We start from the raw sequence: 72,089 nt of genomic DNA on the forward strand, positions 1-72,089 counted from the left end.
GTAGCAATTAGGGTATTCCTGAGCCTCCACACAGATCCCATCTTTCCTTCCTGAAGATGTTCCCATTATATTCACATACTCTCCTCTCCAGCCAGGCCTTACCTGCTCTACACATCTCTGCATTCATTACTTGATTTACCCTGATCTGTTTTCTAACTTCCTCCTGCTTTTTTTCTGAAAAAGTAATTTCCCGATGGAAGTCCAAACTTAAACAGCAATTGTCTACTAGAAGGAAACATCCCCAAAATTTTACTGCATACGTAATATAATGAAATATTTTCTCTGGTTGTAAGATCAGGATTTTATTACTCTTTAACCATTTCACTTCCACTGTAACACAACAAAACCACTTTTGCCCTGTCTTTTGAAGATTTTACACAGATTTGTAAAATGCATGGAACTCCCTGGCGTCACTCTTGCAGCTGATCACCGCTGTGCCTTTGGCAATGGGCTGATTCACCCACCAAACTGCCATGCAGGTCAACAAATGACCGATAACATCTTTTTTAGACACTACACACATTCTGAAAAACAAAATGTCATGAAGTCTATGCATTTTAACTGAAAAAAAAGATCCACTTGCTTACAATTGTTTATTTATTCATTGGGTCTTTATTTGACTATTATGTATCAAGCATGATGGCTAAAATTACCTCTAATACACAATATAACCTAAGCTAACAAAGGAAGAGGCCCAGCATTATCCTCCTGAAATCACATATCTCCCTGAACATATACCAAGAAAAAGGAATGGTGACTTTAAAAAAGTAAATGATACTTAGATGAAGTCAACTCAAAAGGGTGCAGTCTAGTGAAAAGGGAGGAAAAATGAAAGAGTAGGGACTATTCTGTCAGTTTTTAAAGTCACCAAGGGTCTATCACTTTTATTCTTACAGCTAACATTCTTCCCAGGGACCAAGACAAAGTCTTGCTAACTAAAGCAGTTGTAAGTGATATAGAGGCAGTAGGATGCATACATAAGAATTGAGTTTGAAGACAGGTAACACACTAATTCTGTGAACAATGGAAATCTTGTAATACATGTCAATTTCATGGGCTCCTCCATTTGACAATTCAGCCACTTAAAATTTTTTATTTCATTTTAGGCATCATAAACAAGTTGCTCTTGAAACTCTCAATTGTTAATAGGTCCACTTTAAAATGAAGTTAGGCTCCATTCTTAAGACTGGCTCCCTATTGAAAATGCATTAGTCTTCATTTTTAAATGTTGAATCATATAAAATTTCCAGCTCAATAATTTGGCCTGGAAAGTTTCTAGTTGATTAAAATGTCACATGCAAAAAGATAGAATGTTTAATTAGTTAAGTACCTTAAGTTTTTTCAAATACTAAGTGGACTTGGTGACCACTTGCTGTCAGAACTCATTTCATTAACAAGAGAAACGGAGACAATCAGCCTCCCTGAACATATGGTTCTCCAGAGCCTGAGCAAGGCTCCTCCTTCCTCTGGTCTCCCACGGGTCTCCTCCTTCTGAAGGGTCACCCTTGTATTCTGCGTTGCTTTCACGGACAATATGTTTAAAAAAACAACAAATACACAAATAAGAAAACTGAGAAAAAAGGTGGGGGGATAGAGATATTTGAGTGTGTGACTCTAAATAAACATACTTTTACTCTTCTGGTCTCTGTCCCCTCAATAGCAAAAGTGAGAAATTGAATTAAATGATCTCTTAGGTGTTTTCTGTTCATTCATTCCATGAATTCATTTTGTGAGGTTGTTTTCCTTCCTTCCTTCCTTCCTTCCTTCCTTCCTTCCTTCCTTCCTTCCTTCCTTCCTTCCTTCCTCCCTTCCTTCCTTCCTTCCTTCCTATGAAAAATACTTCAGAGTAGGAAAATTACATCAACTGAATTTTTTATTTCTTTCAATAGCTTTACTGTGATATATGCATATATTATACAATTCACTCATTCATCAATTGACTTTTAGGCATAGGTATTTCTTAAGTCAACTATGAAAAAATTGTCCAGACATTTGACATAGTGCTTTCTAAGAAGCTTATAATCCAGAAGGAAAAATGGCACAAAATGAGAAGCTATCGCTTTGCCCATAACAAAAAGCAGCAAAATGTGCTTTACTTAACCTAAAAGTATCCTGAATCTATTTTTCCAACTCAGAGCTCTTTCCTCTTAGCCAAACTCATATTTCTGCCTGACTACTGAAAATTGCTACCTGACTATTCAGAAACCTTAAATTCAATCTCTTAAAAATTTAACTCCAACTTCCCATTAAAACTGACTCCTTTTCCTGCACCAACATCATCTTGGTTCATGGTACCTCTAGCCATCTAGTTCCCTGCAATGAAGGACTGGCAGGTACGCTCTCAGGGTGCCTCTCCTCCAACCCCCACCCTGAATCGGTCAATAACTGATTCAACCACTGTCTAAATACCTCTTCAGTCTCCAGCCTCTGCTCAGAATTGTATTTGTTGTCTTGCAGCAAGATATGTTTCTGTTTGTTTGTGTGTTTGTTTTACTCCTCTTAAATTGAAGTCCCACAAAATCAAGGACTGTGTCATCTTAAGTTTATGTCTTAAGCACCTTGCCTAATACTTGACACATAATAGGTGCTCAATTAATTGAGTTCTGCTCTTAATAATTAAATAGTGATAAACTAATGTTTACTAACTTCCTTGTAAATTGATACTTCCTAAAATAAATTCTTTACAGCTTCAAGGATAGAGCTTAAAATTCTAGAATAATGGGATATTCACATTCACTCCATCTTAATATGTGTTACTTTCTATATTTGAATCATCTGCCCCTCACCAACTACTCATAATTTAATTCAGTCTCTGTAACACTTTTCTTCAAGCTGTGATTCACTTCCCATCCTTCTGAAACACAGCTAGCCTAGGAACTAATGGACATCATCCCATGTGAAAGAGTGGGTGTATACCAGCCAAAATCTTACAAAGGTGTGCTCTCTACCTGCCAGGAAAAGAAGTTGTGTGTAAAGCTCCGAGTCTTCCTCTTCTGGCAGAATAGCACCTAAAGGAGGTGATAGAATGCAGGAACATGAGGCATTATGCCTGGAATGTTTCTCTGCCTAATTGGCCTGAATTTATGAGTACATAATAACTCTCACTATCCATTTTCAAATCCAGGAAGCATTATAAAATAAGCCTGAGTGATATGCAGGCTGCTTTGTTTTATGGAGATCTTTACAGCACCAGCATGTCGTGAGCGAATGCATGGGGTACGCACAGATGTTTGCATTCGTTTATTCTTCTCTGGGCAGTAGCAACAATATGAATGCAGTTTGGATGGTATCATTAAGAATTACACTTGGAGTCACTTTGTTACATTAAAAGAAATTTGTTTCTTCCCATTCCAATTCATTTTAGAAGTCAAGAATTAAGTTGGCCAGCAGGTGACTACCTTTCCCTTCCCAAGCTCTTTTTCTAAATTATAATCGTATTTGTTTTTACACCCTGGCCTCTAGGTTTCTCTGCTGTTTTGTATTCTAAATAGCTATTCAGCCTCAGGAACAGAACATTACTTCTGCTCAGGACCTGCTGTTTTCTTTCTTTCTGTCTGGTTACTTGAATTAATGCTATAATATTTTGGATGCCATTACATTATGCTAGGACAATCATTCTTCTGCTGTGAGGAACAGCAGAGAATAGTTTGTAAGTAATCTTGTACTACTTTCCTGATTCAATAACTGGGTAATTTATTCCAGGGAGCAAACTTGCACATGACTTTCCTATTAGGAAAATAAATGAAATAAGATACTCACCTGGCTCTTTGGAACTCTAATATGAGATTTGTTTTGAGTTTTAAAGGACACTAAGCAAGGCAAAAAGGTAAAAATTCTAGAAAATAATGCCAGAGCCCCTGATGACATCTCAGCTAAGATAAGGTTTGGTTACTCTGCCTTGTAACCTAGTGGGCTCCTCAGAGCAGATTCTGGGACTCTCCACTCTGTATAAGCCAGAAAGACTCAGAGCCCACCTGAAATGACCCTTCTTACCTAGATCCTTTCCAGGGGGAAGGAGTCTCCAGAGGGCCTTTTCTGCTCAGGCATCGCACAGTTACCCATTTTAAAATATATAATCCATCAGGGGACTTGGGAGTATCACAAAATAGGATTATTTTTATATGTTCTCTCATAACATCCTATTGCCATAACTCATTGATCTAGCGATGTATTCAGCTAAAACTGCACATCTGTACTATTCAATCCTATTAACTGCTTTTTAAAGTTGCTTTAAACTAGAATTTCTCCACCTCACACTCCTATCTCTTTGCTGTTGGGGGCTGTCCTGTGCATTGTCGGCTGTTCACAGGATCCTTAGCCTCTAAATTCTAGATGCCAGGAGCACCCTCCCCAAAGCCATGACACCGACTGTCGCCTGGTGAGCAAAGCTCACCCAGTGGTTAGGAACTATTGCCTTAAACAAAATCAGGTCATTTTTAATGGAGAAAAGTTCTAGACCTATACAACCCCCAAAGCCAGTGTGATAGAGTTGGGGCAAGGGGGAGGGCAGGCAAAGCCAGGGGCTCGGAACCAGCCTGCTGAGGATTCAGTTACCGCACCTGTAAAAATGCAGACAATACAATCTATTTGGCAGGTATCTGAGAGGTAATAGATGCAAAGTATTAGCACACTATCCAGAGCATGTTAGGCATCTGAAAAGGAATAGATGTTTTACTATGAGCAAACAAACTCTATTAAACACTTAAACCTCAGTTTCAGCCACAAGGTCATCTATAGGGTCTATTTAAAAGTTTATTGTCATTGAGAAATACAGATGGCACAGAATGTTGAGCTGAGTTTATACAAATCTGGTCTTCACATTTAGATAAAGTGTAGACTAAGACAACATCTGATGGGGTAGGGGAGGATGGCAGAAGCTGCAGTTGAAAAGCAAGCTCACAGTTCTACTTAGATTCATACCCTTGTGTGATTATTACACTAACCAAGTTAGACTTACAACACAACAGAAACTCCTTTTTTCTTTTTCCTTGTGAGCCTTTCAAACCCAATCCATTGGGCTCTTCTTCCTCTACCCCTGCATGAAAACCTAGGCAAGTTCCACAACTTACATGCATGCATCCTGATAATTCAATGCTGTCCTTGGCTTTGGTTCCTAGAGCAGCCACAGTTGAGTAATAAAAATTTTGGAGTAATGCCATATCAAAACTCCAAATTCGATTTCAAGTTTATCTCAAGACTGCTATTGCAGGAAGCAATGGGAAGGGAGTTTGAGCTCTTCCTAACTAACGTGTCTGAAAATTCCCCTACCAGGCTGGAGAGAAGAAGGTGAAGAGATAAAAGTATAGAAAATGCCTTTCCTAATTGGAGTCACCTGGACTTGCATCTCTCTGGCGGTGGCGTTAACACTGACTCTCTCATGGGTGTCTCTGGGCTTTTCTGCAGGGCCCTCGTTGCTCTGATCTCTTGCCTGCCCATCCCACCACAGCGATGCAACACCCGCCAGCCCTGCTTGCCATTCAAGCTCCTGGTTCCCTGCGGTCCTCCTGCTCGCAGATTTTTTTCTTTGGGGTCACATTCCCCTCCCAGAAGCTTTTTGGAAGAGTTCCTGCAAAATGACTCTAGACCCTGGCAGGCTGGTTGTCACTGGTCACGGCTGGTTCCTGGGAAACACACATTAGTAACCCATGTTTGGAGGGAAGCCAGTGTGGTCCCAAACCTCTGCTGCCTTGTGGCCACAGCCCACTATGCCCTTCAGATTTCTCAGGCAAGGGGCAGACCAGAGTCTCCCACCCGCTCCGTGCAGAGGATTCACAAAACCCTGCAAGCATTCCCGTTGAAGCCCCTCATGTATATCCCTGATGCCCCTCTGATTAGCCTTGAGATGAGGCAGAGGCACGAAGGACTAAAATTCTCCAACCTTCAGCCACTTTCTGGCTCTACAACATTAACTGATTTATAGTCCTAAGTGGATGAGGAGACAAGGGTCAAGTCCCACCAGGGGGTACTCCAGCATCTCATCTTAGAATGTACGGAGCATTCAGTCCTAGAATTCAGCCAAAACTGGGAGGAAGTGCTCCCGCATTTACACGTCGCCTAACACGAGAGGTAGATTCAAGGTTGTTGGAAGTGGCGGGTGTGCTTGAGGCTCCCAACAGACTTAGAGTTGCACATGGTGTGGCTGAGGTGTTCAGGGAAGGTAAAGGTGAAGAAGAGCTGGCCTTGTTCTGAGGCCAGCTTGCTTGCAGGAAAGGGTCTCTTGTCACCCATAGCTTAGTGTGACTGCCAGCAGAAAAGTCATTGTGGCGGTCGTAAACCTATTTTTAAACCACAGAAGCATAAGCATTGAGAACTCCAATATGTCACAGTTGCCGCTTGGCCCTGACAGGCAGGCTCTCGACCCATGTGAGGAAAGGCCACCTAAGCGTTTCTTTCAGGTTTTCCACTTACAGTTAAGAAGACTGGAATCCCCTTCAACGGGTGGGCCAAGATATGACCTCAGAGGGTCTCTAAAACTTGAGGAAAGCATTAAATCTTTTAAAGAGGTCTTTAAAAGGTTGCCTCCAACAGAGAAGTAACACAATGAGCACTCGGCAGACGTTTGTTAAGAGAAAAGAAGACTCTGTTTGGAAGTGCTGCTAACTGAAGCCCTCTCTGGAGGGAGACTCTAAATCCAAACCAGCTAATAGGAGTTGGAATAATGCCTTGAGGAACAAACAAAAAAGAAAAAGAGTATTTTTTTTCTGGCGCCATCAGACCTCAGCTGGAGCAGAAACAAACCAACCGTCCTTGTTGTAACAGTGAAAATACATTGCCCTGTAAGATAGTGTCATATCCCTGTGAGTAGGAGAAATGTTCTTTCAATAATATGGGATTACGCTGTGGAGCATTTGAGGCAATGACATGGGTACCTGTCAGGTACCCTAGAAGGATAAACAACATTTGAGGATCCAATTGTACCCTCGCTCCTCGGAATGTTTAGAGGGGACATCAGGGCTTACTTACCGAATGAAATTCCAGGGCCACAATTGACATGAAAATTCAGAGGGAGCCTAGAAACTCTGTCTATGTACAGATGGACTTTTCCATAGAGAAGTGGCATTGGAGTGACTTGAAGAGGGTGCAAGTGGAAAACATGATTGAAGAAGTTAATTCACCGGTGGAGGATGCATCTCCAAAGAGCCTCTTGGGAAAGCTTGAGTCTTGAAGCTTTGCTTTTAACAACAAAAAGCCCAGATTAAGTGACATTTCAGCCACCAGATGTGTTAAATTATAAATTGTTGGCACTGTAACAAGTTGCACATCATACATTTTTATAAATCCCCCTGAGTGTCTTCACCTTTCAGGTCCAATCCAGGGAGCTGGTTCAGAGGAGGCAGACTGACCGCCCAAGGTGAAAGGCCTGTCCTCCTGGTCCCAGCCTCCTCTGAGCCCTAGGCGGAAAGGAAGCCCTCATCTCTGTGAGCTAGAAAGTCCCGCGCCCAGTGGCTCCTAACTGAGACCCATGACCTCGGGGGGCAGGAAAGGGAAGGCATGAGTGTGAGAAAAACAAGGACAGGTATGCTCACCCTGAAGATTAGAAAAAGCAACTCCTACACCCCAAGAAACCTAAATTGCCTTTGTTCAAACCCATGAGCTTACAATCGCAATATGACATTTTCATCGATCCTTGATTTTGCCATAAATTAATATTCCTCCATTACATCAGTGCACTTATAACTTCTATGGGCCATCACTCTTCACTCTGTTGGAAGACAGCAATGCCCTCTTTCCCTCTTGGAAACTGCAGACACTTAGGCTGCATAGTACGAGAACACACACAGTCTCACCAATGGCCGAAGAGACTGCCTGGAAAGGAAAGAAGGCCGGGTGGTTCCTAGGCAATCCTCGTGGCTCCGTGCATTAAATTAGGCTCCTGGTTAAAGTTATTGGGGAATCCCAGAGAGTTCTCTTCTGTTTCCTACCTCTGGAGTCTAAAACTGTCTCCCCAGCTCCTTTTTCCAATTCCAATTTTATCCCTCTGTTTTTATTCAAATAACCACATGCTGCAGTGCAGTGGCAGCCTCTCTCAGATGACACACTATCATCCTTTGAGGGTGAAAGACTCTGAGCTTGTGGGTGATGACTGCTAGCACAGCCCAGACAGACAGGAAATGGTGTGTCTTCCACGGCACACTGCACACATATTTGACTGGAAAATATAGAGCACAGAGGACATGTTTAGGGCAAAGAAATTTGGGTGTCCTGGAAATCCAAAACTCTTCTAGCCCCTCACAAAATGACCATTAGCTAATAAATCTCTGTCCTCCAGCTTTGTTCCTCCAATAAAGGACATGAGAGAACTTGTTTTATGTCCCTCAACTCACAATAAATTTGAAATCTAGCAAAGATAAATCTCCCCCACAACCATTTTCCCTTTCTCAAGCAGAAGAAAATTCTCAAAGAGAAGCCTCGATCTCAGTTGTTAGAAGTAGTTGTTTAGGATGTTCTTCTGACATTTCCATAAATCCATATGGAGCAGAACAACTCTTCTTTAATACAAACCAGCCTGGGGCAGAGAATCCTGGTGCGGTGCTTGCTAAGCAGTGGGTGCCAAATAAATGCAATTTGTTATAGTTATTTGTTTCCTTATCAAAAGCAGCCTAGGGCATGAGAATGACATATTTTTCTTTCAAATACTCTCTGTTGAAGAGTATTTTGTTGATGTACTTATCATAATATCCTGACCTCCCTTAACTGCATGTGTGTGTGTGTGCGCGTGTGTGTGTGTGTGCATGTGCGTGTGTGTGTGTGTGTGTGTGTGTGTGTGTGTGTATTCAATAAGATCTGGTAATACCATGAGGGGCAATGTGAAGAATGGGGGAGGAGGAGTCAGCTGGGAGTTTTAGGTTCAGTCTCATTAACTGTTAACTATGAGAAAGTCATTTATTAATTTTAAATGTTTCTTTATTAAAAAATAATGACAAAGGAATCTCTAAGCTCACTTTCTTTCCTAATTCTAATTTTTATTTAGTTTTTTTATTTCTTTTATTGTTCAAATACATTTGTCTCCATTTTCCTGCCCCCACTCTCCCCGGCCCCACACACCCCTACCTCCTCCCCTCAATGCTTCCCCACTTTGGCTGTGTCCATGGGTCCTTTATACATGTTCCTTGATTTTACCCTTCCTCTTCTTTTCCCCATTACCCACCTCCCTTCTTCCCTCTTGTAACTGTCATTTTCTTTTTCTTTAATGTTGCTGTTACTGTTTTCCTTGCTTGTTTGTTTTGTTGATTAGGTTCAACGTATAGGTGAGATCATATGGCATTTATCTTTCACCCCCTGGCTTATTACACTTAGCATAATGCTCTCCAGTTCCATCCGTGCTGTCACAAAGGGTAGTAGCTTTCTTTCTGCTGCGTAGTATTCCATTGTGTAAATGTACCATAATTTTTGGATCTATTCATTTATTGATGGGCACTTAGGTTGCACTTTTATATTTCTTAAAGTATATTCAAGCTGCCATTATAGGGAGCCAAAAATATGCTGATTTAAGTAAACTAGAAGTTTTATCTCCCTTACAGAGATTGCCCATCCAAGGCTAAAGAATGGTCCTGCCATCCTCAACAGATGGCTTCCACCCCAAGTCTAAGGTATCTTCTTAAGCTACCACCATGAGGTCTGTTATCTCAGCCAGATGAAAGAAGAAAAGGTCAAGGGCAGTCTATGTCCCTTTATGATATACATGATAGGAATGTAGCTCTTTGGCTCACATCCCATTTGACGGAACTAGATCACATGGCCATGAATAAGATAGGAAACGCAGTCTCCACAAAGGTGCCCAGCCAAACCTCAGGTGCTTTCATTTAAGAAAGAAAAGAAAATGTTTAATTCAGTAGACAATATAATTTATTGTATGAACCAGAATGGTAAGAATTCTGAGAAGTCTGAGATTTTATGCCACTTGCAAGATAACCAGTTTACCTGGCACAGTTCCATGAATACTGGCAGATATGAGACTGCTGGGTCAGGAACAAAGGTTTATTACTCACAGCACTTCAAGAAGCACAGGCATCCCCATATTTGCATCAGTTTACCTTGCTCCCCCCAAAAAAGTCCCACAGACTGCCTGCACACATAGTTGGTTGCATTACAGAATAGGAACCTTAACTTTAGGGAACCCAAATATTTTATAATGGCAGTAATATGCCTATATTTTTCTCTGAAGAGAGCCACATTCTCTATTTTCCAAAGTTATTCACCATACAAACATCCTAAAAGGAAAGTCCAGAACAAGGGAGTTATTGCCTCGCTCATAGGATGTACAGAAATGCAAGAGACCCATGAAGAGATGCAACATAGGACACTATTAAGAAAGATACAGTGTGCTATTACTAATTTTGCTGGGACAAGAAGCATGAATTAGGATTTTCCCAGGGAGACCAGGGCATACGTTCATCTTAACATTAGTGGATCCTTAGGAGTCCCTGCCATGCATTCTAATTTTGCAATATCTACCATCTGAAGAAAAAATATAAGGGCCACCGGTTCTTTAAGGACCAAGATGTATGTAAAGAAAACAATGCCCCATGTAAAAATTTATTTATCACAACTGGCTCTTTAAATCTAATGCCTCTAGTTGTAGACTCTTAAACAGATGTCATGTGTTATGATGTAAATGTTGTACAATGAAGTGCAAGGGCTCTAAACTGTGACATCAGGCTACTGAGATCTGGGGTCCCCTTTTCTATTAATTTGATTTTCTGGTATTGGATATATCCCTTAACATCTTTTAACCCCAATTTATTTGTTCTACATAATATGTTGTTAATGATTTTTCTGTCTATCTCAAGTTTCACTTGAACTCAGCCACTGACCATTGTCTAGTAACCTGAGATGAATACATAAGGTCATTGGAAAACCCCATCTGAAGTGTCTATAGTCCCATTAATACACCAACCATTTCCTGCATCATTAAAAAGTATTTCCTGTGTATGCCACCCAAAATAATGAAATGTTCTTTCCCTTACACCTCTTAAGTTTTGGTCCAATTTTTAAATAAATTCAACAGAAGCTAAGTGATGTAGTTACACCATTTCAGGTGGGTTTACCTAAACTGCAGCTTCCACCTCACATACCAATTCCATGGTCCTTCTGGAAAACTGCAGAGGAAGATTCTGAGGCTGGTCCTTGTGGGCAGGTGAGGAGAAAGCGGTAGCACTTGCCTCAAATATTTTCATTCCTAATCTGAATTCTCCCTCCTTATTTGCTGCTATTTTATCCATCCCCCATCATCTAACTGCTTCAAAAGATGAGTGAGAATCCTTTAACCAAGTCTTCAATAAAGACCTAAGAGACACTTTACTTACTATATTATCTTTTTATTCATGATCATCAGTTAGTTCCATTAATTCTATGGTGCTTACTTTCCTTCTATATTTTAATTATTTTTTAATATTGATTCTGAAGTCATTTCAAAACTTTTCATAAACTTTGGCAGCAGGAATAGGTTGGGGAGGAGTCTACCAACAAGCCCAATTTCTGCCAACTTTTTTACTCCTCATTTAATTTTCAAAAACCCTTGTTTCTTACAATTGTATTTTTGCAAATTGGCCCCATAGGATATCAGTTCAAGGAACTTATCTAGCACTAAGCTTCCACTGGTGGTATTTTTAAGCAGAGACTTCAGGCTTCCTGTGCAATTTGTTGTTGTTGTTACAAATGTTCTTTTCAATATCTTCCTAATTAATGTCCTTATTTTATAAAAATTTCCTATTTATAACTTAATTTTTCATTTAATTTTCTTCATTTTGATTCAAAACAGCAGAAAACCATTGTACAAACAGAAGGGCTTACAAAGAAAACCAACAATTCTCTTCTGCTTTCCTCTCCATTCTGTCTTGTTGGTTCCCCAGAGGCAAACACTTTGAACTGCTTACTCTTCCTTTTCCAGGGGCTCTCCTCCAAGTGCTTAATTAGCACACTTATACCACTGTTTCTTGGCTACTGGCCTCCTGCTGTGACAGATGAGGACTGTGCTCACTTACAGCTCCCCGGCCCCCTTAACTCTTTCTACGTATGGCTGTATCACCATAGTTTCTCCTCTGAAGGTCTCTGCAATCACAACAACACAATTAGTGACAACTTAATTTCTTGGCCCACAAATTGTTAAAAAAAATGCATCATTTTTCCCCATTTTGTAAGGTCACAGCACACTGAGGTCGCCACCGTTCTCCCTCCTTCTATCTCTCAGCTCTACCTCTACTTGGAGTGACAGCGCGGCTGGCGCGCTTTATGGTTTGTTCCACAATCTTAGGACAGTTTTCCATGACATGTCTAGGGGCTGATTGCAAAGGTGAAAACCGATAATGATATTTTGTTTACTGTGGCCATGACAGTAACGTGCTGTGTAATAAGCTATGACTTCGTTTCCTTTTACAATGTCATGTTCCTCGCTTAATCTAGAAGGTACTTAGAATCAGTTTCATTGGATTCTCTTTTTTTTTACATTTTATCAATCTCCTTTAGCATGTTCTTAAACATTCGGGATTTGTAATCATATTACCCATCCTTTTACTTTTCCTCTCTTTCCCTTCCTGAGGGCTCTGTTTTGAAGTCTTCTTTCTCTTTTCATAAAATGGATTATGTGCTCACTAAGCCTCATATACACACTTCCCTTCATGGCAGTCTGGCCTGGATCCTTTGTTCTTTAATCCTGTATATTTTATCTAGATTCGCTCTCTTATATTTCTGGAGCATATCCTCAAGTAGTTGCATATTCTGCAACAGACTACCTGAGCATTTTGGTGGGCTTGCAAATGTTTTCATTCTATCATTACCTTTGACTTATTGCCTCTCATCTTTGAGTGTACAGTGCTGTTAGTCAGAAATGTAATCTCACTCTTTTGTAGGGAACGTTTATTTTAACCTCTCCATGACCCGCTTTCTGGGATTGTCTTTTTATCTTTGGGGTTCTAAAAGATCACAGTTATCAATATGTCTCTAGGTGTGTCTTTATACATTCATGGTGCTTGGTACTACCTAAGCCTTTTCAACCTGAATATTGTATCCTTTATTAATTCTGGAAAATTATCTTCTGATTTCTTCCATTTCACAAATTTGTTGTATCTCTGTCTCATTCTCTCCTTTAAATTCAAGGGTCAGTTCTGCCCGTACTTTTTTTTTTTCTATCTGCAATTTCTCCTTTGGCCTAAAATTCACTCACATCCTAACGACTTCTAAATTTACATCTTTAGCCTGAAGGTCCCTCCAGACCTACATATCCTGCCAGGGGTGCCCAACCTTTGGCATCTCTACACAACACTGGAAGAGTTGCCTTGGGCCACGCGTTAAATACATTGCAACACATAATCACAAAAAAAGATCTCATAACGTTTTAAGTAAATTTATAATTTTGTGTTAAGCCTTATCCACAGCCATCCTGGGCTACATGCGGCCCATGGGTTGCAGGTTGGACACCCCTGCTAGACTATAGATCCAGTTGTCAATTTGACCTATGTACTTGGATGTATAACAGACATAAAACTTAACAAAGCCTAACTTGAAGCCTTGATACCACTTTTCACCCTTAGTACCTGTTCCAAATCCACTTAACTTCACAATAAAAAAAATCTACAAGTTTTCTATAATTCCTTTTTTCTCTCACCAAATAGCAGATCCAGAAGCAAATCCTAAATTTGTCCTGAATCTGACCACTTCTCACTGATTCCACTAATCACCAAAATTATCTTTCCCAGTGAGGATAACAATTCTGGTTAAGGAAAATTACTTACTCTGTGAAATTTCCAGTTTGTCAAAAACCAGCTAGTGTGATTATCTCAGGCAGAGATACATGTAGAGTCATTAAAGAGGGCCACAAAATAGCAGAAAGAAAAAAAAGAGAAAAGAAAAAGAAAAATAGAAAAACAATCAATGAGATACCACCACACAGCTATTACAGTGGACAAAATCCAAAGCACTGACATCAAATGCTGGTGAGTCTGTGGAACAACCATAATTCTCATCATTGGTGGGAATACAAAATGGTACAGCCACTTTGGAAGGTAGTTTTGTGGTTGCTTACAAAAACTAAGTATAATTTTATCATCAATCCAGCAATCTCACTCCATGGTATTTACTCAAAAGAAATGAAAAGTTATCTTCATGCAAAAACCTGCACACGGATGTTTATAGCAGTTTTATTCACAACTGCCAAAACTTAGAAGCCAGATGTCCTTCAGTAGGCAAATGGATAAATAAACGGTAGTATATTAAGGCTATGGAATTTTATGATTCGTGTGTTAAAAAGAAATGAGCAATCAACAAAGAAATAACAATAAATGAAAGGAAAAAAGAAGAGACATCAATCCATGAAAAGACATGGAGGAACCAGAAGGGCAAATTATTAAGTAAAGGAAGCCATTAAAAAGGATACATACTGTGTGATTCCAATTATATGACATTCTGTAAAAGGCAAAGTTATGGCACCACTAAAAGGATTAGTGCATTCCAGGGTCTTAGGGGAGCACGGGATGAGTAAGTGGAGCACGGAAGCTACTGCTTAGCTTTGATACTACATTCTATAGGACAAGGAAGCTACTGTGCATCATACCATAATGGCAGATACGGGTCATTTATACACTTGTCTAAACACACCGAGTGTACAGAACCAAGAGCGCAATCTACTGCAACCTGTGGGCTGTGCGATAATAATATCAATGGGGGTTCATCAGTTGTAACAAATGCCCCACTCTGACGGGGGACATGGATAGTCGAGGAGGCTACGCATGCCGGGTGCGGAGGGCATATGGGAAAGCTCTAGCCTCAGTTTGCTGTGAGCCTCAAACTGCTCTTAAAAATATAGTCTATTAAAAATAAAAACATAAGCAAAACAGGAAAATCCTGGTGGAAGCATTTTGATACACACACACACACACACACACGCACAGAATCAGTGAGGTTTGTTTCAACTAACAGCAACAGCTATGCCAGTCCCCTGCTTAAATCCTTCAGTGGGTTTGGGGCTGGGTTCCTGAGACTCTAAGATAAAAATTCATGAGAAATAGATTCATTTGAAAGTATTCCCAGGACACGTGGACAGAGTGGGACAGTGGGGCTAAGCTGGGGAGGAGGCAGGGGTGGCGGCTGGGCGTTGGGAGGTCAAACAAGGACACAATATATCAAGTTCCACAAGTGGTACCTTTCTCTCAGCGAGAGACCAATCGTATTAGTCACTTCTCAGAGTCACCCCCATTAGGAGAGGAAGCGGGAAATTTACACTCCTGCACCTGCCAGTCATTGGTTAAGAGCTGCTCCAGGGAGACAAAGATTCCCAGGCCCTTCCTGCTCTAAGAACAAGCAGTCCTAGCGGGCTCTGACCAGTGAAACAAGCCTGGGCCACAGGCACAGGCACTGGCCATTGGGATGAAAAGAGCTCCGAATGGTGAAGGAGTCTGAGGGAAGGGGGCGGGGCACTGGCATGATCTCTGGCAATGACGTCTGAGCAGCAAGCTCGGTCGTAGGCTGTAAGGGCCTCTGCCTCCAAACACGGCTGTCCACACCTGCCTCTCCCCCGACACCCTGCCTCCCGACACACCGGTCCTGCTGCACTTCTCCATCTTCCAGACCAGCGAGCTCCACCTGGGGGCCTTAGACTTGCTGATTCCTATGCAAGAGGATAAGGACATATTTTGAAACACAACGTGCTCAAACACAGTATACAATTAATATCCTGTGGGAAAAATATTCATGGAAGAACTCTAGCCAAAATAAGAATAAACTAGGCTAATGACCCCAAATCTGAAGTCAAGGAGAGATTCAACAATCAGAGAATTAATGTAAGCAAACTAGTAAGCACTAAACTCCCAAATGAAATGAACAAAACCTGAAATTTAAGAATAAGGTTAGGCCGAGTGAATGAAAAAGGCAGAAGTGAAGTAAAATAAAGCTGAAGGTTTTATCTTATTCGGAGAGAATTGTGTAAAAACTAAAATTATCTCTAAGTCTTAAAAGCTATTTTTTAAAAAAAAGAAGTGTAGACGGATAGGAAAAGATGTAAAACTTCAAGACAACTAGAGAGATAAAGGAAAACCAGATGTCAAAGCCATATCAAGCTATAAAAGCAAATTTGTGATACTTGCTACATGTTTGAACTTCAAAAACTTCATACTAAATTTTAAAAGAGAGCTGTAAGAAAGATACACATTGTATGATTCCACTTACATGAAATGTCCCAGAAAAAGCCAATCCATAGAAACTGACACAGATCAATGGCTGCCTGGAGCTGGAAGGGAGCAAAGGTTGTCTGCAGATGGGAATGGGACTCTCTTAGGGGATGGAAAAACTCTCAAACTGGAATGTGTGATGGTTGTACAGTTAACTCTGTCAATTTACTAAAAAATCTTTAAATTCACTTTGTGAATTTCAGGGTATGCAAATTATACTCCAGCTGCCTTTAAAAACGAAAATACGGATCCATGTGGAAACAGCGTGTGCACACGCAGGAGAGTTTACTTTTCCACGAGCAACGCTCTGCCTGCGGACATGTCTATGGTGTTTGAATATTTTTCAATAACAAATATGACTCTGACATTCAGAAAAATTTATAAGGATAAATATACATATTATCTTTGAAAGCTCATTGGTGAGATATGATAGGGTCCACAAATCCCCCACACACAGCCTCCATAAAAAAGCAAAACTTGATTTCATATATTGTCTGCCAGACATGGCCGTTTGCTATGTCTTGCCAAAGTAGAGCACATAAAGAATACCAAGTCATTTGTAATGGCAACATCACAGAATGGGATATAATAAAGGTAATGGCTAACACAACACTGCTCTAAATTCTTGAAACAAATTCACCTATTTAATCCATGTAACCACCCAATGTTGCCATCCAACCAGTAGGTAGTTGGCAAAGACCACAGAGCCGGTGAATGCAGATCAGGAATTTACATCCAGGAAGTCAGAACCCAAAGCCATGCCAGACTGCCCATTCCTGGGCAGTGGTCATATTATACAAATTACACTCTGAATACACATTTGCTTCCATAAAACATTTTCTACATTTTTATTTTGTTAGTAAGCTTTTATTTATTATTATTTTTATATTTCCACATTGAATACAGAATGGAATACGTAAAATAGATACTCAAGGCTTCTTGTTTACTCAATCTAAATAGTTAATACAGGAAGGAGCTACAGAAAATTTTGTTTAGTTATATTAAATGGCATAGAAAATATTTGTTGAAATATATTGAATGTTTCCACAATGTTTCTCTCCACAAATCCAAACAGGCTGATAGTTTTGAAATCAACCTTTAAAAACAACAAAAAGTCATAACGAACATACCAAAACCCTTCCCGTTTCTTTCACGGTTTACAACCTTAGGAAGCCCGATTCAGTGGGAATCGCCCAACAAAAGAACATCACACACGGCCCAACACATTTCAAATGTTCTTACAGTTTCACTGTCATGCCATTACTCAATCAAGCTACCAGAAACTGATCATATATCAAATAGACGTGGAGTGCCCTCCCCGCCTCCCCCAGATACCAGGAATGCAGCATGTTAGCACTGAAAACAGGGTATGAAAATCCATTTAGATTCTTACATCATTAGATAAGGAAAATAAATCTGGTCACTAATGCTTAGCTATGATTTCCTTAAAATGATGCCAATCCTGCAAAATCCTGTATTTCTGCAGTTAAAGGCTACAAATATATACACCACAAAACAAGCCTTAGAAACTCAGAGATTCTATTGGTCTTAGAATTTGACAGCAAGGGCCTCTTTTCTCATTAAGTGACTCATAAAGCCCAAATAAATGCAAATCCCAGTATATACTAGTGTTAGAGGGCTCCCACCTGTGTATTGGATTATTGATACTATCCCTCCACCATTTTTTGTCAAACTGAGATAATAACAGTTCCCTGAAACAGCTGCCCTCACAACTCAATCAAAAAGGCTCATTTAAATGTAGCCTCATTCATTAATTTTGAAATTAAGTTATATTAGCTCTCGCCATCTCAATGTTATAGTCCTCAAATATACATGAAAAAGTTATTACCTTATTCTTCTGCAGTGCTTAAAAATTAATAATTGTGAAGGTTCAATTTTCATAGAATTAAAGTCAGTGAATTGCACAGATTTTTAAGAAGTTCAGGCATCATTAGTAATTTTAGCCCCCCTTGAACTTATAACCAACATTCATATTCTGTCACTATCATCATATTAAAACTCTTTGCATTATAAAGCTAATTTTACAAAAAGAAAATATCTCCTTGCTGGTTAGATACCATATTGGGTAATATTTTCATGATAAGTATTGAGGTAACTGAATTCCAGCTGAATTACCACTGAGAAATTGAATTTTGTTTAAAATATCTGTCAGTCTCTGGAACACTAGGTAAGCTTCTGTATTGTGTGTTTTGAGTTTCACTTGGTTTTTCTACTGCATTTCTGATTTTCATTTTGGTAAGAATAATTGTTTATATCGTCTTCTGTTAGACAATGGAAGAAAAACTGGCTTATATCTAAAACACACACTGAATTGTCTATACACCTATTGACTTTCAGGTAAGTGTCAAGAAAACCAGCCTTGTTGTGCAAATAGTATGAGTTCTCATGGGGATTATAGCAGTGACCTTAGAAATGAACTAATGGTTCTATTACCATGTGAACAGGAATGTAATAAAGGCAGGCTCTGGAATTTTGATTTTCTCCTCCTGATAAGTAGGGAAAATATCTGATTTTATTTTGTACCTGGCACAATTCCTAGCATATACGTGATAGGAAGGAAGGGAGGATGGATGGAAAGAAAGGGGGTTGGGGGTGGGGCAGGGATGTTGGAGATAGTTTGCAAAAGTGTTTGAAAACTTCAAATTCCATGCATATGTAAGAGCCCAATATTATTGTTGTTTTCATTAGCACCCAGGAAAGTGGCTGATCTTATTACGTGATCAGTTGTACTTAGATTATGTCTTCCTCATGCTCATGTCTCTTGCTCTCTCAGTAAGAGTGAATTTACTGTCCCCTATTAAGGTCTGACAATTCCTAAACCAAAGCAAATCCATCTTCTTAGGCAAAGATAACAATTGTTGCTTACCTAGGTTTAGTTGACAGAGGAATAAAAAGCTTTTCCATTCTAACAAATAAAAGTAGTCTCTGTTTTTGTTTTGTTTTTTTCAAATTTTTTACCTCACTCAGACTTGTAGATTCCCCCAGAGAAGAGATAAACAGGCCAATAGGCCATTGAGATGAATGTGGCAAAGAGAAGCTACTCAAAACATTTTGTCTTTTATATAAATTTATATTACTTTTTTGATCCTCTCACAATACCCTTTCCTGAATTTAGAATGTACCTTAAAATTATGTTTTTTTAAAAAAAGGGCCTTCTTTGAAAATATGTCAAGATATATTGGTTTTTCTCAAATTATAATTGTCCAGTTTTATTTAAAAAACAATAAAACAATAACACTGCTGATATGTACAAAGAAGTTCAATATAAGTACTTGAAAGCAATGCAGACATTGTGAGAAAGTGTGTGTGCTGGTGTGTGTATATGTGTGTGAGAGAGAGAGAGATCTCACATTGGTTAAACCATAACAGAAATGTAATATTACTTCTGTCATATTATGAGAGGAACAATGAAAACTGGGCTGTTTACAGGAAGAACGTGATGAATCTATGAAAGCTGTTACATGAGGACATTTGAGTGAAGTAGGTTTATTGAATCAGGATCTCAGAGAAACCCAAAGAAAAAGAGCTGTGTCTATATTCTTTAAATATTTAAAGATCTCTCCTCTGAATATGAAGGATCTATGTTTTGCATGATACTTGACTGAACTAGAACCAATGTACTCAACATAAAAACCTAAATACCATGTGAGGTACTTAATTCCCACCCACTTGGGAGAGAAATTCAAGAGCTTGGTTTGGGAAATTTAATTTCTCAATGGTTTGGGGATGCCTAATAAACATCCAAGGGGAGATATCACTTAAATGTTTGAGGTTCTGAAAGGCAGGCATAACTTGAGGCATAATGTTGGATGATATTTGAAATCTTAGATTTGAATGAATTCACCTAGGAAATAAGGTTAATGAAGAAAAAGCCCAAGAACTAAGCCCTTGGCTATTCTAATGTTTAGAAATCTGAAAGATAAAAATCAAGAAAAAGAGGCAGAGAAGTGTCTTAATTTGAGTTTCTCCAGAAGGAGACCCTGAAGCAGGTATCTGAGTATAAACAGTTTATTTGGGAGGTAATCCCAGGGAACACTGGTAGCAGAATCAGAACAAGAACACAAGGGAGGGAAGGCAGCCAATAAAAGCATGTGTTATGAAACAAGTTCGTCATTGTTCACTATTGGAGCTCAATTCCCCTGGAGAACTCTGCAAACCAATGTAAAGTGCATGCCTTAGAGTTATTCCTCCAAAAAGAAAGGAAACTATAGTATTTAGATACCAACCGCCATCAGTCTTCAGTGGGGAGATGCTCCAAGAAGGCATTTAATTCCTTGATATTTAGCTTCCCATGCTCAAGCGCTGAGTGATCAGCAGCAGCCAGAGAAGACTCTAATGTTGACAGTTGACAGTGGGCTAGAGCACATCAAACTGATGAAGGATGGGCAGCCTTCGCCACAGAGTGGCATGGTCAGAAAGGCACGGAAGAGAGCAAAGCCAGCATGAGGCACTGGAAGCCACGTGAATCGTGAGTTAATGTGAAAGGGGATCCCTGAATTACATTTGATATGAGGGACACATTCTCTAACTGCACTCTCAACAAGAATGTTCTAATTTACTAGTAAAAAAAAAATACAATGTCATTGGCACTGAGTCCCCAAAGTAACATTTTCTTTCTTCCACCTGTAGAATGAGTTCTGTACAATAGGAGATAAGTGGCTTATAAAGACAAGTTGAACAATATGTTAATTAAATGTTCATGTCAACTGCATGAATGTTTATAATCATTGTGGCAAAAAGAAAACAATCTTTCCAGAGTGTCATGGAGGGCTATTGTTTGTACAAAAGATATTAGAAAAGCAATCATCAAAAATGTTGACCGCTGAGTGTAGTAAACATTTTATAAAATTGTGAAAATAAGTCTATTGGTTTCTACGTCCAGTTTCAATTTCACTGGAATTTAATGACTTCCCAAATAGAATTCCCCCTTTTAAAAGTCCCAAAGTCCCATAAATTATGTTCTGTGATGCATTTTACATGTTTCTTTTAAAAATATATTTTTCATTAACTGAAAAATAATCATAAGTATTGTTTTTGGTTCTAAAGTGAAAAGTAATACTGGGTATTCTTTTCTATTGTAAAGTGAAAAGTAATTGTGGGCATTATTTTTAATGATGAAGTGTGTGAAAGAAGTGGAAGAAAAGGTTTACCTATAGAAAAGTAAGTAAATGAGGTTTGTTCTTCAGCTCAACTTCCTGTAAAAAAGGCAACCTTTGGTGAGTTTACTAACAAGAAAAGGCAGACGGCAAAGAGGTTTGCTGTGTAAATAAAAGCCTGTGGCATGACTAACAGCAAGCATATCTCTGTTAAGCAGCTCGTGAAAGGATGTTCAGCATCTGATCACTGCTACTTTGTGCGGGGAGGACACTACTTCAAAATAACAGTACACCCCCGTAGAAGGCATTAATGGAAACTGGGATTTGGACACATTGGGAAGGTTATTTATGGAGACAAATCATCATGCCTGATGTTCTGTGGGTATGGCAGTGCCTCCTGAATTGTTTGCCTTTAAGAACCGTTTAAAGGACCAAGAAGAGAAGGAAAATCGAAAAGTAAATTAAATGTCAGAAAGGGAGGGCTGTCACCTCAGACTTAATAATGTCACTGTTGAAAGTTAAATAACAGGTGATCATTAATAGAAAGATATGTGAAAAGATCGACGACATAATTACGGAAACCTATAGCTAGCATTCTCAGAGCTAAAAATAATTTAATTTCATCTCTAGAACTTTCTAAACAACAAATACCTTATACAGAGCCTATTCTTAGAAGCCCATCAGATCTAGCTAGTTAGAAGGTATGAGGATGAGATTTGTATTGTTTTTACTCAAATGCAGTCTATTTGGTTTTTTCTTATGCTTTCGTTGATTGTAGACCTGTAAGTGAATGCGACCCATGTGTCAGTGGTATGCACCTAGTTACCTTGCAGAATGGCTCCCTCTACAGGCCAATCCTTTCTGATTACATGATGTGGACCATGGATGATAATTCCATCACAGTTTTCATCGGGATTATTCAAGAATGCACGGCACACAGGCCCATCCCTCAACTTCACTCTTCCATCCCTATTCTAACATACATCACTGGGATGATGACAGTCAGGGCCGTATTTCATCAGCTCATGTCTTTCTGCTGATGTATTGTGTTTCATACGATCGCTTTTAAAGCGACACAGAATACCTAGTGAGTGAAAACTCATAAATAATATTACAATTAAAAATAAAAGATGACTTAGACGGTACCAAGTACGTTTAGATGTGACTTTTAAATGGCAGGTGCATGGCATTTTTCAAAACTCAGAAACATCTATTATGTGGTGGTCCCTGAGGGACCTGGGAAAATGATAATTTTTCAGACTTTCACACTTTTGTGGTCCTTTCTCAGATAAGCACCCACTCTGAGAGATACGCTTAACTCCAGATTTTAGGAGTATTGAGGATAGACGTGGAAGTCTGCTCAACATTTATTTTTGTGAGATGGTACATACAGCTCTCAGGGTATTAACTTTCTCAAAGTGTCAGAAATAGCACGTGTACTGATTTTCTTCTTTATTGCCATTTTCCATCCTTCTATCTTCCTCATTTCTCTTCTGGTCAGTCTGGACAAGGATAAATTGAAGTGTAAGACTAATTTAAGAGGGGAAAACCGCAGTTCTCTCTCAGGCCAGTCCTAAAGACCAGTGTTGCAAACTCTACTGAAGATGCCAAGCTAATATGGGAAGGCCATTTAAAAAGCAACCATTATTTACATTGAATATGTAAATAATCCAGGGACTAGCAGACCAGGGACTACCACCCAGCACCGTGGCAACCAACTCAGGACCAAGGCAGCAACTAGTTCTTTTGTTTAATTATTTACCAAATATATTTTATACACCTGTTTATTATAAAAATAGTTCATTTATGGAGTTAAAAATTGCAAGGTATGAAAAAGTAAATGCTAAAAAGTCAGTCTTCAACTCATCCTAAATCTCCCAGGGTCATTCCTCAGACATAACTGATTTTAAGCCTCCAGTGTATTGGTTAGATCACTACTATCCAAATTGAAACGTCATGCCAGCCACAAGTGCATTTTAAGTGTTTTAGTAGGATCACTGAAAAATTAAAAGAAGCAGATGAAATTAATATTAATATATCCTAGTTAACCCAATATATCCAAAATTTTACATTTTAACATGCAATAAATATAATATTATTACAAGGTATTTCTACAACCAGTGTGGATTTTATATTACAGGGTATTTCAATTCAGACTAGCCACATTTTAGGGACTTAATGATCAAATGTGGTTATTGGTTACTGTGTTATATAGAGTAGTTAAGGTGATTTCCCTGCTTGATTTTTATATATAAGGGAACCAATTCTACACATTGTTTTGTAATCTACTTTTTTCAATTATTACAGAGATTTCAGCATCAGTAAATGAAGATATAACTCAGTTTTTTAAAAAATTTACTGTAGTTTTTCCATTACCGCTTAGTCCCCTTATACCCCCCATCCCTACAATCACCACATTGTTGCCCATGCCCATGAGTCCCTTTATCCTTTGGCTCAATCCCTCCAGTTCCTAACCTCCTCTGACCCTTAGCTGTCAATCTGTTCTCCCTCTCTCAGTAGTGGCATTGGAGATAAATAGAAGGTGGACTGGACATAATTTGGAGGTAGTAGGTATCTCACTATTCTCCATGCCTCATATCCTACACTCCAGCCATAATCAACTACTCAGTATTTCCCAACAGAGCATGCTGGGTCACACATTCCCTCATGACCCAGCGTTCCAGTGTCTCTTCCTACCACAAGCAAAATAATGACCATCATTCTTTATGTTCCCACTATGTCACATGGGTGTTTTTATTATAGCACCTACTCCAGATATACAGATATTTATATGTATTTCTCCCCCTTCTTACCTGTAGGTTTCTTAAAACTAGGGCCTTCATTTCTTATATTTTATTATAATTCCCTGCCATGGCAATCTGCCTAGCATATACCAAGAACAATGATTTATAGTTTTCTTACAATAGTGATCTCCTTTTTTTCTCTCTAATAAAATAAAACCCTTAAAAGAACCACACAGAATTCCTGCTCTAAGTGTCCTAGGTCATGTAGAAACAGAGAACATTCTCACACTTCCTGCTACATCTTCTCCTGCTATATAACTCCCCTGAAATGGGGAGCTGGAGGCCCCATGTTTCAAAGGGCTCCATGTCAATATCAGTCTTTGATGCAATGGGTGGAGCTGGATGGTGAGACTCTGCCTGTCATCTCCTGAGCCAGACACTCCTTCCCCACCACCAGACACTCAAACAATTAAAGCAAAACAAAACATCAATGAGGTAGTAGTCATCCTGGCCAGAGAGAGAACACAGGACAAGTTGTGAGGATGGGGTTGGGGGAATAGTACCAGTGCAGGAGATTGGAGATCTGAAGGAGGCAATGGTGGCAGCCCAGAGGCAGGGAAGGTCATAGGGATGAGCAGCAGAGTGAGACCATTCCGTGGAGCAAATGAGACCTAAAGTGCTGGACAACAGAGCATGGGGTCTGCAGAGCTGTGAAGTAGGGGCCGATCACCATACCCGCCCCACAGTCTCTTAGCAGGAACCCTTGCACAGGAAGAGAAATGGGATGGATGACTTCCCTGCTAAAAGCAAGAGGGGGATGGACTGTATATGGAGAATTATTATGCATTTGACATCTGTGTACTCGCTAACAAGAATTGTGTGAAACAGTGTAAAATACTCACAGGTTTGAATCTAGGATAACTAAATGAATGGCAATACTACCAATACAACTCTCTTTTGAAGAAGAAGTTTTAGAGATAAGATACTTCATTTGGCTTTATACTGAGTTGAGGTGCTTCTAAGTCATACAGATAGAAATATCTAGTGAGCTATTAGATGTACAATTCTCAAGTTGGTAGAATATGTCCGTGCTGGAGATAATTATTTCAAGGTACAGGTACAAATCCTTATTGGGATTCTCTAACATTCTGTTTATTTTTCATTCTGTTTATTTGGCCATTCAATGGCCAAAATCTGCAGAGGTGTCTTTATCCTTGTCCCTGTGCACTGATTACAAACCAATTTATTCTGGCCATCAGAAAATTAGCTTTCATCTGTTTAATCTTCCTTCCAGATAACAATTATGGTGGGCATGCAACTATATGGCTTATGATTTAATTGTGATTAAACCAGTGAGAGAAACCAGGTCTGCAGTAACTCAAAGGCTATTTCAGGCTTAACTTATACAAATTATTTAGCTCATCAACCACCTCCAAGCTCAACCCTAGACCATTTCCAAAGAAGGAGCTAATTAGACCACAATGTTGCTCTGTCTCTAATTACAATATATTTAATTAGTGTGTAGGATTTTTCCCAATTAAATTGTCATTAGTGTAAGGTTGGGAACTCTATTGCCAAGACAACCTGTATAGAAATATACATTATTCAACCTTTATTTAAATTCTAACCTAGCTGGAATTCAACTGTGTTCTAGGCTCCCATCACTAAAAAAGTCAAAAGAATACTAATTTCTTTCTCTTGCCTGGCTATCCATAAATGTATTTTTATTTGCCTGACTTTGTTGACCTCAATATTCCTACTCACCAACTTTAATATCATTGCTTTTTTTCCTAAACCATTCATTTCCCTCTTAGATTCTTGTTATCATCAATACTGCCCACCAAGAAAGGGAGCACCCCCAAGTAGGAAAAGGGACATAAAGTTTGTTCCACCCACTATGCCTCAGTTTGAAGTATATTCAAGGCTTAGCTCAAGTTCTGCTTCCTCTATGAACTCCTTTTCAAGCCTCCCAGACATTTTCCTCTTGAACCTCTAGCCTTCTCATTCTATGACTCTCATTGGACACTTGCTCATGTTCTTTGTATTGTTTACTTATTACTTTATACACATGGACTTGCTCCACAGCTAAACATTAATTCCTTTGACAACCACTTACTAAGAAATAACTGTGTTCTGGACACTGAACTACAGGTAAAGTTACAAAAATGAATATGAAAAATAAAAACTAGTCTTCAAGAAGATTACAGTGCAGTTTAAGCAGCATTGATTTGTATATTGCTTTGTCTCCCCAAAATTCAAATGCTAAATTATAAAAACAACGATAACATCACTAGGATAAAATGACATATAGACCAGTGAAGTGGCAAGAGACTCAGATAAAACTATCAGTCCTTCCTTATTAACTTTCCCAAAGAATTCAAAGTAATAACTTTGAAGTCTCCTTCTTAAGCCTTTGTGTGCTGACCAGCTTCACATACCTCTGCAAAACTGTCTTAACAAAGAAATATCTTGGTTCTTCCCTGGAGTAGCTCCAAAAAAGAAATATCCTCCATTCTCCTTCCATCTCTTGCACATTGTTCCAAGAATTATTTCCAGCCTGCCCCTGGTGTCACTGAGTCAGTTAAATGATGATCCTAGAAAAATTGATCAATTCCAGCTTCTCCTTGAAGGACTGATCCAGTAGAGAATTAAGGAAATGTCCCGCCATGATCCAAGACAGATATCATAAAATATTGCTAGGTTCAAACAAATATAGCTGACTGTGCCCTATAATTACTATTTTCTTTGTGCTTCATAAAACAATTAAAATTACGGGGATAATTTGGTTATTTAAAGATTCAAAAATATGTCTGCATGCAAGCAGATTTCATCCCATTGTTTCAGGTATCATGAAGCAAGAGAAACGCTTTTGTAAACTGTCATAATCCCTTTGGGTCACTTCTGACATCCATAGTTGTTCTACCAACATGAGACAGAAATTCATATGATAACTTTCCTATTCTTCTTTGTTGCCCAGTCACAGAGATAATCTGAACTTAAAAAGCTCTGCCTGATGCTGGATCGTCAATGATTAATGAGTAACACCCTGAACTGCTCTTACTGGGAAACGTTTCATGTCACAAGTGTCACTGACTCATTCGTTCTGCTCAGGGTGGTACCAAAGCAATCCTTGTTTCTCAATTAAAAAGAAACTCTTCTCCAAATAGCATGAAGGACAAAATTGCTCCCATACAAACACAGCCAAGAATGCTATGCAGAACAGAGAACAATGCACCCCGCACGTTAGCATAGGTCAATCCTCCAGACACTGCTATTCGTAGATATCTAGACAGAAATTACTTCACCTAAATATCGCAGTGCAATCAATATTCTGGGAACCAAAGGAGGCAAATGCATGCTATCAGTGCCGCGCAGAACATCAGGGTAACTGAGATCTTTTCTATCTCCGTCTTCTGCCCATTTGTTCCACCTGCATGGTGTGGACAATAGTGAGTGAAGAAGATACTCTTGACCTGGTATGACCTCCTGTGACAACTAGCCTCAGTCATCACTGTCCCGTGGGGGCACATAGATAATCTAGATTTCACATTCTGTTTGCTAGCGCTGGCTCTGGTAGCAATTACCCTCATAGTTTCGTTTCTGCCTCATTTTAGCCACTTTGGAAGCCCTGCTTATGTTTCTCATATTACCCCATACTCTTTTCTTCCTACACTTCCTCAAAATCTGCTCTCTGGCCTTTTGCTTTCTGTGAAAGCAAAATTTGAGATAATGTCTTTGCATGTTCCTCCTTCCCCAGGCATACTTATGTCAACGGCTGAAATGAAATTTCATCTGGCAGCCAGCAGGTAAAGGGCCTTGCAGAAGGAGTGCTAAATCAGGGCTCTCCTGAGAAAATTAGGAAATCACACCATGCACACAATGGCAAAATTCACTTGTAAAATGACTGGAAAGTTCTAGGAACATTTTAGCTCCGATTGATCCCTGTTTCTTCCACATGGTGGGTTCTCATTAAATGTCACCTAGCTTTGACACCCTAAGATTTCACCATTTTTAAATGATTGAGGCTGTTAGGGAATCAGGAATCACTACTGGCTAAAAAAAGAGAAAAAGCTATTTAAAGAAGGACAGTTGAGCCTGAGCTATGTATGCCTGAAGGTCAAATTAAGCATATCTATGCTGCTTCTGATGAACAGGACAGGTAAAGGCAAGCCCCTGCCTCCCCATGCCTAAAGGTTTCACTATGACAAGCAGAGTGTCATTTATTAGGCTACTTTCAGACAAATCCACTCAAATTTACCTAATTACAGAATGCGCTCTGCCCAACAGCTTCTTCAGCAGAGCCCAGCGAAGGGAAGCATCAGTAATTGGTCAAAATGTGTCCGACACAGTCTTCTAAATATGGAGCCTTCTGCAAATGTCATTTCACACAACAATGGATTTGCTACTAAAAATTCTTCCTAGGATACCAAGCAAAGGGGAAGCCAAGGGGTATCAAAGGAAATACTTCACTCTGCTCAAGGCGTAGGTCCCTTCATTCACTCAGTGAGCTTTTGGGATTTAGACTAAAGTTACTGATGCCAAGGTGAGAGTTTAGTACTCCTGTCACAGACACAGATGCCCCAAGATAGAGGGAGGGAGGGAGGGAGTGACGGCCACAGAGAGACTACTAAACTGAACCCTGAGCCCTCTACTCTTGCCCCTGTGACTTTCCCCTCTCACTCTGGGGGATGGTGTGTGTTGCTAAGGAATGATATCAAACCCAGACAAGGCATGACTTGATAGGGAGCAGGGCCTGGGTGAAAGGACTTCGGAGCCAGCATGAAGAATAAGATGGCAGAGAGAGAAGGCTGAGGGGTGGCTCTCAGGGACTGTAAAACAAAAACGGACAAGTAACAGGGCCATTGTGCGCTTTGATCCCCACATTCTTTCGCACTCTCTTCTGCTACCCTCTGAGCCCAGGAAACAGTAATAGGTGGATATTCCTCATTTCCAGCGATTCATGGACAGGGAAGTAAGATAACACATTTCATCCCAGGGACCATGGTATCTCTAGAGGCCTTTTAGTGCCATCAGGTCTGATGACAACGTTTCAGGTATGTGATGAGGCCTTCTACTAGCCAGATATCCATGTGTTAGGTAAGAGGGAAATGTCAGTGAAGAAGGCAGACACCGGGCCACCCTTGTGGGAAATTCAGTCCAGTGAGTCAGAGGCAAGGGGTGAGGGAGAGTGAAGGTAGCAAATGAACAAATTACTAGCCCTGTAGGGTCAAGCCGACCATTCTGGTGCTAAAGCCTAAAGTGCACCTTGCTCTTCAGCCAGGCGTGGCTCACTCCTACCCGCTCCTTTAGGTCAGTCAGTGATGTTGTCTTCAAATGAAAAGCGCCTCACTGTCTGTGTCGCTAACTCACAGCCCCAAGATGCCATCCAACTGGCAGGAATGTTCAGACTAGAGGACTTTTATTTCTGTTTATTTTCCAACCCAAGTCCTTGCAAAGACCCTTTAGATGCTTCCAGGTGACTGAATCACGAACACTCTTGTCAGCGGTACTTGACATTAACTAGATTGATCACGCCAGAGTGGAAATCAGCTGCATGATAAGTGAGGATAGCTTCTCTGCACTGGAAGGGGCAGGGATCTTTCTACCTTCTCTCCAGACCTTTCAGACTCAGTAGACATAGAGGATAAAATTAATATCTTGCAACACAAGGATACTTGTCATCTTTTTCTCATAAACATAAAACAACCCACTTTACACCAATGTTTTCCAACAGCACATTCTAACTGGACCAAATTGTATTTGAAAATTAGACTTTGGATGTGATTGAAATTATGCTAGCAGCCCAAAGCATATCCACATGCATTATTATTTACATTAATTTATTATTTATATTCTTAGTCTGATGATAATAAATTCCTCATAGATTTATTAAGCATCTGCTTTGTGTTCACACTGAGAAACAAAGATTTAAAACATAATAGCTGATCTTGAGGATTTTATCATTTATTTATAGACAGCAAATAAAAATGTATGAAATAATTTATAAATAAGCAAGTACTGTAGTGTATGAAACAATATTCATTCACAAATAGTAAAACTGAGGTAGAAGTCATTAGACAGTAAGGTACTAATTTGTAATATTACATACACTTCTAATTGTATGATAGAACAAAATTAAAAAGTGAATGATCAAGTAGGCTAATATTTCATCAATAAAAGGAAAGTCTTCCCTGAGGGAGATAAAATAACTGCAAAAGTTCAGATTTCATGTGTGTAGCCTGATACAAAACTACTTATAAGCATAAACCAGATCTAATAATTACCCCATCAGATCTATTCCAAAGGTGTAAGACCACAGGTAAACATTTTTGTGGGGTCTTTACCTAAATAAACAATTTGATTTCAAAATGTATTAATTTTTTAGCCTTTTTGATGGACAATGATACATTAAGATTTAGAATAATGGGTGGAAAAGCAGTGGATGCATATTTCTTTAGTGTCCAGTCAACAAAAGGAGAGATCTCCTATAGTGTCCAGATATTGTCTCCTCTTCAGATACAGGAACTATTATTCCTTTGTGGCTTTAGTCAGGTATGTCATTCTTGGATAATTTCTATCTCTCACCTCAATAAAGAGGTAAAAATGTTGTTATCTCTCAAAATTCCATGGCTCTTTAGAAGCTATTTGTATGGAAACAATATTGATCTTGCCTGGGCAGTTCCATAATAACTTTTATTTAATGCAGGTTATATTATTACTCGTGGTGCTGTATTATTTATGAATACTGGTCTCATAGAACAACTCTCTGCATGTTATTACTGTGCTAGTTGATGATGGGCATGAATTCAAGAAATCATTAAAGATTTAAAGAGACTGAACAAGGGAGAAGGGACACTGTGGAAAGCACATTAAGAGACATACAAGAAGGAAATTAGAAAATTAACAAAATTAAACAAAAATGTAATTAAAATGGTTAAAAAGAAAATAATACGTGGTAGACAAAAAGTAGAGTTCTAAGATAAGCACATAAGCATATTAGGAGTTCGTAAAAGATGAAAAGCAGTTGAATGTGTCAGAACACAAATTTTGAAGTACAAGAAAATTTTCCTGGAATAAAAGATTTTAATCTATAGATTAAAAGTGCATACCAGCCCTGACCAATGTGACTCAGTTGGAGCATCATCTGACAACCTTTAAACAATTATTTTCAAAGTAGATCACAGTTGAAAACCCAACTCTGTGCTGTATATAAGATATACCGAAAACGAAGTCAGTGATTTAGAAATGAAAAGGAAAGGACAGGAAAAGGTGTTTCAAGAAAACATAAATGAGAAGACTGAGCTAGGATATTAATTTCAAGCAAAGTGGGAGTCAAATTAAAAAGCACAAATATTAGCATTTTATAAGCTGATTGATCATAAAGTCCTCATGGAAAAGAATAAACAAACAAGGATAGCCAAGGAAATTCTGAAAAAAAGAACAAGTTATGAGACGTGTCCTATCACATACTAAAACATGCAGTAAAACCATCATAATTAACACAGTGTGGTTCTGTGTATGACAAAACAAATCAATGGGGGGAAGGTGAAAAGGATAAACTGTAAATAGATCAAAGATTGAAATACAATGAATGAAACCATAAAAAATACTTGGCAAAAACCTCAGGAAATGTTATTTATAATCTTGGAGTAAAGGAGGTCTTTTAACCATGATTTCAAAATCTAGAAGACAGAGTCCTGACTGGAGTGGCTCAGTTGGTTGGGCATTGTCCCAGGAACCAAAAAGTCACAGATTCGATTCCCATTCAAGGCACATGCCTGCGCTGTGGGTTTGATCCCCTATCAGAGCACATATGAGAGGCAACCAATCAATGTTTCTCTCTTACATCAGTATTTCTCTCCCTTTCATTCTCCCTCCTTTCCCCTCTCTCTAGAAATAAATAAAAGCTTTTTTAAAAATCTAGAAGACATAAAAAATTGAATAAATATGATGTCAAAAATAAAGAAAAAAAAACAACTCTGCATTTTTTTTTAAAAAAAGTAAAATCAAAGAAAAACACAGCATTAAATAGCCTCACTAATTTAGCCTCAACCCAGGACTAATGTCCTTGGCAGATAAAGAATTTCTCAAAAAGAAAATGGCAATTTGATAGAAAAAACAAATAAATCACACAAACAGACAGTTCATGGGAAGAGAAATACATCCCTTAAACATATAGAAAGATACTGAATTTCATTCGGATAAGAGAAATGCAAACAAATAATATCTTGAGATTAAATTATTCACCTATTGTTTTGGCAAATATTCCAAAATTCAAGAACATTCAGTCTGAGAGGTTGTTGGGGGAACAGATACTCACATACTCTGTTATTGGCAGGGTCAAGGGCACAGTTGCTACAGAGAGGAACCTGGCAATATCTCCTGAAATTACAGGGTCCACAATCCTATTCTGAAAACCTATCCTTCAGCAATTGCTGTGCATATGCAAAATGGTGTATGTACAAGGTTTACCTCTGCACCTTTCCAAAACCTCACAGAAAACTCTGTTTTGAGGGCCGCCTAGATAAAATATGGTAAATTGATAGAAATGGAATACTCTGCTTCTGTTAAAAAGAATGAGAAAGTTCCCTAAGTCCTGATACAGAAAGATCTTTAAGATACAAGAAATGGAAAGAAGCCAGGCTCAGAGGAGTGCCTATGCTGTGCACCTGGAGTTTCTCCTTTTATGCCTAACCAGGTCTGCACCATGCTGTGCCATGCATAACATGCTTCTGTGTAGAGTGCACATGCATGCTTTGGGCCCAACGCTGCAGGGGAAAAAAAATTTGTTTTACTTTTTTAATTCAATTATTTATTTTTCTTTAGAAACAAAACCAATCATCATATTCCAGGGTATTATTTTGCATACAGATATCATTATTGCTTTCTAGAGTTATACTTTTAATGCATAAGCACATAAATAAAAGAATTAGAAACATTTATATAGATATGGAATTAGTGCTACCCATGTATAATGGGCATCCTTATTTTTCCCTCAAAAGTGTAGGCAAAAAAGTACACATTATACATGGCAAAATTTGGTAATTTATACCTCATGGAGCTCTGCCCTGAGCATGCTCTGAGCCCTGGAAGATGGACCCACAGGAATTGCATCAAAAGTCCCCCTTGCTGTCTCCCTGCAGGTGGGTTTGGCCAGTAGGAGCCACAGGTGAGTGGGTGAGAGAAGAGAGAAACCAGAGCGTTTCTCCCCTACTGCCTCTCCCCCTTGCTTCCTAACTTCAGGCAGTGGCTTCTCCGTGACTGTGGACTTCTGTGGCCATGATTCCTGTCTGCAAGGCCAGCCTCCTCCCTGGCTCGGCTCTCTCTTAGCTCTGGTAAGTCTACCTAGTCCCTCTGCCCCCTCAGGTCTCAGACAGGTAAAGTTTCCCCCTGTTCCCTGGGGATTCTCAGCCTCCATTTCTGCTCCCTTAACGCTGTCATCCTTCGTAAAATGTGTCTCATTACACCTGATCAGTTGAATTATCATAGTGGAATTCTGTTTACTGCCGGGAGTCTGATTTATGCAGTATACTATCATTTACATAAAAAAAATCAAAGAAAAATGAATTGATTAGTATTTGCTTGCACTTACACACAAAAATTATTAGAAAGATACACAGGAAGCCAATGTAAATCAGGAGGTGATGGGGAACAGAAGTGGGAAGATTATTCACTAAGCATCATTTTGTGGTCTTGTAATTATTAAACCATGAGAATGTATTACCTTCTTTAAAAACAGTTGAAACAAAATGAGCAATATACACAGGATCATATGGAGTAATAAAATATATCAAGCCTGGTCGATTAAGGATAAAGAATAAAGCCACACAACATATTGATAGAAAACAATCTCCCAGGATACATTGAGTGAAAAGGAGGATAGGAAATATGCATAAAATACTTGTATTTGTGAAAAGGGAAGGATGGGAAGGAGGGTAAAAGAAAGAGAGAGCGGGGGGAGGTAGGGGAGGACGGAATGTGCATGAAGACAAGGTACACGCAGAACACTCTGGATGGTACACAAGAAGTTTGTAACAGTGAATGCCTCAGAGAAAAAGATCAGCAGTCTGCAGAACAGGTATAGGAGGAAGAATTACTTTTTACCTTATATCTTGTTGTAATGTTTGATATTTTCAACCAAAAAAGGCATAAGTAGCATGTGTTTACTTTAGAAAAAAATTAAATATAGATAAATTCACAAAATCATCGATAATCCTGGCAATTATTATTTTATCTTTTTGCTCATGTAAATTTTTCCTTGTTTTGAAATGATCATAAACAGGCTGTATTTTATACCTATAAGCTTTGACAAGGCAATTTCACTTTTAGTAATTTATTATAAGAAAATAATTAAGGATGTGGTAAAGATTTGTTTACAGAATGTCCATGGCCATACTTTTTATAATAGTAAAAACCTGATAACAACCTATATGACAAAACTAGGATATAAGTTTTAATGAATTATGATACATCCCAACATGGGTGTAGCCCAGAGTTATTAAAAATAATGTTGCAAAAGACTACTGGATTGCCCTGGAAATATGTTCACACTCCTGTGTTTAATATAAAAACAAGTTAAAACAACAATATGATTCAAAAATACTTGTTTGTAAATTTTTAAAAAATTAATTGAGTCTCTATCATTTGTTAGGTATTCTCCCAGGTATTAGAGACACAATGGTCAATAAATTTTTTTGCCCCTCCTGGGACTTCATTTTTGTCAAGGACAGAGACAAGTAAACAAGCAAAACTGTATAGTGTAAGACTTGACCCTGGGGGTAGTAGAGACATCAAGAAGGAAAACAAAGCTAACTAAACATAATGAGTATGTTTATGTATTATTAACAAGGAGTTAGAGGCTGGGGGGTGGGGTATAACACTCACAGATGTCACCTATTGTTGCCTAAGAAACCATTTCAAAATCCTGTGGTTTAAAGTAACTGTGATTTATTATTCTGTGGGTTGGCAATCACACATTCGACTGTGGTGATCCATCCTCCTAAGTGGAATATCCAAAATGACCTCACTGATATACCTGGCAAATAATGCTGGCTATTTTCACTGGGGTCCCTCAGTTCTCCATGTGGCCTCTCATCCTCTATTAGAACAGGCTGTGCAGCATGCAGTCTCAGTACCCCAAGAGGTTGAAAGCTTAAGTGGCAAAGCCTCCTTATCATCTGCAGCTCACATAACATCACTTCTGCCACATTATCCTGGTCAAAGCAAGCCATCAGACCAGCCAACATTCGAGGGGTTGGGAATATGGATGCCACCTCTTGATGGAATGAATAGTAATATTACAATGCAAGAGCACAGGCTTGATACACCACTACTACAGTAACCTCCCTTGGCGATGTCAATGATGAGAAATTAAAGGTAGTTGGAAAGAGTTTCAGGAAGAGAGACCAGCCATCGTTGGTCTCCAAGGGGAGAAAGAGCACTATATATCCAAGAAACATTCAGTTCAATGGTCACTGAGCCTAAAACTGAAGACAGAAGGGGAAATCAAGGGGAAAAAAAAGTTATTTAAGGTTTTTATAAAGGAGGTTATTTCAAACATGAGACAAGCAGACAGGAATACAAGTTAATCTGCTTAAAATAAATATTTTTAAGTGGTAAAAGAAGACTTAGTTGTCAGTGAGAATAAGAAGAAAACCCCTGAAATTTAGAAGGAACCAGGGGGAAGGATGGGGCACAGCAAGCAAAAACCTGACCACTATGTCGCACACACTGCCAGGTGACCAAGATCAGGATACAAATGCAACTAAAAGGTCTTTGGATTTGTCTACCAGATAGCCACCTCAATAACTTGAACTATTTCTGACCTTATATGTCCATAGTAGAAGCCTCTGAGTGGTAGCACGATGGATATTTTTACTTTCTAATTTTACTTTCATATTTTTTCTTCCTCCGAACAATCACCCATATCACTGCCACCCATAGATAATTGCTGTACAAAAACAAAGTCAGAAATGTATAATTATATACAATTTTCATCAATAAAGATTCTATAAAAGTTTTATATGATTCTATCATGGTAACGTAATTAGTGCTTAGTCTCAGTATCTAGAAGTAGATTGACTCTATCAAAGCATATGCAAAACTTCCAGAAAATTTGAGCCAATTTATACTCTTACAAGCAGTATATAAATTCCTATGTTTCCCATTTTTCTCAGTACTGAAGCCCTGAAAATAAGTCTTGGTTAATTTCATAGGCTAAAAATACGAAATCACTGAGAACCGGACTCCTGGATTCTGTTGCTCTGAGCTAGATGCACATCTCTTGTTGGATCCGACATAGCTCGGGGGTTGGGGAGTTTGATGGTGGCATAAGAAGTTCACATTGCCTCTGCCTGTTTATTTCATTTTCAGAGAAGGAGATGCAGGCAGTCACACAAATCAACTGACATCCTATATATGCTCTGCTTCTCATATATGCTGCAAATGTTTTTCCTCATTTTAAGTCCCTTTATATTCCAATATTTTTGACAGCAGAAAGTTTTTGGTTTTGATGTGGTCATGCCAATAAATGTTTTCTTCAGCCAATGAAAATGCATTATTTTCACACATTTAGCTAGTTATACCATTACGTTTGTCCAAAAATCCATCCGTTCCCAACTAATTTGAAATGACAGTTTTTGCACATGTAAATATTTGCTTGTATTACTGCTCTACTTGGGAGTAACAATTGTTTTGACACAGAAGAAAAACCTGACCCTAGCCCACGTAAGCTTATGGTTCCAGCATTCAAAAATTTATCTTTAAACTATAGAATCAGTTATGAAGGAAGATGCTTCGGTAGGAATCTATGTAAGACTGAGCAAAGAAACAACGGGCTCTGTCAACTGAAGTTCTTGGAATTGGAATTACATAGCAGTGTTTCAATTGTGGTTCTCTTTTTTTCTGAGCACACAGAGCTGAATGCACATAACTTACACACTTGTTTGGTAAGACTCCTCTGCATCGGTTATCCTTCATCTAGTCCTATTGTACTTGCTAAAACTTTATAAATAATATTAAAGTATAGCCTCTCTTGTGGACATCCTTATAATATCAGCAGAGACAATTTTGATATGAATCAAGTTATTTAAAGATTGAACTGGAGGGAGGGAGAGAGAGAGAGAGAGAGAGAGAGAAAGAGAAATGGTTTACTTAGAAAGCCAGAGTGGCTCTGGATCTTAATGTGTCATTACCTGTATGATCTTTGGGAAATCACTTTAACACTCTGGATATACCCTTCATCATTTTCTCCATCTGGGATGCCCTTCCCACTGGTCTCCTAACTCACCCACATTCATCATGGAAGACCTAACCCAGGAGGCCTCTCCTCCAGGAAGTCAGCTTGGTCCCAGCCGCATAGCAGGAGCTCCCCCTTTGGGCTCCACTAGCCTTCAAGGGTCAGTGGCCTCAGCTCATTATTTGTTGTACCCCAGAACCCAGCATACTTCAGCACTCTTTAGTGGTCATTTATTAATTCATTCATTAAGTAAGGGAATTACCCTTCATAACTTTTAAAATCCCTTACCAATCTCAAATTCCAAAGAACAGTACAATAGAAATAATTTCAGTTTTATAACCAGAAATAGCCAGTCAAAACTTAATGGCTTATTCTTGCTTTAAATACTTTTGATGCCCTGGCTGGCAGGGCTCAATGGATTGAAAGCTTATCTGCGAACCAAAGGGTAGTCAGTTTGATACCCAGGCAGGTCACATGCTTGTGTTGCAGGCCGGGTCCCCAGTAGGGGGAGCACAAGAGGCAACCACACATTGATGTTTCTCTCCCTCTTTTTCTCCCTCCCTTCCCCTCTCTAAAAATAAATAAAATCTTAAAATAAATGAATAAATGAATAAATGACTGCATAAATAAATAAATAAATACTCTTGATAACTTCCTCAGTTCTTCACATAATCTTCTATTTAGGGATATTCCATGATCATATAACATGAGAGAAAAGGAGAACTCTGGCTTGATCAAAACACAAAGGTTCTAGTGCAAATTCTACTATTTCCCAGCTTTATGATACTGGATGAATCACTTAACTCGCCCTGATCCTCAATTTCTGTATCTCCAGCTGATCCCCTGGGACATTGGCCCAGCCCGCATATCCAATGACAGTGCACAACACCTCTTTCTGCTGGGCTTCCCAAGCTCCCACAGGCAAGCACAGTTCTTGGGCAGGTCATTTCTGAATGTCCTTCCATATCCTTCCATTGCCTACTCCAGCCCAGAGGGAAACTCAATACTCTTGCCCTGCCAAATTCTGGAAATACAGACCTCTCTCTCTCTGAGCAGCTCCCTATCCTGGAAGTAGGTGGCAAATCCAGCCAGACCTACACCATGATATGTGTTTGACTGTGGAAGTTGCACACTGATCCTTATTCCCCACCCCTTCCCCCAAACGCCAGGAGGTGCCGCTCACATTCTCCTAAGCACCCATTCACACCCTGTCCTGGGCCATGGTGGAGCTAGGCCCCTCCGTTATCAGCAGCTCAGCAACATTCAGCCCAGAAGGCAGCAGGGCACGTGGAGATGTCCCTCCCTGCCCTTTTAGTAACAGCCCCCACCCTCCACCCTTTGCACACACATACACACAAACACCCTCACCCTCACACCTTGGGAGTCGTTCTCACAAGGGCTCCTCTCCGTTTGAGGCAGAAGAAGGAGAAACAATGCAGTCTCACAATTCTTTTCAAAGACATCTTCACTCCAACTCTCAGTGAATTCTTGTATTTTCCTGTATGTTCCAGAGATGGGTAAAGATTTGGGGCCACCTCTTACATGAAGCCCCCCTTTTCAGAAAGTGGGAAATTTGCTACCTATAGTTCTTAGTTTGCGGCCTCCAGTCTTCTGAGCCCTAAAACTGTAGAAATAGTTCATTTAATATCTCCTTCCATGGGCATCAACAATTTTAATCTTAAAAAACATGAAGGACTCGTGGAAAAAAGCAACTTTCCCCCCCGCCACGTTTATGTGAGATAGGATAGACCTATAACCATGTGTAAATTTAAGATGGACAACATAATGATTTGATGCATGATTATGTTGAAATGTGATTGCCACATATGTCTAGTTAACATCCATCACCTCACATAGTTGAGATCTATTCTCTTAGCAACTTTCAAATGTCCAATACAGTATTATTTACTATAACAAAACAACTGTTTTCACTCTCCCATGGTCCCTTTAAAAGTGTTTCTCCAGGTCTTGGTCTTCCCTTAGACCCACATAAAAATTCAAGCAGTCCTGTGATTTTTTTTCTTTTCTTCCTTAGAAATGAAAGATCCTCAAGTCTGTGAATAATTGATCCATCAGAGAGGAATAATCACAGCCCCTCCTACTTGCTTCCCTTTCCCAGTTCAGACATACTTCACTGGAGGGTTAGGGAGTGGCAGTTGGCTGATTTTCTCTTTTTCCTTGCGTTTTCATCTTGCTTTTCTTTCTAACTCTGCTTCTGGCCCCTTCAGCCCCTTCGAGTCATAAGATACAAAACAATGGCAGTAAATTTCTTACTTGCAAAATAGGATCTTGAGCCAGTGAAAGTGCTCTCTCAGCTAGACAGACGTTGAACTCTGACTTCTTCTCACAGGCAGAGTTATCAGCTAAAACATAGGGATACCCAGTTGAATTTGGACTTCAGAAACATTTATTGTTTATTTGAAATCAAATTTAAGTGGGATTGTGGGATTGGGTTTTCTTGTGCGTTTTTATTTGCTAAATCTAGTGGCGCTACAGAGGCAGGGCCCTTCCAGGGGCTCCTCCAAGGCACTTCTCTCGCCTCCCTCACTGGGATTCTCTTACCCAGCAAGCTAGTCTCTTACAGTTGCTGAAGACCTTCTGAATCTGTTCTGCTGTGGTCTGATCCCAGCGCAAGGCCCTCTTAAATAGGGTCTATGCTGGCTCTCTCTACTTGGGGCCATATCTGGCCCAGCAAACCCTTGTTTCGGACAGTGAGTGCTCCTTCTTCTGCTGCCATAGTAGCCAACCCTTTGACCTAAGGCCAATGGGCCACAAATAAAGTTCTCCAGGTGGTCTGCTGGAAAGCCTACTTTCCTGGCCTTTCCCTCCCCCTCACCACATTCTGAGACAGTCACTTGAACACACACACACAATATATCTTCAGCCCTGTCAGAATAATAGAAATGATAAACTAGTCCATTAAAAACACATACATACACACTCGTGAATAATAAAAACTGAATTCTTGTTTGCAAAGCTACATTTCACTTCAACTGGTTAGCAGAAACACAAAATGGAAGAATTGACAAGCCAGGTTTTTATTCCAATTTATTTAATGAGCTAAAAAAAAAAATCTCCAAATGTAAATTAGCAGCAAGATGTCTGATTAAACTGGGCCAGTGACAGCGTTTCACTGGCATGTGGGTCCCCCCTCGCTGCTTAGATGCATTTTCCTGGCAGGAGCCTTGGGAGAGGTTGGGATGTAGACAAGATAGACCTGGTGCACTTTAAGATGTCTGCGTATCTGCTGTGGGGGCTCACACTTTGAAACTATAGAGAAGTGAGGCTGGGAGACATGGCTACCTTTAATTCCAGCCTGGGTACTTCTTCATAAAAGGCAACTCCAGTCAAAGTACTGGAAACTATATTCATGAAACTGAAATCAAATCAGAAAAGAAAATGCAAAGCATTATCTCTGCTTCAAGCCTATATAGGGTGCATTTTTTTTCCATTTTAATAACAATGCCCAGAGATGTTTTAAAATAATAGAAGTGCTTATAGAGATCTTTGTCCCTGTTGCCAAGACACTGCAACTTTATTCTATTGGGGTGTAACACAGCATTTTAAGCACACAGTTTGGCCTATCCAATCCCAAGGCATAACACCATGAATAAGAGTGCTTCCTCATCCTCAGTTTTCCATCCTGGGCCCCACACCTGCCCTTTTAATGACAGCCCCCACCCTCCACCCCTTCAAAGTATCCCGGGCTCAGGAACCCATGAACTATTAGCCTGCCGCACTAATCCTCCCCAACCCAATCAAAACCTATACCCACAATGTGGCATTGCAAGAAGGCACTATTACAAGGATCCTAGCTATTCTAACATGCTAAACTCAGCGAAGGTGAATGACCAATCACATCATGTTTTACTTCCACTAAGTACTTTTTGTGTAAGGTAGATTTTTTTAATTTTCATAACTCCTTTCAAGACTTTCATACCTTGAAATTTGGGACAGAGGATTCACTATTATCTCTTAATTAACTCACCATTCCTAATTATTATCTCTGTTCACACTCATGGCCAGATGTTTCTGGAATCACATCTTGGGGATCACACCCCTGGAACAGTGTCTGTACACATTTTTTCATTGGTAATTTTAAAGAAAACCTGGCTTCATTCTGTTACTGCCGCACATTAAAATTGTCAAGCGTTTCTAGATTATACTGAGAATTGAACCAGACAGCGTCAAACTGAAGGTAGTTAGAAGGGCTCCACTATCACTAGCTAAAGAAGAGGGTTTTATAGAGACGGCACAGAAGTAAAGCAAGGAAATTGTTCAGTTGGCATGGCCTAAGCATTTGCCTTGAAATAGTTAGCTCTTTGTGGCTAGTTGTCAGTTAGCTTCATTTTCTCAGACACGAGCCCATTGATTCTGACCCAGGTTCTGGTTTGCTTTCATAGGCTGCCAAGGCACTAGTCCAATGGCCTTCTTGTTGAATTCCATTATCAGTTTCATTGAACACTTTTTTCTTTTAATAAACAATTAGTCGCAGTTAAGTGAATCAAGCACCTTTTCTTTAAAAAGTAAACATGAACGTAGTCTTTGAGAAAGAAGCTAGATTGTAGATATAAAAACAGTAGGCAGTTGGAGTTAGAAGGTGATTCTCATTGCTGCTACAATTCCATCATCAATATTGTCAGGTGTTGGTCCCTGAAGGGCACATTCTGGTCTGATTTTGGTTCCGTGCAGACACTGCTCTCAGAAACTATTTTGTTCTCCCTTCATCAGAAACTCCATCAGAAACAGCCGTGTTGCTGAACAGATGGAGAGATAGTAACTGATATGAAGGCATATGGTTTTGAGAACAGACAGGAGTAGGCATTCCAAATATTAGTACAGTTTCTTTCAGGTTTTCATGAAAGTGACACGCAAATGTCAATAGGAAAAAATAACAGATAACATTTCCAATCATCTCAAAGCCTGCTTGGCTAAAATCAAAATTATAAATCAGTTGGCTTGCATTCCTAAAGTAAGCTGTGCCATCTGTATTGCTAACGTGATGATAAGGTGAAAAAAAATAGTCTGGGCCAAATAAAAACCAGATTCTTCATTCATTTATCTAAAAAATATATATTGAGCACTGAATATATGCTGGATTTGTGGAATAAGTCAATAAACCAGTCTCAGTCCTTGTTCTGAAGGAGCTAATGGTCTAATGAAAGGAGATATATAAACTGAGATATATAAGCTTTTTGGGTTGACCAAAAAGTTTGTTTAGTTTTATGGGTACAATGGTTCTAGTAGTGCTTAGTTGTCTTTAACTTCATTCAAAACAGTTTTGTTAGATTGTATTGTGACAGCTGTCATATCAGCATGCATTTTTTAAAAACTTATCAAAATTGATGAATTTTTGTGCAGCTATTTTAATATTGAAGATGGAAGAATATATACATTTTCGATGTAGTATGCTTTATTATTTCAAGAAAGGTAGAAACACAATTGAAATGCAAGAGAAGATTTGTGCAGTGTATGGAGAATGTGCTGTGACTCATCAAAAGTGTCAAAGTGGTTTTCAAAGTTTCTTGGTACTATTGACATTTCAGCCAAATAATTCTTTGCTGTGGGGCTGTCTTATGCATTGAAAGATGTTTAGCAGCTCCCCAAGCTCTAGCCACTAGAAGCCAACAGCAGGAGATAACTGACATACTCAAAATATCCAAATCAGTAAAGTTATTGGTGAAAATGAAAAATGTGTCTTTTATTTTATGGAAAAAACTAAGCGGACCATTTGGCCAATACAATACAATGCAGTGCGGTAAGTGCCCAGGTAAAGAAGAACAGGTGCCACGAAAACTCACAGAAGGAGTACTCATCCCAGTCTGAGGTGGACTACCTGAGAAGACTACTGAGAAGTGCTATTGAAGCTGAAATCTGAATTAACAGGTAGCAATTAGCCCGGCAAAGAGCAAGTGGGGTGGAAGTATAGAGACCGCTTCAAACATGCCAAAGATGTAAAGAAAGGAGACAGACACAGTGATATGGAATTTAAAATAGACTGTCAGAACAGAATTTTGGATAAAAAAAATGGAATGAACTCTCTTATTGGTGGTGAATAACCGAAAATTTATTCATCAACTCAGCAGTATCCCAAGCCCCAGTCTAAATTAAAAGGAATGAATTGAAATATATCACCTCTGAACTACACATTACATTTCATACATCTATTTGAGGTAGAAGAATATCAGTTGAGATACTTAAAATACAATATACAAACATATACACATGGTATACTACATTATACATAGAGTAGAAAATATATACATATATGAGGGGGGAACCAAAAAACAGAATTTATTGAAAATTGTGTATTTATTCTTACACGTTTGGACTTCAGTTACCTTCAAAGTATGCTCCATTTGATGCAATACACCTATCGAGATGTTTTTTCCTACTGCTCAAAACAGTTTTGAGCTCATCAATTGTGATGCCTTTTAGTGCTTCTGCCATTTTTTGTTTCATCTCTTACACATCAGCAAAATGTTTCCCTTTGAGGACTTTTTTCATCTGGAAGAAACAAAAATAGTTGTTTGGACCAGATCAGATGAATAGGGAGTGCGGGGCATGGAGGTCATGCCATTTTTGGTCAAAAACTTCTGAACACTCAGCACAGTATGGGCACATGCACTGGTAATTCACCCTTCATGAAATGGGCAAATGTTTTGAAAGGGTCTTCAAAAAAAATTCACTCTAGCCGAACACAGCCTCTCACAACAAAGCCAGCTGGTACACTGATACAGATGGTTTCCTAGAATACTGACTTAATAAGGGAATCCTGTACTGCAAGGGGCCTCCCCTCCTAAAGATAATTTTGGAGTTTTTTAGTTCCCCCTTGTGTATATCAATATTACACCATATATACATGCATGCAAGGTCTGCCAGAAAGTATCCAGCCATATGATATGAAAAATAGAGATATTTATTTAAGAGGATAGAAGATATAAGAAACATTGTACATAGGACAATAACACACCAGCCCCCTTCAAAGTAGACACATTGGGACCACACACAGTTCTTGCAGGTGAAGCACAATGTTCCTTCTCTTCTGGTAGCAGAAACCGCAGAACAAATTTTGTCACAACACATTTCATGCTAACATCCTGAGTCAAAATCTCGGACACAGGAGCTTTTGAAATTCCCAGATCAACTTTTAGTTCTCACGCTGTTGGTAACTGATCTCTGTTGATTGCAGCCATGCGCGTTCAACATTCTCAGGTGTTCTGCTTGTTGCAGGCCTTCCAGAATGTGAATGACTTTCAACAGATTTCAACCATCTTTGAAGCATTTGTGACACACTTTTATTTGTGCTGTTCTCCTTGCATCACCCCTGAAAGCCTTCTGAATCATCCAAATGTTTCCATGGTGGATTGTTCAAGCTTAATGCAAAATCTGATGCAAATTCATTGCTCTACTCACTCAGTCATTTTGAATATGGCCCCACAGTACACATGCTCACTCAATGGTGTCTACTGCCCCCACTGACTAGTACAGTGAAGTTGTCATTGTTCATGCATGTGCATCCCAGCCCACTCTCCTTGGCTGCTGGGTTACATCGATGTCACACAAACTGTTCTCGTTATGTTAACAATGGCTGGACTTTTTCTGGATAGACCTCATATAGAAACATAGAATTGTGAAATAAAAGATATATATGTGCATTTTGCATCTAAATGATATAACCAAAAAGATTCAAACTTTAAAGTGTTTTTTTAATCCTGCAGAACAATGAAAACTGTTGCTTTCTAAAGAAAACATCCCGAGAGCAATTGTGTACACACCAGCAGTCAAGCCATTAATTAGGCTGAGTGATTTCAGGATCACTTTTTCAAAGATATTGCATGATAGATGAAGACTGTATAAAGGTAGAAAGTATGTCGCTCTAGTAGCACTAAGCAAACACCCTTGGAGACCATGTACACACTTAAAAGTTTCATAGACCAATGCCTTGCAAACTCACAGCTGATCTTCTAGCACAGGCTGGCCCCATAACAAAAGGCTGCCGCAGGTGCACTGTAACTTGGAATTCTCCTGTCTTCATCCTGAGAGGATTGTGAGGTGCAGGTAGTTTGGGTAAAGTACCTACAATCAAAATCATATTCTAAACATCTGTAGCTAAACAATTCTTTTTAAAAAAATGAGCATCGAAGGGAAACCCAATAGCTAAGAATACAGCTGAAAATGGGTTTCATCTAGTATGCTTTTATTGATTAAGTGTGCCTTTCCATAAAGCATTTTTGAGTTACTGAAGATTGTACAAGCACGGCAAAGAGATGTAATGAAACCAGAATTAGGCACCCTAGAAGCAAGATAAAACATTTCACGCTGCCCCTAAGAAGACTGTCCAACACTTTCACACTCGACTGCCTCAAAGGCACAGCAGCGCTTCCTGTTTCCTCCTGTTCTGGGCTGTTGTCGGGCCATGACTGGTGAGGCAACAGAAGGAGAAGAGCAAGAAATATATCTATGAAATGCACACCCACTTATAAATGGTTTTGAGGAAAGAGGAAAGGGACAAAGCTGACTCATGAATCTGGATGTAAGGGGACCTACTAAAATTTCCGAAGTAAATAAATTAGTAAATTGTTTCACTATGTACTCAATATTTTTCATACAGATTAGGAGCACAGCAGAGCACAACGCAGAGAGAGCAGAGTCGGGGACTAACCATGGAGACAACCAGCGGGGCAGGCGTCATGCTGTCTCTAGTTATTCACTCCTTCTCCCTGTAGGAACATATCCACCGTGGATTTTCTCTTAACTTCATTCTGACTTAAATAAAAGTATGAGGCCACAAAAATGAAGCTATGTAAAAAAAAAACAAGTTGGAAGTCAGGACTGTTTTAGAAGAATAATAAAAATTGGAGAGATACAAAAGTCTTTTTCTACAAGAAGAAAAACAGAGGAAGAAAATGTGCCACTTAATATCCTAAATTCTGGAGCAAATGATCCAGAGCAAAGGAGTTTAGGAGCTTCAAGACACCTCCATTCTAGATGGAGAATCATTATAGGTGATGTATTGGCTAACAGAGGCCTCTGATAATAGCAAAGTGTTTTCTTAGAGGTTACATTTATCATAAAGAGCATTAATATCACCATTCCTCCATTCCATAGCAGATATAACTCATTCCTTCTTTTTTTTTTTTTTTTTGATGAGCCTGGACTTAGCCTTAGAAGTCCTCCTTCTACCATGCTGAGTCCAGCAGTGTTAGTACTAAAGATGAAACTTACCATCCTTACTCTAAAATTTAAAGAAGAGATTTTAATTTATGCCTGGTTCCTATATTGCTTTAATCTTGCTTCAAAGAGAATAACTTTTGGAGCTATTGATGAAAATACTCAAATATAGATGATAAATACTTAACACATTTACTTTTGTAATGGGGAATTCTGAAAAATCAATATAACAATTAGATCAAGTTGTTTTGTTTTTTAAAAATAAACTTTATTTTTTTAGAGCAGTTTTTGGTTCCCAGCAAAATCAAACATAAGGTACAGAGAGTTCCCTCACTACCCACTCAAACTCACTAACATTGGACACCCTGTACTGCATGGATAAATTTGTTGAAAATGATGAATATACATTGACGAATCATCACTTGAAGTCCACAGTTACATTAGAGTTCACTCTTCATGTTGTACATTCTATGGGTTTTAAGCATTGATTAAGAAGATGTATCTACCATAATAGCATCATCCAGAATAGTTTCACTACCCTAAGCATCTCTGTGCTCAAACTATTCATTCTTGCTCACCCCCAGCTTGCATCAACCACTAATTTTTTAATGTCTCCATAGTTTGTCTTTTCCAAAATGTCCTATATATGGAATCATACAGCATGTAGTCTTTTCAGGTTGGCTTCTTTCACTCAGTAACATTCATTTAAGTCTCTTCCATGTCTTTTCATAGTTTGGTAGCTCATGTCTATTTGGTGCTGAACCATATTCCATTATCTGGATGCACCAGTTTATTTATCCAGGCACATACCGCAGAACATTTTGGTTGCTAAAGGTTTTAGCAATTGTTAATAAAGGTTCCATAAGTATCCATGTGCAGGTTTTTGTGTGACCACAAATTTTTTGTTCATTTGAGTAAAATATCAAGGAGCAAAATTGCTGGATTATATGGTGTGAGTATGTTTAGTTAATTAAGAAACTACCAAACTGTCTTTTGAAGGCTATAACATTTTACATTCCCAATAGCCAGCAATTAGAGTTCCTGTTGCTCCACATCCTCACGTGCACTCAGCATTCTCAGTGTTTTGGATTTGGGCTGTTCTAATAGATACTTAAAGGTAATTAATTATTGTTTTAATTTGTGTTTTTATTTTTTTTCTTATCTTCACCCAAGGACAATTTTTTTCCTCTACTTTTTAGACAGAGAAAGGAAGGGAGAGAAAGAACATCGATTGGCTGCCTCCCATCTGTGCCTGGACCAGGGATCATGCCTTCAACCAAGGTATGTGCCCTGACTGGGAATCAAACCCACAACCTTTCAGTTACAGGACAATGCTCCAACTGAGCCACACTGGTCAGGGTTAATTTGCATTTTTAATGATATATGATATAGAACATCTTTTCAGGTACTTATTGCCATCCATATGTCTTCTTTAGTGAGGTCTCTGTTAAGGTCATTTGCCCATTATTTAATTGTTTTGTTTTCTTGATTTTGAGTTTTAAGAGTGTATTTTGTGTATTTTGGATAATAGTTCATTACCGGGCTTGTCTTTTACAAATATTTTGTTCCATTTCATGGATTACTTCTTTATTCTCTTAACATTGTCTTTCATAGTACAGGTGTTGCTACTTTTAATGGAGTTAAACTTGTAAATTATTTTTTTCATGAACTGTACCTTTAGTGTTGTACCCAAAAAGTCACTGCATAAATATGTAGATGAATATCCAAATACTATCGGGCCCTACAAATACTGGCACCTGCATGACTGGTGAGGTCCCAGTTACAGATTCAGTGAGGTCTTTTCTAATCTATTCTAGATCTAGAATTAGAGCGGTGGTTAAGTACACAAACTCTGGAGCCAGATTGCCTGAGTTCAAATGCCAGTCTCTTTATGACTCAGCTAAGTGGAAGTGATAATAATATTATATGTTCGTGAAATTAAATGAGCTAAGACATATAAAGCTCCAGAACAATGCCTGGCACAGAATAAGGATTATATAGTGTTAACTCTGATGAGATCTTTCTAATAAACCATACCCGTGTTCATAGCAGCGTTATTTACTATAGCCAAGTGCTGGAAACAGCCTAAGTGCCCATCAGTAAATGAGTGGATCAAGAAACTATGATACATTTACACAAAGGAATACTACACAGCAGAAAGAAAGAACTCCTACCCTTCACAACAGCATGGATGGCACTGGAGAACATTACGCTAAGTGAAATAAGCCAGGGGGTGAAAGACAAATACCATATGGTCTCACCTATAAGTGGAACCTAATCAACACAACAGACAAATGAGCAAAATATAGCCAGAGACTTGGAAATAAAGAACAACTGACAGTGACCAGAGGGGAGGAGGAAGAGGAGGAGAATAGGGGGAGGAAGGGAAAGGGGCAAACAAAGGACCATGAATAGAGGACTCATGGGCATGGAGAATGGGGGGGATTGACCGTGGGAGGTGGAGGAGGATGGGGTAGGGGAAACAATGGAGGAAAAAACAGAACAGCTGTAACTGATCAATGAAAAAAAAATACTAGAAATACGGGATTCCAGTAGACTGGAAAGGAGCTGCGGTAATGCCTGAGATATCGATCCTTCAGTCCCTAGGGTGGCCAGCAGGGACCCAGGACAATGACATCTGGCAAGAGAAACCAGGTATGCCATTAAAATAATTTGAAATGCCTGTGTGTGTCAAGATGTGAAAGGGGTTTGGGAAACACTACATTTTTCTGTTTCCCATTAGGATAGTATACATTATTATAGACCATAATATCTTTTCTATTCTATTTCATTTTACTGTAAAGAAAATATCCTGGGAAATAGCCTCTGACTTTTTCATTCCAACACACCATTATAGAGAGCCTGTGCTGATTACCCAACCAGGGCTTTAAAAAGCTGAATAATTTTACACTGCACTATTAATGTTCCTTCCCTAGCATTTGGTTTTTTTGTGTGGGAATGGCACCAAAATTAATCATATATCATTTTAGCCAGACTCTGGAGGATTCACATTTATTCCAGAAAATTCCTTTGCCTGTCTCCTAAATGGCAGGTACCTGGTAAGTGCTGCTGTAAGTCAATTGGACAGTATGTACACTGACCTCTTCAAAAACCAGGTGATTCACACTTAAGGTGTCTTGGGTTTAAGCTGAATTCCTTGGGCCTATGTGAAGTTCAAGAGCCTGTCGCAGTGGCCTGACCTGGTGGGACCTGTCCATACTCTCCCCGCAGAATAACCATGGCACCACCTCACAAGATGGCATAAGTGTACTATGCTGTTTTCATGCTTCTTAGCAATTGTCCTTCATATTACATATTACAAACATATAGGGAAGTGTTACAAGGGTGAAATTATTTTAGTAATTTATTCCTCATATCTCTTTGAAACAAACTTTAGGCTTTTCTCAAATTGGGGGTTGTTTTAATAATATATGTAAACATCACGCATGTGTGCGTATACAGTATCATTGGTAGTTTTGAGTCCTATAAATTATGCTTTTGCAGATAGCTTCCTAGTTTATAAGCAACTACACCCGATACTATTGGAATGTTTTCTACTTGTAAGTAGCCTGAAAATGTGATCAATTCCATGATGCTTAGTAATTACTAATGTGGTTTTGAAAAAGGAAAGGAAAGGAGACATTCCACTTAGGGGAAAAAATGGAAAGGAATAAGTGATTTCTAAATTTTGTTGTGGCTATTGTTACCCAGAGGAAGAATAAACTGAAAAGTTCCAGAGTTACTTGATAAACACACAAAAAAAAAATCCTGAAGATTTTTTATAAAGAAAGTATAAGATAGATATAATAATTTAAAGCCAGTTCAGCTTAACTTCACTGTAATGCTTTTAGTCCTGCTTCAGTACCATTCTGGGTGTCTTTTGAGATCTCAATTTCCTCCTCTGTAAAGTCAAGATATGCATTAAATGGAACTCAGGCCCCTACCTGTCCACCCAGAATTCAATATCTAGTACAAATATGCTTCAGGAATTAAAGGGAATATTTTGCAATGGTAGATATATTTTACATCATGATTGTGGTGTGGTTACCCACAACTGGGTCCACTTATCAAAGCTCATTGAATAATATGCCTAAAATGGGCCAACTTTATTTTATGCAAATTATATAGTAATGCTGACCAAATCAAAAAATCAAAAATGAAATGAGGCCATTAGTCAGCATAAGTGTTATAACTGGTGATGAACAGAGGCCTCTGAGATTCTGATCATGTTGGTAACTTGTATGGCAGATACATAGGTGTTTATTTTACAACAGTTTGTTAATACGCACATTTATGGTTTATTCATTTTAACAATTTAAGAAGAAAAAGTGGCACTGACAATAAAATCTGGCTTTCATCAGAAAGAAAGCTACTACCCTTTGCAACAGCATGGATGGGTTTGGAGACCATTATGATAAGCGAAATAAGCCAGGGGGTGAAAGACAAATACCATATGATCTCACGTATAAGTGGAATCTAATCAACAAAACAAACAAGCAAGCAAAATATAACCAGCAACTTGAAAGAAAAAAGAAACCAACAGTAACAAGAGGGAAGGAGGGAGGCGGGCAACAGAAAAGAAGGAGAAGGGTCAAATCAAAGAACATGTATAAAGGACCCATGGACACAGCCAAAGTGGGGAAGGATTGAGGGGGGAGGGGAGGTGGGTGGGGCAGAGGAAAGTGGTGGCAGTAAAACGAAGACAAATGTATTTGAATAAAAAAAAAATTTTAATAAATAAATAAAATCTGGCCTTCCACTTGTTAAGAGATGTCCAAAATCCTCCAAATATGCTTATAACAAAATTAGTTTTAGTATATCTTTTTAATACATATATAATGTCATAATACAATTTTTAAAGTGTAAAAGATCTAGAGAAATCATCATCAATATATTTAATTTATCCCAGAAGTGAATCAATATGTTTTTAAAATTACTACCTAGTATGATCAAAGGAGCTCTGGGAAAAAATATTCTCCAAGCCTCACAATGATAGATTCCTAATAAGCAAAGGTTTTCTAAGTTTTAATAAACTAGTAAATGTTTCTTTCAAATTCTCAGCACATACTCGATTGAGAATGGAGTGGATGGAGGAGATGGCAAAAGCTTCATTGACTCATTTTCAGGACTTAAGTGACTGAGCCTAGAATTGACCATGTGATCTGTTTCCTAGGAAACCCATTTCACCCTGAGCTCAAGTAGAGATTCCACTGGGGAGAAAGGGTTGCTTGTTCTTAATAGTTTTCTAAAGAGACTAAAACATATAACTGCAGATATAAGTTCTTCCATGTGGCAGCTTTAGTTACATGTCACTTGTTTGGCAAACAAGCAAATCTTTTTAACAACTTCTTACAGTGTTCAGAACAACCAGAGTTAACCATATGGAAGCAGATGACAGCTGTCCAGGATTGCATGGCCCTACCCTAGATTTTTCCCAAATGTTTCTCTCCCACTTCTTGACAAATCTACAAAGTTACCATTTAATCCCTTATTCCCCTGGTTTTAGTTCAACACCAGTCTTTTTTATTGCAGTCTAGGCATAGCTCTAAATACCAGGTCCAGCCTTGTTCTAGACTTCTCTACCATTTCTCCTACATAAAGCAGGCAGACTCTGGTCTCCACCTTGCTCCCTTTCCATTTCCTATGCTCGCAGTGACACTCAAGAGGCAGGTTTTACTTGCTCACCTTGGCCCCTTTACTCTGAGATTCAGCATCAAGTCACCTGTGATGTGCTCCTAGCCCCAATGTGATATTTTGCCCAGTACGTACAGCTGAGTGTCAGCCTCAAGCGTTTTTTCAATGTCCATCAAGTACTCCAGATGCTTTGCTAACATCTTGACATCAGTTGAAGGACCAGGCTTCAGTGTGATTCTGTGCAGTACATTTCTGTGCGCTACAGTCCTTAGACCTAGATATCCTGGGCTCCTGCCCTTGGCTTTCCTCTTTAAACTGAAAGTGTTTTCCACCTGCAGCATCAGCATCACCTGGGTGCCTGTTATAAATGCAGGCTGAATCACAATGTCTACATCTATGGCTAAGCCTGGGAATCTTGTTTTAACAAGCTCCAGGTCATGTGCACGCACATTCAAGGTTGGAAAGCATTGCTTTAGAGGGAAACTGTTCTGGCCCCACTGTGACTCTCCTCATAAAATGCAAAGTCCTCAGGGACAGAAGTGCCCACCTGGAGCCGGTGTCCCCCTTCTTGGTCAGGCTCCCAATACCCATTCCCACCCTGGGACACAGAAAATTCATGCCCAGAGGGGTTCACTTCCAGGGCCTGCATAGACTTATTCTTCAGTTCATAATTCTGAGGCTGTCAAAGCCCCTAGAAAGATGATCAAAGGGCAGTTCTCTGAGAAGGTGCCCATGAAAAAAGAACTTGGGAGCTGAGCTGCACTGTCCCCATGGATAGGCAGGAGTTGGCTGTAGTGCAGGATGGGGCTGCAGGGGGCAAGGGAAGTGAAGAAGCTTCCACCTGTACCCTTACCCAGGGCTACCAATGAAGGCCTGTCCTGTTTCTGTGGTTTGCCCAGTAGGAGAAGGCTATTTGTGGTTCCCCCTCCTTCCTCACACCTTTCATCTGACTACCCAGTGAGTGCATAGTCTGAGGATGTTTTTAGAGCTTTCACTGTATGTTCAAAGGTCAACATCCTAACGTTTTAGTCAGTTGAGTGTCTCCTGTTTGCCTGAGGCCAGTAATGTTTAAGAAGCAGGCAGATGCAGCTGAGTCACAGAGAGCTCTCTCTCTCTAGCCTATCTCTGCGCAGCTGGCTTTCTCTCCTTCTTCTGGGCCCCCTTGTTTGTACTCTCATACTGCACGCACGCCTGTGTGCACACGCACACACACACCAGCCAGGCTAGAAATGACCTGCACCCTCCTTCTACGCCAGCACCATCCTTCTGCTCCTCACGATCAGTGGTCAAATGGTACCAGGGGAGACAGTCCTTGCACAATCCTTGGGAGTGTCACCCAACCCCCATGCCTCTGCTCCGGTCCTCCTCACAGCCAGGAGGCATGTGGGAGCTCAGCCCTCACCTACCTGAGCCCAGTGGCAAGCCAGCTCTCTCTGATTTTATCACAAAGTAGTTAAGAACGAGGAATTGGAGCCAGGTGTCTGGATTCAAAGCCAGCTCCACCATCAACAAGCTGTGTAACCATGGGCAACTCTCCTAAATGTTCTCTGCCTAAATTTCCCTCATCTGTAAAACAAGGATAATGTAGTACTTAAATTATATGATTGTTATGAATCAAAATATGAATACGTAATAATGAGTTAATAAATGTAAATCATGTTAAACTGTGCCAATATGCATCAAATGCTGTTTAAGCATTAGCTATCAATATTATTATAAGATGTAAAATTCAGGCTTGGTCTTTGGATGAAAAGAGAGCAGGCCTTCTGGCCTAATAGGATTCAAAGCTGCTTAGGGCTTTCTGAGCATTGGAAAAACAAGGGATTATCCAGATTAACTCACTGGATAGAAGGGCTTGAAGCCAAAACACCATTCACTTACTCACTAATAGTGCATATTTATTGCTTGTATATTGCGTTCCAGGCCCCATTGTTGGTTCTTAGGGTGTAGGAGTGAACAGAGCAGGGGTCCTGTCCTCGGAGTTTACATTGTTATTCATAACAGTGTGTGTCTGTTTGCTTTGCCTTTGTTCACTCCCTGGGAAGGTCAAAAGCAGGATTCCATTAGCTAAGGCTTCTGCCTCAAATATCTTCTAACACCATCTCTACTAATACCCCAAGATTCTCATTACAATTTTTATTTTCCACCACTTCAGATCCTTTCTACCTCATTCTTGGCTCTTACACTGACTTCTTAACTAAACTGGAGCCTCTTTTAACTGTACCTTTTATATATTTGTCTTTGAACTACACTGGAAGATGTTAGGATTTGAATTTTGAATCCTGGTCCCGCCAATTAATTGCTGTGTGGCTTTATTAGTTTCCTACTGCTGCTACAGCAAATTACCACACATTAGTAATTTTTTACTAATTATACAACACACTTTTACTAACTTTAAGTTCTGGAGATCAGAAATCCAAAATGGGTCTCAATGAGCTACAGTCAAGGCATGAGCAGGGTTGATTCCTTCCAGGTGCTCCGGGGGCAGATCCAGCAGCAGACCACCTTCGACCCCTTGTTACACCAACCTCCTCCTTTGCCTTCCTCTTCCTCTTCCTCTTCCTCTTTAAAGGACCTTAGACTACTTTGTGTCCACCCAGATAAATCACGATAATCTCTTCATTTTAAGGTCCACTGCTTAGCAGCCTTAATCCCACCTGCAACCTGCATTCTCCTTTGCCACTCATCTAACATAGTCACAGGTTTCAGGGGTTAAGACATGGACATCTTTAAGAGGTCATTCTGTCTAACAGGAACCTGGAGCAAGTTTTCTAATCCCACTCAGATTTGGTTTCTTCATCTATAAAATAGTGATTATAATACACTAATATTAAAGGTAGTAGACATAAGCCTTCTTAAAATCATAACTATTCAGATATTTTACACACTGAACACATTTACTTCAGCACCTGCAAGTAACATTGCCTGTCCCCTGCCCACTCAGATGTGATCGACTAACCAAAGACACTGGCAAGAACCAAGGATGGGCCTTCACAACATTAGAGGGCCCTTTAAGGACAGGATTAGAAATAAAAGACTAAGCGGTGCCTATTAAGTTTTAACAGTCACTTATACAAATAACGGCTTAATATAAATTAGGTTTCATGAAGTTATTTCATGAGAGTGATTATCATAGAGATGAATGAAATGGATAATGAAGACCCTAAAATCTTCCCTTCTTCACAATTGTCAATGGATGGTCTTAGTTATCATTTTGGGGGAGGGGGGGTGAGGGGCAAATCCCATGAGCATAAAATGATCTTCCTTGTCAGGTTTTAAGTTATTTAATTGCTTAATCATTTTCAATGTCCCCTTAATGAATATAATCACATGGTCATAAGTACACAGTGCATCTTATTCCATATTGAATTCTGATTTTATAAGAAAAAGAATTATGTTTATTTTGGTTGACCTAACATTTTTAAAACAACTAAAAAGTAGATATAATGAAAGACAAAATGGAAAATTATTTTCTCCTGAAAACTCATATTTCTGACATTGTAATGGTTGGATGCAAAAAGAATAAAATTTGGTGGCAGAAGTAAAATCTTTTGCCTCATTACAATGACTCCTGTTAGCATATGGAATGGGAGGTGCTCTCCAACTGGATTGAGGTAAATATTTGTCATTCTTTCTGAACATTTTCCTGAACATTCCACCATTTTTCTGGCATCTTAACCACTTCCTATGTTTGGAAAATTCTTCCCCTACTGAGTCTTTGTAGAAAGCAAAACCCTCCTCTCCCTGCAGAAGCTGAAGCAGCAAAATATCACTTTCTCAGACTCCTTTGCAACTAGCTCAAGGCCATACAACCTAGGCTCCACCAATCAGAGCACTTGCTACACCATTAATTAGAAATAAATGACCTTGTAGAATCTTTTCTAACAATACGTGAGGCAATGTTGGCAACCACAACCAGATATCCAGGGCCTGCAGTGGCCACATCCAGTGCTCAAGAGCATGTCACCAGCAGAGTAAGCTGTAGGGAACAGTGATCAACAGTGACATTAGAATATCATGACACCGGTGATTGAAGCAATTGTCTCTGTCTATGTAGCTCCAAGCCTAGTTCTTGAGGTATCCTAGCAATTCTGTCTGTTCCCAAATCTCCTTTCAGTAATTTATTTGCTATGCAAACCACTTATAATGGATTTCTGTAGCTTGTGACAAGAACCCCAAGAAAATCATCTTGAGAGATATGTGCTTTGAAAGCACCTGAACATGTATCAGTTTATTATGCAATAAGGGAAAATTTTCCTTCTACAGTCAATGGACTTTCCTTTGAAAGGTAAAAGAGAAGACATCAGAATATTAAGTGATGATGGAAAGAAAAGCTGATTTAACAATAATATGTACTACACCTAAGTGTACTTTGTAGCTATTCAATCTTCATGTCTTGGGGTAACTTCATGCATTTCCAACCCTCAGTCCTCAGTAGAATATGTCTGGAAAATTAATACCACTGAGGAAATGAATGAAAAAAGAAAAGCAGAAGGAGATGTGACATGGCACAGTGGGCAGCTGAGCCAATGAGAGATAGCATGATCTCCAGAAATTAAACATTTTCCATGGAAATTGGCCTGGTGACAGAGCATCGATCCTAAATAATCATGAGTTCTGTTTCACCTTACTCCAAGTTACATGCACTTAAAATATCAGGAAAGAACATGTATGGCAATTGTATAAAAGTTGGAAAGGGAGAAATTAAAGTATTATAAATTTCTTATACTATATGTGAAGTGGTACAATATGACTTACAGACACATTGTGATAAGATACAAGGGGCGGGGGAAAGTAGATTTACAGTTCTTCATATGAATAATAACATAATAATTAATAAATAATACAAGAATAAAAAAATAAAAAAAATATCAGGAAAGACATTAAAAATTATCTAATTATCACCAAGTTTTCTTATTTTACACCTAGGAAACTGAAGTCCAGAGAGGGCAAGATCAAAGTAAGTTCTCACAGTAAGTTTCAGAAGGCCAAAAGCCCCCATAAGATGTTCTTTGAGTAAAACCATCTTGCCTTAATTTAGTCCTTAATTCTTTTGATGTTCTATTTATTTTCATAAATTTGTTTGTTTGCTTTTATCTCATATGTGAAATTCAATCGCCAGCCATATTGGTGATTTGACACATTGGGTTCCCTTGCATATAAGGGCTACACATTTTCTAACATAAGAAACCCATAGTGAGAAGGAAATTCTATTTATTTGTTTCTTGATTCATAGGAGGTTTTGGAATGACTTATAATGAAACAGGAAAACAATATAACCTAATATAATCCTGCTTCATAATTAAATTAAACCATTACAGAAAGGAGGACTCCAATTGTCTGAGGAAAAAGGTGGTAGAGATGGTTCCGGTTGGTCACTATATCTCCTGGCTCAACTGTTGTTGAGTTTTTATGTCAAAGGACAAGAGCCTTTCTTCTATTTCTGGTTTGATCTAGCAAGATAGATCTAAAGGTACAAAGCAGTTTTCTGAACAATAGGTGTCATTCATTGCTTTTATCATTGTTAGTATTAACACACCTGTTAGGTGAGTCTCAGTAAGTCCACAATACAGATAAGAACCTGAGGTGCAGAGAGTTAACTTGTCCAGAGAGTTAAATATCTCTCTCTCTCTCTCTCTCTCTCTCTCTCTCTCTCTAACCATAAAATCCAGGCTCCTTCCACTACTCTTAACTACCTGCTTTTCCTGAGAATACAATACATTAAGAAGAAGCCTCTGAAAATGACATGAGGGTCAACGAGTTACCTCAAGGTAGAGTTTGGTATACCCAGCATATGTCTATCTGTCTATCTCTATGTCTGTCTGTCTGTCTGTCTCTCTCTCTCTCCCCCCCTATATTTTTCAGTTCAGAACACCAAAGGTAGATCAGACCAGAGAAGAAGAATACACTGAGCTAGGAAGTCAAAGTTTAATGACTGTGATCTCAAAGTTTGGGGCCCCTTTGAGGACCCATTTGCAAAAAAAGCTTGTAATAAAAAAGAGTATTGGTGATTCTGGACTGAAGCTTGGTGAGCTTGCTGAGCAGAAGTAGACATGGCTGTGGAGTTTTCTTGTCCCTTGGTACTACTGCCAACCTGTACAAGAAATTGCCCATTCTATCCTGAACCCAATAGAAACTTCTTTCCACATCAGGGATTACCATACTACAAGCACGTGCCTTATTCAAGGGTATCCAAACAAGTTATAATGTTAGGATTTTCCAAATTCTTTCTCAGATGCATTCACTGGGCCTCCTTGGCCAGATGATGTTCAGACATCGGCGTGACTTGATTTCTAAGCATATGAGAGTTGACTAAACATAACAGAGATTATCCAGGCTTATCCTGATGCTTGGCTGCCACAAATGTTGTTGATACCCACCCACATGCCTTCTGCACTAAACCTTCTGCATGTGCTTGATGCAGGCTTCTAAGTGCAAATAGCAGCACCTGAAGGCTTTCTTGAATTGTGCAAGGCAGGCCAGTAGTTCTAGGGAATTAATTTCCCTGGCACTAGCTCTCAATCAGTGATTGATGGACATTAGTGGAGTAGTGCAGGTAATGCCTGCTACCCACACAAGATTGTTAATAGCACCTCCTTTCATTATCAGCAGTTAGTTCATTGGTGGCTCTGAAAAAGTGGTTTCGGTAGAGGTGGTAGAGGTAGAATCTAGATCTTAGCATGAGTAGGTGGTGAAAACACTAACTCAGTTTGTGTAGGCAAGTGATTTGAGACGTTTGAATGTGAAAGGAATAGAAAAGTGAGGCAGCTGGAGGATGCTCTGGTGACAACAAAGGGGTTTGCAGTGGTTTGTGGTATGTGAAGATGAGAGTAGTCGTCTAGTGAGCACAAGGTTGATGATGGAGAAAAAGGAGAAAACTGAAGAACCACAGTTCCTGGTCGGGGTGAGGGAAGGTGATTAAATCTAGGGACGTAATCGCCTTAGACAGAACTCTTTTGCCTGATATAAGAGGTACAGAAGAGCCATGATTATTAGTCATAAATAATGTGTAACAATTTCTACTTTGCTTTTCACATCCTTTTTGATAGTTCTCAACACTAGTTGGTCACTAGTTGCTCGGGACAGTTGTTTCATTAACATACTGCAATGACTCCTCAGACTCATGGTCACCTAATTAAAAAAAAACAACAGCAACATAGACCTGCATTTCCAAAACTGTGCCCTGTAGATTGCTACTATCTCATGAATTGTTAGAAGTGCTCAGAGGCAAATTTCCTGATCAAATAATTTGGGAAATATGATATGATCTATCTGAACTCACATATTCACAAGGCTCTACAATACAGACCACAGTTTAATTTTATTTAACCAAGGATTCTCTCAGAATGAGATGTGAGAATTTATCCTCAAATATATTCCCTTATAAGTACCCACACATATTCATCTGTCAATTTTCTTAGCATTCACGTAGCTTCAAAATACCCAAACCAATTTGGTGTCTGGAAGAGCGAAGTGTTACTACATCCAAAGCTTATGCACTTACTTTAGAGATCATTATTTCTAATTTATCCTAAAATTGATTCCTAAGAATTCATTCTTCCTCACAGAAAAATACCCTGATTACCTTCCTTCTAAACTTTAAACTGATTAACACCATTGACAAAATAATACAGGCAATGCTACAGTGACTCAGCTTTTAATAAGGTTTTAATGCAAATATTGTCTAAGGTTTTAGGAAGTCTAAATGTATTTTATCTGTATGTTCTCTTTTATCTACATGCATATTTATTCCCTTGTAGATCTCTGAAAGATCAAAAAACAGTCCCATTTGAAGGGGGGAGAAATTTCAGTGCTAATGAAAGAGCCTGAGGCGCTTCTTCCACAGAGCTGCAAATGAAGGTGGAATAAAACTAAATAGAAAGTGCCTTCCCATGGCACGTTCCCAGCAACTTTGAACAATCTTTTGCAACTTGAGCCAGAAATGTGTTTGAACATGTTAAACATGGGGGAGAAAAATTTGGTGGGAGGGAAAAAAAAAGTAAAATAGTAAGAGTAAAGTGGTACTTAATCTGAAATAAGAACAGAATGATTTTATTGTGTAAATATGAGAAGTTTCATGCCTCACCTTCAAAAATGTTTTCAAAGGAACATAATTTTTAGATCATCAAATTCATGGTATCTACAACTCTGTAAATAAGATCTTATTTTTAATATTAATGTGAAGTTAACCCCAAATTTTATATAATAGAGAAAATAATTGTAAAATATTTCAAGAAACTGGACCCAACCTTTAAATGTTGGCAGAACAGTAATTGCTTTTAGGTAGCTGACACTATAATAGAACATTACATGATTTCCAACTCATGAGTCCTTTGTGGAACCAAAATATCCCATGGCAAACAAACTAAACAATAAGATAGAACAGGATCAATACCACTGAGTAAAATTTACCTTTGGGAAAGCAGTATTAGGGCAGAATTAAAGTATGAGAGTCTCTTTCTCTAGTTATTTAAATGTAGTCTGGAGGATTTGCAGTTCACTTCCATTAATATCTATGTAAAGTCAGAATGCCATTTAAGTTAAGACCCAAGTCTAGTTACCTATAATGCTTGTGCAATACCTTTGACTGAGGATATCCAAGGACATTAAATTGAACAATTCATATGCCATGTTTATTAAATTGCTTGAGAATGATGTTAACATAACGGAGTAAGATCATCTATTCCCATAAGACAATCCAAGAGTTCAAAAGACTACGTCACAAGTTTTCATAATTAGGACCGATCACCATGTTTGCACGCAGGCTATGCTCATTCTGACAATCATTTATGGTTTTAAGCAGAGATGCTACAGTAGAAGTCAGTTGTATTGGTTCACACCAGTCTTTAATAACTGTGAACTGATTTCCTATTAACATGGCACAGGATACAAAAACATTAAACAAAATCTATGTTTTTAAAATGTAACTGATGACTTCTAACACCAGGTGACATAAGGTCTGCACACAGTAGGGACTTAAAATGCATTGATTTGAATGTTAAAACAAAAAAAGCAAATAATTTGAGATGATACAAAATTTCATGCTAAAATACTTTGTATACATTGTGGTTCTCAAAGGGTACACCCCAGGACAGCAGCAGCAGCAGCAGCACCACTTAGGAACTTACGAGAAATGCAAATTCTTAGACCCCACCCCATTCCAAACTGAATGTGAAACTCTGGGGTGGAGCCCAGCGATTTGTCTTAATAAGGCTTGCAGGTGGTTCTGCTGCATGCTCAAGTTTGAGAACCGCTGGTATGAACTGGAGACGCTAACACACCCTCGGCACAGTATGGCTTTTGGAAGACAATAGGATAAATAGTCATCTTTGGATTAGTTGCTGACAATAGAATGACTTAAAAGTGCTACATAGAAGGAAGCACAGCATCTGTATTTCAGTCTAAAGGGAGATTCATTTTCAGCTTAGACTTTGGTCTGACAACAGGAACAAGTTCCAAAAACTGCCTTCATGACCAAAGCACAGGAAGTACCACACCCAGGAACAGAGAAAGTAAACTCAGCAAACACAGACAGCATATGAGGCTTATACAGATAAAACAGAAAACCATGCCTGGGGAAGGAAGGCTGCTCACAGAACTCGCTATGGTATACCATGCTACCAGGTTGCCCACACACGGAGCTCCCTGCCCGAGGGACAGGACCCACTGTGCTCACCCCGTCACCAGCTTGCCACAAGATTCCAAACTTTAAAAATGGAGTTCATCACACTTGAATGCATAGGTTGGCCAGTTCCACACTAGTTTGTGAGCCAGTATAGAAAGAGATAAAAATAAGCCAGGCCCGAAAGGGAACTGATCAGTGTGCCCCTGCTTCTGGTAATTCATGATCCCTCCAGGCTAAGGCCTCCTGGCTCACGCCATACATACGTCTCTTCCACATCACAACCATCTTTGTTTCCTCAGACTCCACTTGAGGACTAATGGCTTTAAGCTCCTTTATCTTAATTTATTAGCTAGTCTCTCTATACAAGCGTCCCTCTATATCCCTCTCCCCAGCTGGCCCCTTCGTTCCCTGACAACAAAGCCAACCATTTTCTATTACAGCTATTAAAGCAGAGGACTTGGGAGTTAGATAAGTTGAGATTTGTGAACGAATTTAATATGGAATGGCATGACTAAGTTAAATCACAAAAGGATTGAGTTCACACCTGACTCTTTAGCCCAGAATCAGACAACCCCAAAACATGCAAAGAGATGAACTTCTCGTGCACTTTACCAAAATCTGACTGTGTATTACGATTATTTATGCAGGTGCCTGCTTCCTCCACTAGGTTAAACAAGTGATAAAAGGAACTTTATCTTACTTGTCCTTGTATGCTTTTAATTTATATTCTTTTTTTAAAGGTTTTATATATTTATTTTCAGAGAGAGGGGAAGGGATAGAGAAAGAGAGGGAGAGAAACATCAATGTGTGGTTACCTCTCACATACCAGGGTACTGGGGACCTGGCCCATGAACCAGGCATATGCCCTGACCAGGAATAAAACCAGCAACCCCTTGCTTCACAGGCCAGCACTCAGTCCACTGAGCCACACAAGCCAGGGCTGTCCTTGTATTATTAATAGGACCTCGCGCAAAGCTTTATTTAAATATTCAAACAGTTTTCTAAATGAAATAGCAGGTGACACAAAAAGCAAAATGGATTAGCTGAATAAACATGTGTTAATCTATTTTTTCAGGTGGAAAATTCCACTCCAAATGGCTGAACAGCAACAGAGCAAAGTGAACATTGTACTGCCATTTGTTCATTAACATTCTCCAGGGTTAACTGAAACCACCTGGTTATTTTTTCTCCCTCCCCAATGTTCTGTTTTTTATTACATAGACCATGTCATTGGCTTAAAGCTGACTTAGCTTCCCACCTGAAAATGAGACAACTTTTACTGGCCTGTTCACAGCGTGTAGTGAGCCTTGATCATATTCCATATGCACATGCTGCCCCATGTTCATCTCCTGCTCGTCAGTGGAAAGAGTGAGCTGTTCCCTTTAAATTTGTTCATACTCCTGCAGGTAACTTGCCTACCAATCACTGTGCTGGAAAACTGTTCCCTGAAAGAGTTAAAGTGCCTCCTTTCAAACAAGTCATAGAGAAGCAGATGGTACATTTGCTAACTGAGAAGATGTTGTTCTCACTTGGGTCTAAACATCCTCCCTGCACCTGGCATCCCAGACAGCTGTGGCGGCCCCATCTGCCCACGTTGAATTCATCAGGTGAATGTTCCATTTCCCTAATTGGGGTTAAGCTAACCCAAGTAATCAGAGACAGGTATAGAATGCTCCCTGTCCTAATCATGCCTCTGATTGTGTGATACCAACAACTATTCCTGCACTCGTAAGCTGCACTTTAATATATGAAAGGCTTAACACAGTGAATAGATAGGTAAAGATGACAGACCAGCCACTTTTCAAGGACTCATGGGCAGATGGCAGGTGTCATTCTTCCTCTTTAAACTCCTTAGGAAAGATCCCACTCTCCCTCAAGAACTTTGACAGGTAATGTTCCCCAAATTCTGCCTGGGAAGTCCCACGCCACCCTCACCTGCAAGTCTTGGTGAATTATGACCTGCCTTGCCCAGGGAGAGATCTCAGAGACCCTACCGCTATACGAGGGCCCCTCTGGGGGACAGCTGATGCTGTGCTTCCAGATCCTTCCATTAGCTCTACATATTCATTTATGGAATGCTCCATTGATCTGTGTATTGGTAGTACAAGGGAGTATAAGATTGACAAATTCCCTGGTCTCATGGCGCTTGCATTTCAGTGGAGAGAGAGATAATTAATAGGTACACAAACAAATAAATTTGACAGTTCAATCACCAATAAGAATTCTGAAGAATACAGATCAATGTGGTGACAACAACAGGTTGGTGGAGGTGGGAGTTATAGAGAAAAGCAAGGTCCAGTGGTCAACTGGATAATAGGCTCAGTAGCAAAACTTAGGATCATCCTTTTCTGAGAGCCATGGCTCCCTAAGCAAATGTCATTTTGGACTAAGACTTTGCTTCTTTGATTACCAGACTCTTCCTTAAAGTTGCTGAAAGCATGTCGTAAGTCATACATACATAGCTGGCTAGTATAAATAAGCCTTTTTCATTTTTAAAATACCAATAATAAAATTACTATACAGATTAATTCAAAATGAAAATTTTTAAAAGTCATACAGCAACATTTTCCAACCAAATTGAAAAAAAGGGTGGGGGGTAGCAACAACCTACTTTATCTCTTAGAGGAGGTAAGAAACTAGACAAACAAATATAGACAAAGATCTGCTCTCAACAGAAACAAACTAATGAGTGTTTTAGCTGGGAAGCTGGCTAAAGCATCAATCTCTAAAAGATCGCTCACACCTTCCTGAAATAAACTAAAAACATGGTGCTATTTAACTCCAGATTCCAGATGTGACTCTATATGCTAAAGGTAAATTGCACTCAAACACATGCTTATTCTCATTCAATACATAAACTGTATTGGTTTAAATCACAGCATACTACAGACAAAAACAGTATTTGTTACTTATAACTCCCTACTCCTAAAGAAGGTGGGTCCTGACACATGGAGGGCTTGCTAAATGCAAATTTCATTCTTAGTGTAATTGTGTTTTGGAAAATTACAAGTAAAAAAAGCATTGTATTTGAACAATAAACTCACTCACATATCTGGGACATACTTTGACCTTCAAAATGACATCAGGCCCAGGTGATTTTAAGGATGAGATATACACTAGCTAATTTTTTCAGAGTGTGGGGAAGAAAAAAAAAGATAATCATTTTTCCAAGGAATTCTCAAGACTAACATTTTCCTGAAATCAAAATGAAAGCATAGCAGAATAGTACACTGCCATCTTATATTTTAATATAGATGACCTATCCTACATCAGATAATAAATCAACTACATTAAAAAAATAATAAAACTCAAGCAAGTAGATTTTACTCCAGGAATGCAAGAACAGTTCAACATTAGGAAATTAATTAATGGTATTTCTAACACAGAATTAAGAAGGAAAATTCTATCTTCTCAAAAAATGATAGAAAAATATTTGATAAAATTCAACATGTATTTCTTATTAAAAAAACTTTTAATGAGGTAAAAGAAGACAACTTTCTTAATAAAAGATGTCAATCTACAGTAAATTTTATATACTGAAATTTAAGAAACATTTTCATTTAAGTCATAATAAAACAAGGATGAACAAAATCACCAGAATTATTCAGCATTGTTCTGAAAGATACACCCAATGCTATAATACAAGTAAAGGAAATAAAAGATACAAATATTTTTTAAAAGAAATAAAATTTTCTTTGTAGATGACATAATTTTCTATTTAGAAAATCTATATTGGGCCTCTTTCTTACACCTGACATAAAAATAAATGACATGTGATTGAATATCTAAAATTTTAAAATATAATTTTATGATCTTTAAATAGATTATAATTTTATAATCTAATCCACTTGGAAATTCAAAATTCATAAAGGGAAATACTGACAAATTGACCACTTAAATTTTTAAATTTATATATAGCAAAAGTTTTTTTAAATAGTTAAAAGCCACACAAATAATAAAAGAAAATATTTGCAATACCAGTGAAAGAGTTAAAGGCCTTAATAATTCAACAGATCGAAAAGGGCAATAGATACAGGAAGGCAACCCATGGAAAAACTAAATCAGTCTTCAGTCTGGAAATTGACTGAAGGATTATAATATCTATTATTAAGGAGAATGTAAAGACATTTTTATACACTGTTTGTTGGAGATGAAATCAGTAAACCATTTCAAGTGAAAATCATAGCTTTTGTTAAAATGTTAAAAGTGCATTTTTTTGACATAGCAAATTCCTATTCCTAGGAATATGACAGAAATCCTTGACCACTGAAGCAATCATAGACATGCAAATATGTTCACTGAAGCAGTGTTTATAGTGTTGAAAATACTAAAGTCGAATGTTTAAATTAATTATGGCTCTATTCAGGAGTCAGCAAACATTTTACATAAAAGGCCCAATGGTCACTATTTTAAGTGTTGTGAGCCATATGCTGTCTGTTGTAACTACTCAATTCTGCTGTTGTACCATAAAAACAATGATAGATAATATGTAAACAGATATGCTGTGTTCCAAAAAGGCTCTACCTACAAAAGCAGGTGGAAGGTAGCACTCACCCCATAGCAGTATTTTGGCAACTCCCAATCTAGACTATGGAAAGCTAGACACACAACATGAAGAGGAGGAAGTTCTGAAATGTATAGTATGATCTGATGTATTAAAAAAAAATTAGACTGACAGATAACCAGACTGACATTAGACTGACAGATAGTGGCTGCCTAAGTGCAAGGAGTTCAGGGGTCTGGTGAAAAGGCACTTTTACTCCTCACTGTGTTTAGTTCTATATTGCTTGGGGTTTTTTTTTAAAAAATAATGAACAACTGTTACATTTGGAAGTAAGTAAATGTTGGGGATAAAAAGTAAAGGATCTATTCCTAAACATATACTCAAGAAAATTAAGAACATACATCCACAAAGAAAACCTTTTCTACAAATGCTCATAACAGAATTACTTATTTAAAAGAAATATTCAGAATAAGCAAATTCTGGAGACAGAAAATAGATTCTGTTAGGTGTTTGCCAGGAACTAGGGGAGGGGAGGACAGGGAGTAGCTGCGGATGGGGGTGAGGTTTCTCTCTGAGGTGATAAAAATGTTCTACTATTTGACGGGGGGAACAGTTGCACAGCTTTGTAAATGCACTAAAAACCACTGAATTATACCTTTTTAAAACAGTGAATTAATGATCTATATATTATATATCATGAAAACTGTTATTTTAAAAAAAAATAAAGATGCTACATCTAATTGATGTTTCTAATTTTTGTTCAGACCAATCATTTCCCAAAATACATTTTAATCAATAAGTAAGTGTTCATAACTGTCCTATGAATGCCCAGAAGTATTAATATCAAGAATACCAAAAACATCAGACCCGTTATCTACCATGAAATATATATAATGAAGGGCTAACATGGCCACAGAAATCAAGCTTTCCAACTTGTAATTTATACCTATGGAAAATAAGGGTTCTGTCTTAAACCTAATAGACAGTTATTGGCAATTTCTAAAGACAAAAGTCAAAATGGGAAGACTGTGCAGCCCCCTAATTGAGCCATATCCTCTTTTCCTGGGGTCTTAATAAGTGCTGTTTTCTCTCCCTAAAACTATCCCATGAATTTTTACGCACCCTTTGGGTAACATAGTGGCTTATATATTACTTTTCTCTAGGGGTCTTCCTTGGCCTTCAAAACAAGTTAAGATCACACTCCAGGTTCCCCCAAAAACTGTTCTTGTCCCTTGACAGCAACTGAGTCAGCGTTGTCCATGCCACCCTACTGGTTTGCCTTCTAACTGGGCTCAAATTTCCCAGAAGGCAGCTGTGTGAAACCAATACTACTGAGATAATGATTAATGATAAAAAAGAAAAACACAAGTAGATATGACATGACACAGCTGGCAGCCAATCTCCTAACAGTGTGATTTCTAGACCTCAGCTCCATTGTCACAGCCTTAGGGAAGTCTTCTAAAACTTGCCCAATCAGGTCAAATCCCCATCTGTTGGCTCTCATAGCACTCAGTCCTTCTCCTTTTGCACCTCCACCGAAATTGTTCTTTTTCATTGTTGGCATGGCCAATTAGTTAACATCTGCTTCCACCATGAGATTATGAGCCTTATGAGCAAGTACCAGGTCTAACTGTACTCCCACTGTCTAGCACAGTGCCTTGCACACAGTAGGTGCCAAACACACTTATGAATCGATGAATATTGTATCTCACAGAGACAGAACCTGAACGTTAAGGAGGTCCTTAATGTTGAGCATGTGGATTCGAAGAGGGCAGACAGGTGTGACCATTAGGAGGTACACTAGTTCGTATGCAGACTTTTTTGTGATTATGGTTTTGTGTATGTGTGTGTGTGATTACAGGGAAGAAATTAGCTTCCATCAGATTCAAAAAGGAGAAAGTTAATAGATACTTGAGGGAGAGTTTGAGATTTTATTTTTGTTTATTTTATTACCCTTTAAGACTAAGCTACTCTCACAACTTTTATTTCATCAGTAACACGGCATGATATTTATGGAGGCCCTGGAGCACTGTGCTTAGTGATAACATTAAGCAAATTCAGAAACACTACAAGTTACTATGAATTTGAATGAGAATTCAACTTGAGTCTGTTGCCTTACTTTTTTTTTTTTTTTTTTTTTTTTTGTCTTTAAAGAGCAGAGACTTAGCCACACTCAGGTGAGGATTAAATTGCAGAGAGAGGATGATGGCTTTAGACTTATTGCTAAGATTCTGTTGTCCAGTGCGAATTCATGACTGTTGGAAGTTAATACAGGGTGACAGATTGGTGCTTCAAGTGGATTTTTTTCCCTACACAAACAAGTCTCTAATTAAAGCATTTTATGTTTATAGAGTTGTCACCTCCAATAATTTAAAATTATCCTAATTTAAAACAGCATTTAAGAAACTCTAATTAGACTGTTAATATTATGAATTTTCAAGTACTTATGTTCTCTTCCCCTGATTAAAATAAAGAGGAAAAAATTCCTCCACATCAGCCAGCCCGCGTCTGACTCTGGAGGTGACAGCCAGCAGAAGGAGCGCATGTGGTATAGACATTTTGCAAACGGGGGGGAATATCCTACATCCTTTACTCAATTTCTCATTCAAGTAAGGGCACATTATTAATTTCTTATGTAGTTTTTCTCATGTCATAAAATAAGAGAAGAGTTTATATTTAAAAGATTCACAAATGTCAGTAGCTCCCTAAGGGTCACTGATTTTAAAATCCTGTTGCTCTCAAAAGAAAAAGTGGGCACAGGGTAGAGTAAACACAACATTAAAAAAGATCAAGATGAATTTGTTTCAATACTATGTTTTAAAATAAAAGTTGGATTATACCCTAAAAATCCTGAAACACCAACTCAAAAGAACCTATGCACCCCAATGTTCATAGAAACACAATTTACAATAGCCAACCAAGTGCTGGAAGCAACCTAAGTGCCCACCAGTAAACGAGTGGATAAAAAACCTATTGTAAATTTACACAAGGGAATACTACACAGCAGAAAGAAAGAAGGAACTCCTACCCTTCACAACAGCATGGATGGAACTGGAGAGCGTTGTGCTAAGCAAAAGAAGCCAGGCGGTAAAAGACAAACAGCATATGATCTCACTTACAAGTGGAATCTAATCAACAAAACACACAAGCAAACAAAATATAACCAGAGACATTGAAATAAAGAACAAACTGACAGTAACGGGGGGGGGGGGAGGTTAATGGGGGAAAGAAGGGGAAGGGTCATCAAAGAACATGTATAAAGGACCCATGGACAAACACTAAAGGTGGTAGGATTGAGGGTGGGAGGTGGGAGAAAATATGGAGACAACTGTACTTGAACAGCAATAAAAAAAAAAAAGAATGTTGGAATAGATTTGATGTCTGTGTATATGGAGAAGAAGGCTGTATTTTTTTTCTTGGTTACAATACCCAAAAGAAATGCAGATAGTTAGAAGTCAAATTTCCATCACTTTGACTGCAAAAGTTGTGTCAATTAAAGATGCCTGAAGCTCTCCAAACACAGAATAATTCTGCTAATACTTTTTCTTCCATTATTCCAAAGCACTAAATGTGAAAACAAATCTCAGATTACCACAGGGCTGGAAGAACAAGAGCTGGAAGAAACCTGTGACAAACCGTGACAAAGCATAGTATTGTCACCTTCCTGAGGTAGCTGTGTTACTTCAGGAAGGATTTTTCAGATGCAAAGTGAGGGGGAAGCTCTCTCATTCCCTATGACTCAGCAATTTCATTCTTGGGTGTATTTCAAATATACCCAAGAGAAACTCAAGCTTGGACAAGTGGAGCCATGTACAAGATGGTTCATAGTGTCTTTGATCACAGTGAAACCCCAGAAACAATCCAAATGCTCATCAGTGAGACTTGATGGACAAATGGAGAGTATTCATACAATCACATATTATAGTATATGATATTCCAAATAAATAAATTACAGGTTGACCCAAAAATATGGCTGGATCTTCATGATATATGATTAAGTGAAAACAGTAGGATCCAACATATTGTCGCGATATACATTTTATTAACTTAAAAATAACTAAAATGAATGCAAGTGAACTAAATTTTAAAAAAAGAAATTATGGACATGGAATTTAGGATAATGGTTATTTTGGGTAAGTGTTGGGAGAGACAGAAACTTAAGATAAGAAGGGACATGACTAGTTGTTGATTATCTCCAAGTCCTGGCTTCTATTTTGAGTGATGGGTTCATAGGTACTTCTTATATTATTAAAAATAGCTAACTAAAGAAATTGGGTCATGCATGAAGCATTTATGAATGCATGTCTTGAACTAAAGAACCAGTTCTGGGTAGGAATAAAAGAAAACAAAAAGTAAACGACATGAACTTTCTGATACTGAGGCTGTGGAAGAGTTGGGAAAAGACTGGAAGGATTCTGTCAGGTTGCTACAGGTTTTCTTTCGGGAGAAGGCAAGTCACTTCACCTCAATTAAAAAAGGGAAACCACAAAATTCAGACTTGGGAAAAGAACAATGAGACAAGTTAAAAACATAAGATTTATTTTGTCCAGAAGAATAATAGAGAATGAAAACTAAGGTCTATACGATCTAATCTTTAAGGCCAACTCAAACTCTCACTTCTTTTATGCAGATTTATTATTCTCTAACTCTTATTGCAAATAATTTTAAACATAAACAAAAGTAGAACAGTATACATCAGAGAAATGTAAAATAAAACCACAATGGGATATCACCTCACACCTGTCAGAATGGCTATTATGAATAAGTCAACAAACAAGTGCTGGAGAGGATGTGGGGAAAAGGGAACTCTAGTGCCCTGATGGTGGGAATGCAGACAGGTGCAGCCCCTGCAGAAAGCAGTGTGGAGGTGCCTCAGAAAATTAAAAAAAGAACTGCCACATGACCTAGCAATTCCACTTCTGGGTATTTATCTGAAGAAATCCAAACACTAATTCAAAAAATATATATATGTCCCCCTGTGTTCACTGCAGCATTATTTACAATATCCAAGATTTGGAAGCAGCCCAAATACCCATCAGCAGACAAGTGAATAAAGATGTAGTAGACGTGGTACTGAAGGATCTGGTTTGAATTATACAGGTTCTATAAAGTGAAAACAAGTGAGTAAATTACTGGAAGCAGAAGGCTGATAGAAGGGCAAGGAGATTCACTTTTTCTTTTTTATTGAATTTATTGGAGTGACATTGCTTAATAAAATTACATAGGATTCAGGTGTACAGTTCTACAAATACATCATTGTATATTGTATTGTGTATTTGCCATCCCAAGTCAAGTCTCCTTCCACCACCATGTACCCTCTATACCCCCTTCTACCCCCCCCTACCCTCCTTTCCCTCTGTTAATCACCATACTGTTGTCTGTGTCTAAGAGTTGAGATTCACTTTTTCTTAATATCAACGTTCTACAGGGTGATGATTGCTGAGGGAGAGGGATATAAAGGGACTAAATGGTAATGGAAAAAATATAATAGATTATATATTTTTTTTTAAATCTATGAATGTGTAATTTCTCTAGGTTGTAGTAAAATGATCATGATTTGGGAGAAAAATTTGATAAATATGGGTTTAATGAGCTGTGCACCTCTCAAGAGTCCCCAAATCATTCAATCTGGTAAGTTTTTTTTTTCATTTCAAAGATCAGAAAAGCAAGTTGTGTGGAAATGTCCACACTCAAGATATTTCAGAACACTAATGACCAATGTAGGTATAAAGACTCTGGAATTTCATGTCTTTAACACAGCCATGGCCACTGGAGTCCAACATGGGAGATTCTTAGTAAATCACTGTGGAAATTGGCCATTTATAGACCCTAACCATTCGCCAGGATTCCACTGCATAAAAGCAGCATGTATATGATGAAATAAGACCAGATGT

This window comes from Pteronotus mesoamericanus, unplaced genomic scaffold (assembly GCF_021234165.1).
Source record: "Pteronotus mesoamericanus isolate MK-2021 breed Mesoamerican mustached bat unplaced genomic scaffold, CSHL_Meso_final contig_74, whole genome shotgun sequence".
Taxonomy (NCBI): Eukaryota; Metazoa; Chordata; class Mammalia; order Chiroptera; family Mormoopidae; genus Pteronotus; species Pteronotus mesoamericanus.